The sequence below is a fragment of the Centropristis striata genome, chromosome 18 (assembly GCF_030273125.1).
Source record: "Centropristis striata isolate RG_2023a ecotype Rhode Island chromosome 18, C.striata_1.0, whole genome shotgun sequence".
Taxonomy (NCBI): domain Eukaryota; kingdom Metazoa; phylum Chordata; class Actinopteri; order Perciformes; family Serranidae; genus Centropristis; species Centropristis striata.
In genome coordinates this window covers 19,230,035-19,302,123 of record NC_081534.1, presented here as the reverse complement: position 1 = coordinate 19,302,123, position 72,089 = coordinate 19,230,035, and the positions used below count along the sequence as shown (strand labels likewise).

The 72,089-nt window shown below is 38.9% G+C and overlaps 3 protein-coding genes across 6 annotated transcripts; 2 read left to right on the top strand and 1 right to left on the bottom strand.

The window, feature by feature from the left end:
• Nucleotides 1-32,946: 32,946 nt before the first annotated feature.
• si:dkey-63b1.1 (B2 bradykinin receptor) lies at nt 32,947-35,239 on the top strand. Of its 2 annotated transcripts, XM_059356522.1 has the most exons (2): nt 32,947-33,104; nt 33,221-35,239. In XM_059356522.1, the coding sequence occupies exons 1-2, from the start codon at nt 33,060-33,062 to the stop codon at nt 34,133-34,135; spliced, it is 960 nt and encodes a 319-aa protein (XP_059212505.1). In that variant the 5' UTR covers nt 32,947-33,059; the 3' UTR covers nt 34,136-35,239. The 2 variants fall into 2 exon arrangements, with proteins under 2 accessions (XP_059212505.1, XP_059212504.1); XM_059356521.1 differs by having other exon boundaries at nt 32,947-35,239.
• Nucleotides 35,240-37,060: 1,821 nt separating this feature from the next.
• On the top strand, nt 37,061-53,728 carry cep85l (centrosomal protein 85, like). Of its 2 annotated transcripts, XM_059356563.1 has the most exons (14): nt 37,061-37,342; nt 40,425-40,589; nt 41,929-42,773; nt 43,361-43,446; nt 44,457-44,574; nt 44,667-44,834; nt 45,106-45,258; nt 46,487-46,641; nt 46,881-46,934; nt 48,162-48,279; nt 48,367-48,417; nt 48,664-48,726; nt 48,842-49,007; nt 50,601-53,728. In XM_059356563.1, exons 1-14 carry the CDS (start codon nt 37,294-37,296, stop codon nt 50,768-50,770), a joined length of 2,361 nt encoding a protein of 786 aa, XP_059212546.1. In that variant the 5' UTR covers nt 37,061-37,293; the 3' UTR covers nt 50,771-53,728. The 2 variants fall into 2 exon arrangements, with proteins under 2 accessions (XP_059212546.1, XP_059212547.1); XM_059356564.1 differs by lacking the exon at nt 46,881-46,934.
• A 2,923-nt stretch (nt 53,729-56,651) lies between these two features.
• Nucleotides 56,652-71,601, bottom strand: gopc (golgi-associated PDZ and coiled-coil motif containing). 2 transcript variants are annotated; one of them, XM_059356529.1, is made up of 9 exons: nt 71,052-71,601; nt 68,724-68,888; nt 66,591-66,614; nt 64,018-64,193; nt 63,198-63,363; nt 62,607-62,702; nt 61,572-61,736; nt 61,212-61,377; nt 56,652-58,678 (listed from the first exon to the last, which is right to left on the bottom strand). In XM_059356529.1, the coding sequence occupies exons 1-9, from the start codon at nt 71,310-71,312 to the stop codon at nt 58,563-58,565; spliced, it is 1,335 nt and encodes a 444-aa protein (XP_059212512.1). In that variant the 5' UTR covers nt 71,313-71,601; the 3' UTR covers nt 56,652-58,562. The 2 variants fall into 2 exon arrangements, with proteins under 2 accessions (XP_059212512.1, XP_059212513.1); XM_059356530.1 differs by lacking the exon at nt 66,591-66,614 and having other exon boundaries at nt 71,052-71,600.
• Nucleotides 71,602-72,089: the final 488 nt, after the last annotated feature.

Below are 72,089 nucleotides of genomic sequence, written 5' to 3'. Positions count from 1 at the left end.
AAATTATGTTTTAGACCCCTGTGGCAAAACTGTCAATATTAGTTACAGATGCTGTGCTCATATGAAGCTCACTACTAAACCCAAGATAACATCGTCAAAAAGTGAAACTATACCATTTCCTTTTTCCATTATTTGGCGTTGATCATGTGAGTTATTGAATAAAGACCAATGTTATAATTTTCTGGAAGAAGACAACTGTGAGATGAAACAATTAGCACTGTAATTAAAGGGATTTAGACATCTGAGCCTGAGCTGGACTGAAAACCCATGACTGCACAGAGAATGGCCAGAGGCAATGCTTGACAAACCATTCAGATGAAATCAGATGAGCTAAAATAAATTTGACCAATTTTTATGCTTCATTCATTTACAGTTCTCTCACTTCTGACAAAATCAGCTAATCATGAGCGTTCACTCTTTTAGGTCAACCAAACCATGATCTCCATCAGATGTCATTTTAGGTGAAATTTTAGTGGGCCTCCCAACACCCAATTCACCTACAGCCCTCATATCAATGACCAGTTTGAGGTTATCAGAAGTCCAATTTTCATCGCATCCAATGTCCACGTAGAAGTCCAATCACATCCAGATCATTAGCTTTCGCTTCTTATCATTACCTCCACCACCAGTGTCTAGATTCCAAAGGAAGGTTTCCTATTCTACTTACTGCTCCACCACTCCCTTAAAATGAATTATGTCACAAAGGGTAATCGCTAAAGACATATATCATATTTCAATCAGGAGAGACTAGAGAGTGAAGTAAATATAAAAGTTTAGTGGCGCGGGACACCGCAGCTCTCTGCTTTCTAGTTTGGTGCTTATTTGTTTGTATGCTGGGTTTTTTTCAAGTTTTGTCAAAGTATGTGTATAGTCACCAAGACTTAATTAACATTTGATTACAGCACAGTAACGCCATTGCAACCAACGTTGAAAGAATGCACAACATACTGGCTCTGAGAAGCATCGTACGCTGCGAAGAGAGAGGAAACATACACAGGGTGGCTGGGCGGGGCTGCTCGCTAGGCTAAAGAAGCAGCCAACCACCTCTACCAAGCATCTTAGTCTCCAACGCCAGATCCATCATACACAAAAAAGACATATTGGAGCTACAAATGGCAGCTAACAAGTCCGTCAGGGACTGCTGTGTAATGTTAATAACGGAGACCTAGCTACACTGATCCCCTAAGCTGTGGTGCAGCTAGCAGGCTGTACAATCTACCATGTGGACCAAAGCAAAGACTCTGGTAACAGCTAAAGGGGAGGACTCTATTTCTCTGTGCATTAATGCTTGTGTACAGCCAAATTACTGACAGTAACTGTTCTCCTGACTTAAGGGCTCCGTCAGTTATGTGTCGACCCTTCTATCTGCAGAGAGAGCTGACAGTAGTAATTATTATGGCTGTCTGTATCCCACAAGATGCTAACACTTGCATGGTCCTAGATCGTCTACATAGTGTTATATACAAAAGGCAACAAGCCAATCCTGAAGGTGTTCATCACCATAGCTGGAGACTTCAATCAAGCATGATTGAAAACTTTATTTTCTTATTCCAACCAATAAGTTAAAATGTGTTACCATGGAGAGTAATACACCCGATCGTGTGTATTCAAGCATAAAGGATGCCTACAGAGCCGTGCCCCTTCCAGATCTGGGTCTGTCATCTCTCACTCGTCCTCATCCCAGCATATACTCCCCTCAGGATAACAGCAAAACCATCACAGACAAGCAGAACATGACCTGAGGGAGGTCTCTCTAAGCCGCAAGTTGAGTATGGAACATACAGAGGGGCGGGATTACAAGACCTAGATTCTGTATAATTTACTTGAGTGTTATTATACTTGTCAATACTTTTGATAAATGTATACTACCTATTTCATGTACATACTATGTGCCTAACTACATTTTGCACGTCTTGTTTGATACTAACTGCATTTCTTTGCCGTAGTGCGTTTACTCATTTATCATTTATTGCAAAAACAATAAAGTTTAATCTACTCTAATCTCGTTTTAAAACGTATCCACAGCGGTGCCTCATGGGTCAGTGCTATGTCCCGTTCTCTTCTCTATATAGGTCACCTTACTTGATACGTGCTAATGGTTTCTCATACTTGCTATGCTGATAATACCCAGCTATTCCTGTCTTTTCTGCCGGACGACCTCAGTGTCAGCTTGATATGGATATGTTCAATAAAGACATGAAATATTTTAATTGTCTGGTACAAGGTTAAGCATATTGTGTTTGTCTAAACTTGGGACTTACAGTACATGCAGATCACATTTTATAGCCAATTCATACAGAAAACAAGGGGATTTCAAAGGATTCACATACTTTTTCTTGCCACTGTATATGAAAACAAAAATTATTTATAACATATGTATATGTATATATATTGGAAATCCACCAAGGTAGGAAGGGTACCTTGCATCCAAAAGCCCGGTATGATATAAAGGGTTTGAGCCACAGTCAAACATGGACTAATGAGTTCTGAGATGCCAACATGCCCGGGACACATGAGAAACAACTCTAGACTCCTGTTTGTAGCACGATGCTACTTTGATATTTTGCAGACTTGACATCTTCCAAAGGATAATTCAGAACGAAAAAGGTGTGCAGGGTTTTTATCCCCTCTTGCTCAACTCTACCCATGACTCCGCCAACCCTGCCTCCTGTGCACAGTCATTACCCAAGGACCCTGTCAAAGATGGACATGGGATGTTAAGACTTAACTAAGCACCTTTTTCTCATCTGTGCTAGACTGATGAGTGACTAAGTGCCCTTGAGAATGGCATCTGCTCCCTGGACGCAGAAAACGTGCTGCCCACTGCTCCTAAGCATGGTGTGTTCACTGGTGTGTAAAAAGAATGGGTTAAATGCAGAGGTTGATTTCCCCGTTGTGGGACTAATAAGAGAATCTTAATAACAAATTCTCAGCTTGTTTTCTTGCCAGTTACACTCGCGGCACACAGTGAAAATGAAGCAGACACTAAACAATTGCTGCAGATCACAGCTGATTTTTGCAGTCCAGCTGTTTCACAAGGCTGCTGAAAGGAAGTGGGCTTTGTGGTTGCTGTGGACACTGCATTGGTTGGTTGTATAGAGAGGATAATAATAATAATAATAATAATAATAATAATAATAATGAAACACATTGTGTTTCTTTAAGAGTCATTACATAGTTTTTCCATGCTGTGAATGCACATTTGAAGTTTGGGTAACACTTTACAATAACCAACTAAGTAATGTTTATAGATGGTTTATAAACCAATTATTAACCATTTACAAAGTGCTATACATATTTAATCTTTAAATGTTTTCAACCAATTTATTAAAGGTATATAAATCATTTCAAAATCATTAACATACTGAATATGGTGTTAAAAATGTTACAATGACTGCAACTAAAACTATTAATAAACTATAAATTATGATGTAAATATTTGTTAAGGGTAAAGTAACTATAAACTTACATTAATAAACCGTCTATTTGTCATTTATAAATGATTTCGTTTGTTAAATATTAATAAATTATGTATTTACCATTCTAAATGGCCTATATACGGTTTATAAATGATGCTTAAACATTAATAAACTATTTGTTAACATTTATAAATGATGGTTATTGTAAAGCGTTACCGAAGTTTGAAAAGAAAACAAATTCTCCACACTATATCAAACATACAGTGCATATCCGCTCCTATTGGATGTGGATGAGAGTAGATATTGTGGGATGACTGTTCTCAGACCCAAACATGACTGGCTTTTAGCCTGAGTTTGAATGTGAACATCTGTGTGTCAGACAGAGCTGCTTCATGCTTCACTGGCTGCTGTGTGGCTCATCAGCACAGTTACAGTCCCCATCGCCCCACGCTAGCACAGAGAGCCAGTGGGAGAGCTATACTGCCTCTCAGTGCTTTGCTGGTGAAAAAACACATTCAATCTCGAGGCCACGCGGCTCCAGAGTTGCTTTATGCATTGCCTCCTGTATCCCAGCTGCTATGGGGCTGTTGAACACTGAGCTTTGGAGAGCAGCTTGTGTGTGGCTGAGCTGAGGAGATAGCAGACAGAGATAAGTGAGAGGCTGTCAGAGCAGCAGATAGTAAGAGAAAGACAGAATGACAGCTCTGGGGTGAAAAGCTACAGTAACTGCTGTCTGCTCTGTTTCAGAAGCATACACTGATTTGAAAAGATTTATCTTATTGTTAGGGTAAAAAAAAATAAAACAGACTGATTCTTTTAATTGGGATGGGAAGTGGAATCTCAGAAGTTCTTTTATGCAGGTGCTGTGGATTTACGTCTGCTTGCAAATCATGTTAGCTGGTTTTCTCATCACTAAAGAATTTTATACAAAACTGTCATGCGAACAACTCATGTATACCCAAACGCCACAAGCTTACAAGATTCCACACACTAAGATCTGTGAATGCAAAGGTAAATGTTTCGTTTAAAAAAATTGTTTAGATAATTCAGTACAAAATTTAAAATGAAATTAATGAATTTTAAATACCCAGCTTTCTTTTTCAGGCAGTTGAGTGACCAATCTTTTGACCATCGATACACCAATGTGTTTCTATAGAAACGTACTCTCGTTCGTCAAGTCTGTGTTTTCAGTTGAGAGCCGGGTTTAACGACACGGCTAGACTTGCTAAGCACATAATTTAGGAGCAGGGGAAAACTTATATTGTCCAAAATTCAAAAATACACCTCTACAGGGCACTCATTCTGTATCATTTGTTTAATCTACAAACAGAAATATGTTCATACAATTAAGGTTTAACAGTGAAATACATGCACTTACTATTTATTCAGTGAAGTGATTTCCTGCAGTGTTTGCTCTCCTGACTACAGCTTCATACTCAACAGACATATTTGCAAGTGATATACATGTTCTCACCTCTGTTATGGCAAGAAAAAGTGTATTTACCAAAATGTCCCTTGAACTTGGAAAAGGGTTTCTTTTGAATGGTATTGATTGTGTTTCTGAGGCCTATGAGCTTAGGAATAACAGTTACTCCCCCATAAACAATAGTCTGATATGCCACCCATGTCAACCAACCTTGTGAAACTGCTGTTATGGGTGCTGGTAGTGGTTCTGTTTGGACCCCAGAGTACAGACTTGGAATATGTCTGTTTAAGATGGGCTTTGAAAAAACAATTTTAAAAACGATTACAACTATCCAAGAGTTAGCTTTATAATTATATTTGAAATTATATTTTGCCGGTGTTGACAGTTGACAAGCTGACAGTTAGTCAGACAGTAATTGTGCTTGTGTAGACCACACATCAGTGGGTTAGGTTGTGAGGTTGCAAATGGAAATATGCTCTTCAGGAACGTGAGAAAGTTGCAACCTTTCAACTTGCCAAGAAATACCATCCTCAAGGGAGAAGTGTGAGTTGTTGGCTTTCCTCCCTCGATAGGCCACCTGTGTGCCGTTGCTGCAGCCCAACCTGGCAACATCATGGAGATTACCAGCTGCAGCACGCTCATCAGGGACACAGCAGGGGTCGGGTCCTTTCTCCCCCACCGCTATGATTCTCTTAAATAAGTTATAAGGTGGCCTTCACACACAACTCTGCTGTGGCAGGGCTGCATCCTAAAAATGCCACTGGAAGGAAAGAATACCAAAACATCTTTAACCACAAACCAGAGCTGAGGGGAGATGAAGATCCTCTGCTATCTCGTAAGTTTGGAGCCTGGGAAGTAGTGATGCATGGGTCAGGGTTTTTTACTACCCTAAACCACCTGGCCCGTTATGAAAGCCAACTTCTACCACCCGAACCATTAAACATGCTGTAATTAACAACTGAAACCTAACACACCCTGTAACTGCCAGCTTTACTATTGGCAGGACTTATACAAGGAGACTGAGCACTGCTGCGCTTTCCAAGGTTCTGATCCCGCTGCTGGGAGCTGCTACCCCCTGCAAACTCTGTCTCTTTCTTCTCCCTCCTCTTTCTTTGTCTCTCACATACCCACCTCATATATACAGTCTATGAGACCCACACATACAAACCTTCACATACAGGTACATTTAAAAAAAATTGAATATTATGAAAAAGTTCAATATTTTTTGTCAATCATTTCAGAAAGTGAAACTCATACATTATCATTCATTATGTGTAGAGTGAAATATTCCAAGCCTGTTATGTTATAATTTTTATGATTTTGGCTTAGAAATAGTGAAAACACACAACTCAGTGTCTCAGAAAATTAGAATATTGTGAAAAAGTTCAATATGTGAGTCCACAGTCAACATAGCAGCCATCTAGCAGGACATTTTAGAGCACTTCATGCTTCCACAAGCTCTTTGGATATGCTGGTTTCATTTTCCAGCAGGACTTGGCACCTGCCCACACTGGCAAAGGTACCAAAAGCTGCTTCAATGACCATGGTGTTACTGGGCTGACTGGCCAGCAAATTCGGCTGACCTCAACCCCAAAGCAACAAACTTTGACAAAATATTGGCCTTATGAGAAGGAGTAATATTGGCTTTTGCACTTTTCAGCTGCACTGTGTAGAAAAATAATGAGTCCACAGTTCCAGGTTTTTTTTTCATCAGTTTTTGACCTGCCCCACCCAAACCTGGGACTTACTCAACCCATGAGCCTTGTTCAACCCCATTCATCACTTCAGTCACAAAAGAAGCTACTAGTGTGCAATGTGCAATGTGTGTGTGTGTGTGTGTGTGTTTAGGTGTGTGTGTGTGTGTGTGTGTGTGTGTGTGTGTGTGAGAGAGAGAGAGAGAGAGAGAGAGGTCAAGCAGGTGTGTTGTCAGCCCATCATCACATGATGGCGACAAAGACCACTCATATACAGACAGAGGTATGACCAGCCGTTTAGAGTGTAAAAAGTGTGGCTCTGGTTCAATTACAGATATTTGCAGACCCTCTGGATAAGAAATCAATACAATAACAAAACAGCACCTTAAGTCCTTCCCCATCAATTAATAGGGCAATGTTCTGAGAGGAGCAATGAATGTTTAACTGGTCTCCCATTGTGTGTACATGACAAAGGTGCTGTATATGCCTCTGAAACAGGTTTACCACTTGAACCAACAGTTCTGCATGCTCTACCATTCAGTTTGTGTGTGTGTGGCAATGCGTTGTGAGTTATAAAAGAGCATGTAGCTTCATAATCAACTAGGAACTTGAAGTTTGTGTCATCAATTTGCATGTGTACTTGAGGTAATTTCCTGTAGCCCTCTCAAAAAAACATTTCAAACGTGCTGGTTTAGGGTGTGTTGTCTTCCTTCGCCTAAGCTTCTAAGAAGCTGACAGCATCTAGCAATATGTGAGTCAGTGTATGACCTGGAGGTGAATCTGACGCTGGGATGTGGACTCTACCCCTCGATCTGCGATCGTTGCATTCACTCCATTGACTGCACAGGTTACAGGCATTCCGTCTATAATGCATTTTATAGTGTTAGCGGGGCCCATGGCATCTGGTCTTTCCAAGCCCCCGTGCAGGTCGGACAGGGCAACCAGTTCTTGCATGATCACACCATTATGGTGTGTATCGGTCAGATTATTGAGTTGTTTATGGTAATCTGCAGCCAGTTTACCACTCATCAGCCATGTCTCTCCAGTCATTTTGTGTCTGTACTCCTGAATAAACTGCCAGAGTTGTCTCTCAACATGTTCAACATTCTGCACACATGGCTTTCTGCTCATTTCACTTCTTCTGCTGATCCCGGTGTGAAAACCAGGATCAGGTTGTCATGCCCTGGAGCCTCTAACATGGGCATTTCAGGCATGGGCGCCATGGTATCTCGGCTACTGGCTTGATGGGTGAAAAGTTAATGGCAGGCAGCATGCAGTTGGTGTGCTACTGTCGGGTTGTCTGAGTTGTTGTCTTGTCTACTCATATGCTGGTGGTAGGTGCCTGTGTTGAGTCTGGCTGTGCCTGTGTCGCTGAGGTGGAAGTGGCTGGCTGGAGAGCAGCTGCAGTGGGGCCTGGAGGACGAGGGGCAGGTGGAGCAACGTCCAGGTCGAAATCCACCTTCTGGGCTGCGTGTACCTCGGCGATAGAGGGATACAGTGTTAGTTTCAGTCATTTCTTCTTTCCCTACTTTCTTCTTATCCTCTGTACTAATCTGTTGCCGCAACCTAGACTTTTCTTTCCTTTCTGCCTCCTTCATCCACACTCTGCAGGCTAAGCCTTCCAATCAGCCACAAAGGGTTTATTGTCCTTCTGCTACCTCTTGGACAGCTGCCTGTGTACCTCTGCCTCTCTTTTCTCTCTCTCCTCCCGTTTCTGTTTTAGTGCCTCTAACTTTCTTCAACTCAGGCCCCGTTCACACGAGGACGCTCGCGGGTGAAAATGACAAAATATTTTATCGGAAGTGCCTTTCGTTTAGACGGTGACGGCGTTTTTGGGGCTTAAAGACGCAAAAATCTGAAACCACCCTCCAAAGTGGAAAAGTTAAATACGCTCCGCCGTATCGTGTCCGTCTACACTGCCAAGATGCAAAACTCTGCTCAGATCTGCTCACGTCACGTATGTGTTTACGTCACATACATGCTCCAGTACAGGAAAATAAACAAACGTGGGATTACTTCCATGCGTCGGACCTTCAAGCTGCTCTGGCAGCTCTAATAAACTTACAGGAGTCTTTCCACCAAATGTACAGGATATGTACAGATAGTATTAGTGAACAGAGAAGGATCTGTAATTACCTCTATCACATTTTGGATGCAGCAATTCGTCGGAGGCGAGCCAGACGGGAGATCTAGTGGATGGTGGATAACTTTGTGGAAGGAGTAGCTGATGAAAATGTGTGGCGTGAAAACTTCTGCATGCCCAAAGATGCTCTTATCGCTTTAAGTGATGCCGCCTGGCTGCGTACAATCGAATTTCACACACTTTTGCGTCACCGTGTGCACGCAGATTTCCTCCCGAAAATGTTTGTCTAAACGAGGAAGAAAAAGTGAAGACGCGACGCCACTTTTGCGTCTTCTGTTCAGACCGTCCTCGTGTGAACAGGGCCTCAAACTCCACTTTTCTGGAAACCCCAATCTGTCATTTGATCCAAACATCATTCATCCAATCTCAGCATCTTCTCATGCAGTCTAGGATGAGCTGGGTTTGCACACCTCACTAATCACCCCCCGACTTGAACTGTGTTCACTTTGCCTGCGTATCAATAAATAATACCAACTTACTCCGATCAAGACACTTCTGTCAATACCCAGCAGTCCATCTCACTAGGATTATTGATGATAGTGGTGTGATACACGACTGTAAGTATAAGTGTTTCAGGTCTCACCTTTTTTCCCTTTTCTCCCTCTGTCAGTCCTCAGCTGAGCCCCCTGTTTGTGGTGTGAGCCTGAACAAATAAAGATAACAAGAGAGAACCTTGTCTTTATCTGGTTTATTCAAGAAAAGACGGTCAAAGGAATACAGTCACACAGAGCCTGCACTGGATTAGTTAACAGCCACTTATATAGATAAGGCATGTGAAATGCCTTTGTTTATTTAGCAGGAATACAATTATGTCTCTCATTTAGTTTCCACAGTGCAGTATATCATATCCAATAATTAGTAATGTTTTATTCGCTGAAGTGAAGTGCCCCATACAACAGATCTATAGTATCTCTCAGAATCGTCTGGTTTAGCACAAAACTAAAAAACAAAGGCAGCATGTGACATACAAGTAACACAGCAACACAGATTTAAGACTTAAGAGTTTAATTCACTTAAGACTGCCTGCTTCTGGCCTTCTTCACTGATGTACACTGCCTGGTCACACACTCTAATATTCTGTTGGACTGCCTATATCAATGCTTTTTCAAAGGTGGCTAATAGTATTTACAGGATGACCACTCCTGCCATATATAAAAAAAACCCTCTACAGTTTATTGAAAGTGAAAAGAACTTTTCATTACCCTTTCCTCCAACTAACATAATCCCTGTTGCATACTCTATCTTCCAGACCAGGAGGCCATCAGAGAAACCATTATTGTAACAGTGTTGCACAAAAATGAAACTTCCTGCTTTGATGCTGACTGTCCCTGACCCAGAATATAAGAAAAGAGAAAGGGAACAAAAATAAATAAAGCAAATAAAGTCATGGAAGTTGTGTGTGGGCAGGAAGGATTTGTGGTTTCCAGAAAGAGTGAATGTGTAGTTCTATAAACTGTTATGTGCTGGCTGTCTGTTCCTTTGTGCAGCTTTGATTAAAGGAGGCGGCACAGAGCTGACAGCAGGAAGTCCTCATACGGTCTGGGAGAATGTGTCTGAATAAACAGAGCCTGAAACAGCATGATGCAGAGCTAAATAGAGACAGAGAGTAGACATCAATGTGAATGGACACATCCCTTGAACAAAACTTTACATCAAAGCCTCTTGTTAGAATAATTTGAATATTATACTTGTTGAAAATGAAATGTTACTGTCTTCCTCTCTTTTCCTCTTTGACATTTTTCTCCCAACAGTCATCACAGGTCACTATGCATGCGTAATTCACTGAACCTTGATAATATCTATCTCTATGCATTTATATTAATCAGGTAATATGATTTTGATACATTGATTGTGTTTGTGTGTTAATATTGATGTAGAAAACTATGATTACTTTAATTACATATATTCCATTTGCTTAAACTAATTAAGATTCTATAATCACAAAAAATAGTATTGTCTGTCTTATATTTTTTAACCTTTAAAAGAACATGTAGAACTCTGAAGAATAGTTGTTATATTTCTGTAGAACATAATAAGGCAGTATGTTCGTCATAACAAGTTTGTTAGCAGGCCACAAGGCCTTGTCCTGGGTAGCAGTGATTGTTTTGCCCAGGTGGCCTGATGTGTGACGGTATGAAAGAAGACTGGCGAATCAGCGGAGGGGGAAGGCTGGACTTCCTGGAAGAAATCTACCTTCATTGATATAATTAAACTATGTTGGTGTAAAACTGGGGTTTTTTGCAGGAGTAGAGACAAGGTTTTCAGACTTCATGACCTGAAACCTGTCTGTGTGTATCAGGGACAGTTAAACTGATTCCTAAAGTGAATCCCAGAGCTCTGTAATTCACATTTCTTGACGTATTGTAATAAAATATGTTAAACTGAGAACTCGGACGACTCCAGCTCATCATTTCCCCATCAAAGACTGCGCAGAAATAATTGGTGAGGTATTTTCCTGTTGGTGTCAGATAATTCAATTTTGAAGGTTTACTCATGCAATTTTTCTAACACTCTTAATATAAAGCTCTGCTTGCCTATGTAAAAAGGGTCTGTGATGTTGATGTACGGCCTCAAATGAATATAGTATTGGTAGGAGTATGTAACTGGTGTATTTCTCATATATGTGGCTATAGTGGTGATGACAGTCGAATACCTGGAATGAGGCGGGTCTCACTCGCAGAAGCGTCCCTAATTTGAATATGAGCCGTCCTGAGCAGTCTTTTGACCAGACCTTTTTTGGGCCCTGTCGAAGAGCAGGGCCGTTTTTCTCCCCTGAAAAAAGCCTGGTAGCTGATTGGATGGAATGCTAAGCAGGATGTGACGTAGTACTCAACGCCATAACAACAACATTTATAAAAGCCTGCGAAATAGCGAGTAGTCACAAGTGAAAATAAACATAAGCCCCTTTCATAGTGTGGTCCGCAAATCCTCGCTATATTGCTGGAGAGTTCTGTGCCGCTCTTAGGGCGTTCATAGTGATCTTGAAAAGGTGTGATTTTCTGCCCTTTCATAGTGCAGTCCGGCGTTGCAGAATGAGGTGCACAGTAGCACAGTGCTAATATGCTAACAGTTAGCTCTGTAGCAGTACACTGTGTATGTGCTGCTATTGCAGGAGGTGTTCACTTAGCGATCTCTATTTGTTTACAACAAGCACCGGATACTCTGTGCACATTTGCCGATGCTGGTTAATTCAAGATCAGCTGCAGACACTTTGTGTGCAGTTAGCATGCCCCTTTGTTTATGAACAGCGGAGATGCTGTGCACAATTAGCCATGCTGGTTTGTTTATGATCAGCAGTGGAGGTTGTGCACAGTTAGCAATGGCGGCCACAGTTGCGCCTCCCGTGTTTAATCCGTTTTTTATGTGACGTAACAGTCCAAACTGTCGCTAAGCGATTACACAACGATCGAAAACCAAATGTCACCTCCGGAGTCTTGTAAATCTCTCTGGGGCCTTTTTTTGTAATGGAGACACGCTGAGTGAGCGGCCATTTGAGAGGGAAAGGCTGTCACAGCGGCCACTCTTTCCCCTAATGGAAACATGACTTATTATGACTTTTTGTGATGTGCTAGCTTTGAGCTTGCAGCCAAAGTTGAACAGACTTGACACAAATTATTATTTGTGATTATAGAATCTTAATCAGTTTAAGCAAATGGAATATATGTAATTAAAGTAATCACAGTTTCTAAATCAACATTAACACACAAACATAATCATTGTATCAAAATCATATCGCCTGATTAATATAAATGCACAGAGATAGATATTTTCAAGGTTTAGTGAATTACGCATGCATAGTGACCTTTGATGATCGTGGAGACAAACAACAAATACAAAAAGAGAGACACAGTAATCATTTCATTTTAAACAACGTAGAATATTCAAATTATTCTAACAAAAGTTTTGTATAATAATGCACAAACTATCCCTTTAATCCTCATACAGTGTCTGACGGAGGACTCTTAACTGATATGTATAAGTTAGAAGTGGCAGGTAGCAATGGTGGAAAGTAACTATGTACATTTACTCAAGTACTGGACTTAAAGTATAATTTTGAGGTACTTTTATGTACATTTTATGTAACTTTATACTTCTACTCCACTACATTTTGAGGCAAATATTGTACTTTTTACTCCTCTACATTTAGCTGACAGCTTTAATTACTTTTCAGGTCAAGATTTAAAATGAAAAACATGATACATTTAAAATTATTATCCATTTTTATAAATTAAACCACTTAAAAGTTTATTAGGGAGTTAAAATGAGCAGAGTGGAGTCATTTCACAGTGTGGTATTAGTACTTTTTACTGAAGTAAATGATCTGAATACTTCTTCCACCACTGTCCTTTTTACTTCTTTACTTTTTTTTTTTTTTTTTTTTTTTTTTTAAATACATTTTTTTTTTAATAAATTTTTTTTTTTATAATATTTTTTTTATTTATTATTTTTATTTATTTTTAATTTTTTTTTTCCTGCGGTACTGCGCATGTGCGGTCCCGGTGCTCTACTGCGCATGTGCGGTCCCGGTGCTCTACTGCGCATGTGCGGCCCCGGGTCGCTACTGCGCATGTGCGGCCCTGGTTCGCTACTGCGCATGTGCGGCCCCGGTGCTCTACTGCGCATGTGCGGCCCCGGGTCGCTACTGCGCATGTGCGGCCCCGGTGCTCTAATGCGCATGTGCGGCCCCGGGTCGCTACTGCGCATGTGCGGCCCTGGTTCGCTACTGCGCATGTGCGGCCCCGGTGCTCTACTGCGCATGTGCGGCCCCGGTTCGCTACTGCGCATGTGCGGCCCCGGTGCTCTACTGCGCATGTGCGGCCCCGGTTCGCTACTGCGCATGTGCGGCCTTGGTTCGCTACTGCGCATGTGCGGCCCCGGTGCTCTACTGCGCATGTGCGGCCCCGGTTCGCTACTGCGCATGTGCGGCCCCGGTGCTCTACTGCGCATGTGCGGCCCCGGTTCGCTACTGCGCATGTGCGGCCCCAGTGCGCCACTGCGCATGCGTGGCTTCCGCACATGCGCAGAAGCGCACAAAGGCCGAGCATGCGCAGAAGTGCACTTGGGCCGCACATGCGCAGAAGCGAAGAAAAAAATAATTTAAAAATAATAAAAAATAATAAATTCAAAATAAAAATTAAAAAAAAATTTAAATTTAATTTTTTTTTTTTTTATTAAAAGAAAAAAAATTTAAAAGAAAAAAAAAGAAAAAGAAAAAACAATGTAATACTCTGATAAATATTTCATTATTTTTATGGTGAAGTTTGAAATTTCCATAAATAACTGTTTCATATAAATAAGGTATTAAAATGTATAAATACTTTTTGTTTAAAATTAATAACTTTAAAAATATCATCTAATGGGGTGTGAATGTTTTAAAAAGAAGTTAAAAGTAATTCTTAACGTTACATTATGTACGTGAGTTCATGCGTAAGTTCATGACCTGAATGTTTACACTTCCGGGGGAGGACCCGAGGGAAAAAAGAAGAAGGAGCAACGTGTTAATGCCGAACCGCAGATACTCAGGGACTGTGTGCGGTGTCAATGTGGATTTTATCCGTGAGTGACAGAGACTTTGAACTGTAGTTGAGCGACGTGCTCAGAGTGTGTGAGTCGGACTCTCCACCGCCGCTTGTGTGTTGGTGAACGAGTCCAGGTCCGTTAGCTAGCAGGAGCTAGGCTAATACCACCGTCCTCGCTGAGGGGAACCGCCGCCTGCACGGACGGGCGGAGCGTTGTTGAGTCTCGGGAGAGACTCGCCGACAGTGGTCGCTTCGCCGTTGCTGAGGGGGACGGAGGTCGCTTCGCCGTTGCCGAGGGAAAACGGAGGGCTGCCGCTGCGAGCTGCTGCGGGCGGAGATGGTCGTTACCGCAACGAGCGAGTGATTCATCAGCTACGGTTACAGTTACACTAACACACGGGAGTACAGGTATCAAAGGTTTCTTTCATGAGCTCCAACTAAAGCGCGCCAACGAAAGTAGAAAAAGAGTGCACTCAAAATAAAATAAGACAGTTTAACATAAGACAAACACTTTACACCCCGGGGTTCTATTTTCTTATTTTCTATATCTCTCTTTCAATGCAAAATGTTTGGATGTGTGTTCTCCTAAACTTTAATACATTTCCTGAAACTGCGATCATTGTGTGGGTTTATTGATTTGTGTTTATTATTTAAGTATTAAGGTATATACAAGTAAGCATTCCCTACAGTCTCCATCATTTACAAGTGAGAATTATACAGGACCCTAGACTGAAATTTATTAACTGAGATGTGCCTTTTGCCATAAATCATTTGCATAAGAGTTAAAGCTTCATCTTTATAATATAAAGTGAGTTTTACTACACGAGCCGGTGGTAAAAGGGGTTACAACAATAAAAAATAAAATATTTAATTCATTATCATTATCATGTTTTTTATCTTTTTATCTATGTTATTTACTTTATTTGTATCCAGAGGTAGATTTTGTTTGCAGTATAGAGTCCTCATACACACACACAAAAGAGGCACATATCACACATCATTCAACTTAAGACAGTGGGAGTTAAGAAATGGCAAGTTAAATAAAATTTTAAAGAAATTTAAATAAAAAATTATTAAAAGTTCTTACAGGTCCAGACTATACTTAGATATTGATGTGAACTAAAATACGAATAGCAAAAAAAAAAGAAGACAGAAAAATAAACAAAATAAAACCGCAAAATAAAATGAAACTTGTTTAGGCTATAAAAACGTAGATAAAGGTTCAAATGTATATATAGAAATAGTAAATACATACATAAAAGCAACAATAAATAAACACCTGTGCAAAGCACAGCAGGGACAAAACTGTTTTTGTGTCTGTTTGTTCTAAACCTAGGGATTGTAAACCTACGCCCAGAGGGGAGGAGCTGAAACTCTGTGCAATGGATGGGAACTGTCATTTAAAATTGAACCAGTAATGCGCTGTAATTGTTTTGTGTACAAGGTCTCCACGTTGAGCTGTGGCTCACCAATCAGTCTGCTAGACCACTTTACTATTTGGTTGACTGAGTTTTTATTTTTCAATGAGAGGTTGCCGTCGGGGTGTGTGCGTTACAGGGGCCAGTCTACACCACCCCTATGAATTTCTTTGCCTTAAGTGTTATAGTGTGGTCACGGTACCAAATATGAAATTAGACTGCCACCACAGAGCCACCTCGGCCCGATCAATAAAACCTTAAAGGGTTATCCTCAGGAGGACATTGACAATAATTGTACCAAGTGTTAGAAAAATTGCATGAGGAAACCCTGAAAATGGAATAATTCCAACAACAAAAAATCCTCACCAATTATTTCTGCGCAGTCATTGATGGGGAATGATGAGCAGGAGACATCCAAGTTCTCAGTTTAACAAAAGTTTATTACAATACATCAAGAAATGTGAAGTTACAGAGCTCTGGGTTCACTTTTTAACTGTCCCTGATACACACAGACTGGTTACAGGTCATGAAGTCTGAACCAGGTCTCTTCCCCTGGAAAAAAAAAAAACCCCAGTTCCAAAACTAACAATGTTTATTATATAATGAAGGTAGATTTCTTCCAGGAAGTGCGGCCTTCTTCATCCGCTGATTTCGCCAGTCTTAATCAATACAGGGACACGTCAAGCCACCGGGCAACAATCTTGCTGCCTGGAACAAGGCCGTGCCCTGACCTGCTAACAAACTTGTTATGACAAACATTCTGCCTTGTTATGTTCTACAGAGATATAACAGGAGCCAAAAGATTCTTCAATGTCTACTTGTTATTTTAAAGTCTAAAAAATATAAAACAGACGATAATATTATTTGTGATTATAGAATCTTAATCAGTTTAAGCAAATGGAATATATGTAATTAAAGTAATCACAGTTTCTAAATCAACATTAACACACAAACATAATCATTGTATCAAAATCATATCGCCTGATTAATATAAATGCATAGAGATAGATATTGTCAAGGTTTAGTGAATTATGCATGCATAGTGACCTTTGATGATCGTGGAGACAAACAACAAATACAAAAAGAGAGACACAGTAATCATTTCATTTTAAACAACGTAGAATATTCAAATTATTCTAACAAAAGTTTTGTATAATAATGCACAAACTATCCCTTTAATCCTCATACAGTGTCTGACGGAGGACTCTTAACTGATATGTATAAGTTAGAAGTGGCAGGTAGCAATGGTGGAAAGTAACTATGTACATTTACTCAAGTACTGGACTTAAAGTATAATTTTGAGGTACTTTTATGTACATTTTATGTAACTTTATACTTCTACTCCACTACATTTTGAGGCAAATATTGTACTTTTTACTCCTCTACATTTAGCTGACAGCTTTAATTACTTTTCAGGTCAAGATTTAAAATGAAAAACATGATACATTTAAAATTATTATCCATTTTTATAAATTAAACCACTTAAAAGTTTATTAGGGAGTTAAAATGAGCAGAGTGGAGTCATTTCACAGTGTGGTATTAGTACTTTTTACTGAAGTAAATGATCTGAATACTTCTTCCACCACTGTCCTTTTTACTTCTTTACTTTTTTATTTTATTTTTTTTTAAATACATTTTTTTTTTAAATAATTTTTTTTTTTATAATATTTTTTTATTTATTTTTAATTTTTTTTTTCCTGCGGTACTGCGCATGTGCGGTCCCGGTGCTCTACTGCGCATGTGCGGCCCCGGGTCGCTACTGCGCATGTGCGGCCCTGGTTCGCTACTGCGCATGTGCGGCCCCGGTGCTCTACTGCGCATGTGCGGCCCCGGGTCGCTACTGCGCATGTGCGGCCCCGGTGCATTACTGCGCATGTGCGGCCCCGGGTCGCTACTGCGCATGTGCGGCCTTGGTTCGCTACTGCGCATGTGCGGCCCCGGTTCGCTACTGCGCATGTGCGGCCCCGGTGCTCTAATGCGCATGTGCGGCCCCGGGTCGCTACTGCGCATGTGCGGCCCTGGTTCGCTACTGCGCATGTGCGGCCCCGGTGCTCTACTGCGCATGTGCGGCCCCGGTTCGCTACTGCGCATGTGCGGCCCCGGTGCTCTACTGCGCATGTGCGGCCCCGGTTCGCTACTGCGCATGTGCGGCCCCAGTGCGCCACTGCGCATGCGTGGCTTCCGCACATGCGCAGAAGCGCACAAAGGCCGAGCATGCGCAGAAGTGCACTTGGGCCGCACATGCGCAGAAGCGAAGAAAAAAATAATTTAAAAATAATAAAAAATAATAAATTCAAAATAAAAATTAAAAAAAAATTTAAATTAATTTTTTTTTTTTTTAATTAAAAGAAAAAAAAATTTAAAAGAAAAAAAAAAGAAAAAGAAAAAACAATGTAATACTCTGATAAATATTTCATTATTTTTATGGTGAAGTTTAAAATTTCCATAAATAACTGTTTCATATAAATAAGGTATTAAAATGTATAAATACTTTTTGTTTAAAATTAATAACTTTAAAAATATCATCTAATGGGGTGTGAATGTTTTAAAAAGAAGTTAAAAGTAATTCTTAACGTTACATTATGTACGTGAGTTCATGCGTAAGTTCATGACCTGAATGTTTACACTTCCGGGGGAGGACCCGAGGGAAAAAAGAAGAAGGAGCAACGTGTTAATGCCGAACCGCAGATACTCAGGGACTGTGTGCGGTGTCAATGTGGATTTTATCCGTGAGTGACAGAGACTTTGAACTGTAGTTGAGCGACGTGCTCAGAGTGTGTGAGTCGGACTCTCCACCGCCGCTTGTGTGTTGGTGAACGAGTCCAGGTCCGTTAGCTAGCAGGAGCTAGGCTAATACCACCGTCCTCGCTGAGGGGAACCGCCGCCTGCACGGGCGGGCGGAGCGTTGTTGAGTCGTCTCGGGAGAGACTCGCCGACAGTGGTCGCTTCGCCGTTGCTGAGGGGGACGGAGGTCGCTTCGCCGTTGCCGAGGGAAAACGGAGGGCTGCCGCTGCGAGCTGCTGCGGGCGGAGATGGTCGTTACCGCAACGAGCGAGTGATTCATCAGCTACGGTTACAGTTACACTAACACACGGGAGTACAGGTATCAAAGGTTTCCTTCATGAGCTCCAACTAAAGCGCGCCAACGAAAGTAGAAAAAGAGTGCACTCAAAATAAAATAAGACAGTTTAACATAAGACAAACACTTTACACCCCGGGGTTCTATTTTCTTATTTTCTATATCTCTCTTTCAATGCAAAATGTTTGGATGTGTGTTCTCCTAAACTTTAATACATTTCCTGAAACTGCGATCATTGTGTGGGTTTATTGATTTGTGTTTATTATTTAAGTATTAAGGTATATACAAGTAAGCATTCCCTACAGTCTCCATCATTTACAAGTGAGAATTATACAGGACCCTAGACTGAAATTTATTAACTGAGATGTGCCTTTTGCCATAAATCATTTGCATAAGAGTTAAAGCTTCATCTTTATAATATAAAGTGAGTTTTACTACACGAGCCGGTGGTAAAAGGGGTTACAACAATAAAAAATAAAATATTTAATTCATTATCATTATCATGTTTTTTATCTTTTTATCTATGTTATTTACTTTATTTGTATCCAGAGGTAGATTTTGTTTGCAGTATAGAGTCCTCATACACACACACAAAAGAGGCACATATCACACATCATTCAACTTAAGACAGTGGGAGTTAAGAAATGGCAAGTTAAATAAAATTTTAAAGAAATTTAAATAAAAAATTATTAAAAGTTCTTACAGGTCCAGACTATACTTAGATATTGATGTGAACTAAAATACGAATAGCAAAAAAAAAAAGAAGACAGAAAAATAAACAAAATAAAACCGCAAAATAAAATGAAACTTGTTTAGGCTATAAAAACGTAGATAAAGGTTCAAATGTATATATAGAAATAGTAAATACATACATAAAAGCAACAATAAATAAACACCTGTGCAAAGCACAGCAGGGACAAAACTGTTTTTGTGTCTGTTTGTTCTAAACCTAGGGATTGTAAACCTACGCCCAGAGGGGAGGAGCTGAAACTCTGTGCAATGGATGGGAACTGTCATTTAAAATTGAACCAGTAATGCGCTGTAATTGTTTTGTGTACAAGGTCTCCACGTTGAGCTGTGGCTCACCAATCAGTCTGCTAGACCACTTTACTATTTGGTTGACTGAGTTTTTATTTTTCAATGAGAGGTTGCCGTCGGGGTGTGTGCGTTACAGGGGCCAGTCTACACCACCCCTATGAATTTCTTTGCCTTAAGTGTTATAGTGTGGTCACGGTACCAAATATGAAATTAGACTGCCACCACAGAGCCACCTCGGCCCGATCAATAAAACCTTAAAGGGTTATCCTCAGGAGGACATTGACAATAATTGTACCAAGTGTTAGAAAAATTGCATGAGGAAACCCTGAAAATTGAATAATTCCAACAACAAAAAATCCTCACCAATTATTTCTGCGCAGTCATTGATGGGGAATGATGAGCAGGAGACATCCAAGTTCTCAGTTTAACAAAAGTTTATTACAATACGTCAAGAAATGTGAAGTTACAGAGCTCTGGGTTCACTTTTTAACTGTCCCTGATACACACAGACTGGTTACAGGTCATGAAGTCTGAACCAGGTCTCTTCCCCTGGAAAAAAAAAAACCCCAGTTCCAAAACTAACAATGTTTATTATATAATGAAGGTAGATTTCTTCCAGGAAGTGCGGCCTTCTTCATCCGCTGATTTCGCCAGTCTTAATCAGTACAGGGACACGTCAAGCCACCGGGCAACAATCTTGCTGCCTGGAACAAGGCCGTGCCCTGACCTGCTAACAAACTTGTTATGACAAACATTCTGCCTTGTTATGTTCTACAGAGATATAACAGGAGCCAAAAGATTCTTCAATGTCTACTTGTTATTTTAAAGTCTAAAAAATATAAAACAGACGATAATATTATTTGTGATTATAGAATCTTAATCAGTTTAAGCAAATGGAATATATGTAATTAAAGTAATCACAGTTTCTAAATCAACATTAGCACACAAACATAATCATTGTATCAAAATCATATCGCCTGATTAATATAAATGCATAGAGATAGATATTGTCAAGGTTTAGTGAATTATGCATGCATAGTGACCTTTGATGATCGTGGAGACAAACAACAAATACAAAAAGAGAGACACAGTAATCATTTCATTTTAAACAACGTAGAATATTCAAATTATTCTAACAAAAGTTTTGTATAATAATGCACAAACTATCCCTTTAATCCTCATACAGTGTCTGACGGAGGACTCTTAACTGATATGTATAAGTTAGAAGTGGCAGGTAGCAATGGTGGAAAGTAACTATGTACATTTACTCAAGTACTGGACTTAAAGTATAATTTTGAGGTACTTTTATGTACATTTTATGTAACTTTATACTTCTACTCCACTACAATTTGAGGCAAATATTGTACTTTTTACTCCTCTACATTTAGCTGACAGCTTTAATTACTTTTCAGGTCAAGATTTAAAATGAAAAACATGATACATTTAAAATTATTATCCATTTTTATAAATTAAACCACTTAAAAGTTTATTAGGGAGTTAAAATGAGCAGAGTGGAGTCATTTCACAGTGTGGTATTAGTACTTTTTACTGAAGTAAATGATCTGAATACTTCTTCCACCACTGTCCTTTTTACTTCTTTACTTTTTTATTATTTTTTTTATTTATTTTTTTTTAAATACATTTTTTTTTAAATATTTTTTTTTTTTTTAATAATATTTTTTTTATTTATTATTTTTATTTATTTTTTATTTATTTTTTCCTGCGGTACTGCGCATGTGCGGTCCCGGTGCTCTACTGCGCATGTGCGGTCCCGGTGCTCTACTGCGCATGTGCGGCCCCGGGTCGCTACTGCGCATGTGCGGCCCTGGTTCGCTACTGCGCATGTGCGGCCCCGGTGCTCTACTGCGCATGTGCGGCCCCGGGTCGCTACTGCGCATGTGCGGCCCCGGTGCATTACTGCGCATGTGCGGCCCCGGTTCGCTACTGCGCATGTGCGGCCCCGGTGCTCTAATGCGCATGTGCGGCCCCGGGTCGCTACTGCGCATGTGCGGCCCCGGTGCTCTACTGCGCATGTGCGGCCCCGGTTCGCTACTGCGCATGTGCGGCCCCGGTGCTCTACTGCGCATGTGCGGCCCCGGTTAGCTACTGCGCATGTGCGGCCCCAGTGCGCCACTGCGCATGCGTGGCTTCCGCACATGCGCAGAAGCGCACAAAGGCCGAGCATGCGCAGAAGTGCACTTGGGCCGCACATGCGCAGAAGCGAAGAAAAAAATAATTTAAAAATAATAAAAAATAATAAATTCAAAATAAAAATTAAAAAAAAATTTAAATTTAATTTTTTTTTTTTTTAATTAAAAGAAAAAAAAATTTAAAAGAAAAAACAATGTAATACTCTGATAAATATTTCATTATTTTTATGGTGAAGTTTGAAATTTCCATAAATAACTGTTTCATATAAATAAGGTATTAAAATGTATAAATACTTTTTGTTTAAAATTAATAACTTTAAAAATATCATCTAATGGGGTGTGAATGTTTTAAAAAGAAGTTAAAAGTAATTCTTAACGTTACATTATGTACGTGAGTTCATGCGTAAGTTCATGACCTGAATGTTTACACTTCCGGGGGAGGACCCGAGGGAAAAAAGAAGAAGGAGCAACGTGTTAATGCCGAACCGCAGATACTCAGGGACTGTGTGCGGTGTCAATGTGGATTTTATCCGTGAGTGACAGAGACTTTGAACTGTAGTTGAGCGACGTGCTCAGAGTGTGTGAGTCGGACTCTCCACCGCCGCTTGTGTGTTGGTGAACGAGTCCAGGTCCGTTAGCTAGCAGGAGCTAGGCTAATACCACCGTCCTCGCTGAGGGGAACCGCCGCCTGCACGGACGGGCGGAGCGTTGTTGAGTCTCGGGAGAGACTCGCCGACAGTGGTCGCTTCGCCGTTGCTGAGGGGGACGGAGGTCGCTTCGCCGTTGCCGAGGGAAAACGGAGGGCTGCCGCTGCGAGCTGCTGCGGGCGGAGATGGTCGTTACCGCAACGAGCGAGTGATTCATCAGCTACGGTTACAGTTACACTAACACACGGGAGTACAGGTATCAAAGGTTTCTTTCATGAGCTCCAACTAAAGCGCGCCAACGAAAGTAGAAAAAGAGTGCACTCAAAATAAAATAAGACAGTTTAACATAAGACAAACACTTTACACCCCGGGGTTCTATTTTCTTATTTTCTATATCTCTCTTTCAATGCAAAATGTTTGGATGTGTGTTCTCCTAAACTTTAATACATTTCCTGAAACTGCGATCATTGTGTGGGTTTATTGATTTGTGTTTATTATTTAAGTATTAAGGTATATACAAGTAAGCATTCCCTACAGTCTCCATCATTTACAAGTGAGAATTATACAGGACCCTAGACTGAAATTTATTAACTGAGATGTGCCTTTTGCCATAAATCATTTGCATAAGAGTTAAAGCTTCATCTTTATAATATAAAGTGAGTTTTACTACACGAGCCGGTGGTAAAAGGGGTTACAACAATAAAAAATAAAATATTTAATTCATTATCATTATCATGTTTTTTATCTTTTTATCTATGTTATTTACTTTATTTGTATCCAGAGGTAGATTTTGTTTGCAGTATAGAGTCCTCATACACACACACAAAAGAGGCACATATCACACATCATTCAACTTAAGACAGTGGGAGTTAAGAAATGGCAAGTTAAATAAAATTTTAAAGAAATTTAAATAAAAAAATTATTAAAAGTTCTTACAGGTCCAGACTATACTTAGATATTGATGTGAACTAAAATACGAATAGCAAAAAAAAAAAGAAGACAGAAAAATAAACAAAATAAAACCGCAAAATAAAATGAAACTTGTTTAGGCTATAAAAACGTAGATAAAGGTTCAAATGTATATATAGAAATAGTAAATACATACATAAAAGCAACAATAAATAAACACCTGTGCAAAGCACAGCAGGGACAAAACTGTTTTTGTGTCTGTTTGTTCTAAACCTAGGGATTGTAAACCTACGCCCAGAGGGGAGGAGCTGAAACTCTGTGCAATGGATGGGAACTGTCATTTAAAATTGAACCAGTAATGCGCTGTAATTGTTTTGTGTACAAGGTCTCCACGTTGAGCTGTGGCTCACCAATCAGTCTGCTAGACCACTTTACTATTTGGTTGACTGAGTTTTTATTTTTCAATGAGAGGTTGCCGTCGGGGTGTGTGCGTTACAGGGGCCAGTCTACACCACCCCTATGAATTTCTTTGCCTTAAGTGTTATAGTGTGGTCACGGTACCAAATATGAAATTAGACTGCCACCACAGAGCCACCTCGGCCCGATCAATAAAACCTTAAAGGGTTATCCTCAGGAGGACATTGACAATAATTGTACCAAGTGTTAGAAAAATTGCATGAGGAAACCCTGAAAATTGAATAATTCCAACAACAAAAAATCCTCACCAATTATTTCTGCGCAGTCATTGATGGGGAATGATGAGCAGGAGACATCCAAGCTCTCAGTTTATCAAAAGTTTATTACAATACGTCAAGAAATGTGAAGTTACAGAGCTCTGGGTTCACTTTTTAACTGTCCCTGATACACACAGACTGGTTACAGGTCATGAAGTCTGAACCAGGTCTCTTCCCCTGGAAAAAAAAAAAACCCCAGTTCCATAACTAACAATGTTTATTATATAATGAAGGTAGATTTCTTCCAGGAAGTGCGGCCTTCTTCATCCGCTGATTTCGCCAGTCTTAATCAATACAGGGACACGTCAAGCCACCGGGCAACAATCTTGCTGCCTGGAACAAGGCCGTGCCCTGACCTGCTAACAAACTTGTTATGACAAACATTCTGCCTTGTTATGTTCTACAGAGATATAACAGGAGCCAAAAGATTCTTCAATGTCTACTTGTTATTTTAAAGTCTAAAAAATATAAAACAGACGATAATATTATTTGTGATTATAGAATCTTAATCAGTTTAAGCAAATGGAATATATGTAATTAAAGTAATCACAGTTTCTAAATCAACATTAACACACAAACATAATCATTGTATCAAAATCATATCGCCTGATTAATATAAATGCATAGAGATAGATATTGTCAAGGTTTAGTGAATTATGCATGCATAGTGACCTTTGATGATCGTGGAGACAAACAACAAATACAAAAAGAGAGACACAGTAATCATTTCATTTTAAACAACGTAGAATATTCAAATTATTCTAACAAAAGTTTTGTATAATAATGCACAAACTATCCCTTTAATCCTCATACAGTGTCTGACGGAGGACTCTTAACTGATATGTATAAGTTAGAAGTGGCAGGTAGCAATGGTGGAAAGTAACTATGTACATTTACTCAAGTACTGGACTTAAAGTATAATTTTGAGGTACTTTTATGTACATTTTATGTAACTTTATACTTCTACTCCACTACATTTTGAGGCAAATATTGTACTTTTTACTCCTCTACATTTAGCTGACAGCTTTAATTACTTTTCAGGTCAAGATTTAAAATGAAAAACATGATACATTTAAAATTATTATCCATTTTTATAAATTAAACCACTTAAAAGTTTATTAGGGAGTTAAAATGAGCAGAGTGGAGTCATTTCACAGTGTGGTATTAGTACTTTTTACTGAAGTAAATGATCTGAATACTTCTTCCACCACTGTCCTTTTTACTTCTTTACTTTTTTATTTTTTATTTTTTTATTTAATTTATTTTTTTAATATTTTTATTTTTTTAATAGTTATTTTTATTTATTTATTTATTATATAAACAGACGATATGATGTAGACCTACATAACGGCAACCTTCTACAGCTTTCCAAATAAACAAGATTTTTACTGAAGCTGACACAAAGTAAACACAGAAAGTAGACGCATGTAATGGTCATTTGGCTAACTACATAATAATCTACGTACACAGGTCAACTTGTCATCTAAGCTCAGGACCCTGCATATTATTCACACACGTGTATTTGTGGTTAAACTATTCATAGGAAACTCCGAAAAGCTTTGTTCAAGAAGGAATTAACTTGTGGAAGGTTTTGAGGACAATTGCCAGACATTTCACATTATGTGGGAGGTTTCCTCTCAGCTTAGAGAGTATGTCCTGCTGTGCATCATCATACCTGCCAGCACAGCTCCCCATCAAATAGAGGGGAGGTCTGGCACGATCAGATGATCTAATGAGACTCTGGGGATTAGAGAGCAGCTTCCTCCAGTGGTTATCATATAAAGACATTAGCAAGAAATGCGTGTGGCTGTAAGTCTTATCTTCTAAAATATGTTCCTCATGAATGAGTAAGACAAGACTGGCCTCATGAGAATGACTAACAGTATCGTTTCTCTATTTAGTTTATATTTTCATTTGATCTGTTGTGAGTTAATGAACTTCATATTAAGCAAAAAATCCTTGATCTGTGCATTGATGTTTATTTAAAAACTTTCGGAATAATGTGGTGTTTGTGTTTAACCATTTCATACAGGAAAGCAGAGGCTTTGATTTCTTAACCCTCTATGGTAAGCATTATTATGTCAGTTAGGAAAAAAAATGTTTGGAGTGTTTGTCTTAAAATAGACTAAATAAACATAATTTCATCATTCTCTCTTTTTTTGGAAGTTTTGGGGGTTCGTTTTCCGAAGGCAACAAAAAAAAAAAATTTTATATAATTTATTTAATAAACGTGTAAATGATTCAGTAGCTTCAACAGGTTCACAGTTCAATACATAACATTTCAAATTTAAAAAACATAAAAGGAACTTTTTTAACCGGGTTCTTAACTGAATGTTGCTTGTAGGCATTGAACCAACGACCCATTGAAATTAATGTCTTGAACAGTCTAGGTGTATGACACTATCAAAAATGAAGGATTACTCACCTGTCAGTAGGAATATATTTTTTCCCAGATGGAAAGGAAATTACGTTTTGAGTGATTTTTTGTGGAGCAAAATGGCAAAGCTGTTTCCTTTGGAAAAGTCTGCAAAATAGGGATATGGCCTCCTGGAGGTCATGTGACAAATTAAAGCATTGCTAGTGGTTCCCTATACTCTTCCCTCTTTTTTTAAAGTATTGCATCTCTCAAAAACATGCATTGTAGAAATCTGACAGGCCAAAAATGGGTATGTTGCCTGAGGGCAACACCGTACCATAATACGCTTAATATATCTTCTCTATGACCAGTAATACAAATTTATACACACAAAACCATCGACAGATTCCACATCACCCAAAATAAATAGTTTAAAATGGAATTAGTCACCACAGCCCACATCAGCAGTGAAACTCAGCCACTCAGCTGCAGCTCATCTACAGATTATGGGTGTCAATGGCATGAATGGAAAAAAAAACTGTTGATTTTTAACTGAACAATTACTGTTTCTGTTTCAAATGAAAAGCCGTCTGGAATTTCAGTTGACATACTGCCTTGATTTGGTAACATTTTATTGATGGCGCTTATCAATGGCAAATTCAATGTAGAAAAACAGGGTTGACAGCAGATGGACACCACGTGTGGGAGAAGCAGCAGCTCAGCGAGGTGGCACACACAGTCACGCACAAGTGAGGACTGTGGCCATCTTTGTTTCTGCTAGACAGGTAGTGTGCAGTGAATGTCTTTGTTTTTCTTCTTTTTTTGTTGTTGCTTAAAACAGCTGCCTGCTATGGCTGGAAGTTGAGGGGAAATAATAACCAAAATCATTATCAAAAAAACATGGAATATGTTGAGATATCAGCTCTTAAATTAAACTCTTATCAGCTATTTTTGTTGTTATCGTTATATTTGTCCAAACAAATGTACCTTTACTTGTACCGGGCATTAAAATGAACAAGAAAATGAAGAAAACAAGGGTGATCTAATAATCTTTTCCATGACTGTATATTGCCAATAGGGATGTCAGATAGCAGCAAGCTTCAGGCTACAGAGGCAAGCCCAGAATGGATCTTAACTCTACTTTCTTTACCTCATTTGTCCAGGATTGCAGTGTGTTATGACTCTACTGGGACTAGTTGTGTAACATGGTTTTCTGGCAGGAAATGACTGTGGAGGTAGTGATCATTAACTGTTGGCACGTCATCATGCTCATCACCCCACACACCCCTCACCGTGCACACACAGATGCTGCTTATTTTTATGTTCATTTTTTTTCTCCATGCGCTGAAAATAACTTTCAGGTCAGAGGAGAGTCAGAGGAGTCCAAAGTTGTGATCACTGGGACAGTGGAAAGTAAAAAAAGGACATTGTTGATTTTCAACAATCCAAAGAGATGACGACAGAACACAATGTGTTTAATTTTGTCTCAGCTCACAATATCCAGACAAGGACAGAATAAGGAAAAATGTAAATTTTAAACTTTATAGCGTAAGATAAAGTACAGTTGGTGTATAGTTTACATATTCTATATTGTGTTGAGAGCTGTTTTAAAGATGTAAAATATATCAAGTTTAGGCTCACAGTTAATGGAATTTGTCATGAATGGATTTTTACATCTTTTTAACTGTAACCCATACAACATTGTACCAAACAGCTGTCTGTCACAGAAAATAAAACAAGGCTCACATAAATAAATAAAAAAGTAGAGGCATATGCACATATAAGGGGTGTACACCATCTGAAAGCTGTGAACCTAGATACAGCTCAGCACTGTGTCAAGTTATTTTGTTTTAAACCTGTTCAGGTGAGTGAGCATTTAGAGCATTAATGTATGGCTTTCTGAAGTCTATTTCTATGGAAGCCGAGAACGGCCATATTTATTTTATTTTTATGCACCGTTATCTCGTGATAACTAATTATTATTTTGCACGGCGCACAATATAAAGGGAAGTAAAATGCAGCATAAACAAAATGTTTTACCTTATCCTTTGACTACAAATGTCTGTAAAACATAATGGGACTGTGCATAGGTGCCAACTTGGGTTAAACAGTGTAGATATAAGGTCAGATGGTAGCCACATGGCTACTAAATGAGTGTAAACTAAAGTGTAACTAAATAAGTGTGTGTGTGTGTGTGTGTGTGTGTGTGTGTGTGTGTGTGTGTGTGTGTGTGTGTGTGTGTGTGTGTGTGTGTGTGTGTGTGTGTGTCTGCGTGTGTGTGTGTGTGTGTGTGTGTGTGTCTGCGAGTGTGTGTGTGTGTGTGTCTGCGAGACTGTCAACATGTCTTCATTTGTGACAGGAGCTAATGTTAACTATGTGGACAAAATAAGTAAAGTGTGCATGTCCACATCATGCAGACACACACACACTTATATAGCCTATAAGTGCAATTAAACCGTAACTCCACTAATGTTTTTGACAAGCGAATAAAGCGGGGAGTGAAGTGAGCCGATCGCAGCTCCATGCGCAATTACCTGCAGACAAAGACAGTGTTTAGTTAATTAACATTTTGTTTATGCTGCATTTTGCTCAATATTTGCTGCATTTTACTTCCCTTTGTATCGTGCATCAGACACTTCCCTCAAAACAGCCTAATTAAGCCACAAAACCTACGTTTATTTAAGTCGTTATCACGAGAATACGATCTTTGTTATATCAAGATACCAAAATAATAAGTTGTTATCACAAGATAACGGTGCATAAATTTTTTTTTTTTTTAAACTTACTCGTCTCCACAATGTCACCCAAAGGTTTCTGAAGTGTGTGACACCTGTGGCTCCAACTAGAATCTGACCAATTCTACAAAGGAAACTTGTCAGATGAATGAGCTTCAGACAACAACGGGGATGGACAATTATTATCTCTAATACTCTAACCCATATATTTTCATTTTCAGCCTTAGAAGGACACAAAGAGTTTGAGGCAGGCCCTAGTAGGGGTTTGCCATCATCACTGACCAGCCCACCTAAGGATCTAATCTCAAAACTGAAAGCACTGTGGTCAAGGAAACCGAAATTGTAGAGGGAAAGAATATCCCAGGTGCTGTGGTTTTGCTGACTGAACTAAAAAGAGCTCTGAATCAGAGCTATTGCAAGGACACTAAACAGACTTTTGAAGTGTTTCAGAAGTTGTTACTTGAAGGGGATGGACTGAAAGCCCATCCCCTTCAGATAGTGTGTCAGAAGAAGGGTATTTTCTTAAGGTTTTACTGGATATCACAAGATCATGCAAGAATAGTGGGGACATGGTATTGATAATACATCTTGTCAGGCTCCACTTGATGTGTTTGAGTCGCACAACTGGAGGTTCTGACCAATCAGCTTCCTGTGAGCTGCCACATGCTTGTGGTGACACAGAGAGGTGACAGTCTGCTCAAAACCATAATTGTGGCTCCTAAAAAAGGTTAGCATGATGCTGCAACAGCATCACTTATATCAGAACTGCAGAGTATTTCTTCATTAAAGGAGAGCAGATACAGCACTGAAGGCTTTTGCCCCTTCCCCCTGTGGTTTCAGCACACTGTGTGTGTGTGTGTGTGTGTGTGTGTGTGTGTGTGTGTGTGTGTGTGTGTGTGTGTGTGTGTGTGTGTGTGTGTGTGTGTGTGTGTGTGTGTGTGTGTGTGTGTGTGTGTGTGTGTGTGTGTGTGTGTGTGTGTGTGTGTGTGTGTGTGTGTGTGTGTGTGTGTGTGTGTGTGTGTGTGTGTGTGTGTGTGTGTGTGTGTGTAGGGTAATTGACAGATGGTTCAACTAATCACCTGCCAGGAAATTTTTTTAAAGTGTCTGCCCTCTCCAAAGGGTTTCCAGTAATGGCTTCTGGCATGGTTCTGTGGACTAAACCATGCCTCCCTAAAAGCAACTTTTATTTTTTGTATTCCATTTCCTTGCTTCCTCTCTTTGCTTTCAAACTTCTTGACGTCACTCATGTCAAGTGTCATTCATAAATACTGCGGTTGCTACTAGAGGGGACCGCTAACTACAAATGAAGTGACATGGGTCATAATAAGGTGAATGACACATGGGGAAGAATAGTCCCTTAAAATTGACAAACAGCATAGTGCCATGACTCTTTCTCTATTTCAGTCCCTAAACAGACCTTTATGCTATAGAACTGATGCAGATTGGCGTACAGTGGAGATAGTTGAAAGTCCTGTGCATCTCATACAGACACAAGGCTGATTTGTGTGTTTGCATCTGACCAAGCGTTGGTTGACAAGTTGGAATTAAGAACGAGTTAGAGTCATAAAATGATAATAGTCATTCTTTAGGCAATGGTCTTTGGTTCTTTTTTTTTGTTGTTTTTTTCTGGTGTTTCTTATACACTTGAGTCCAGCTTTACTTTCACGCAAAACTATCCTTACCTTTATTGGACATTTGAGCATGTTTATGCCATTCTGCTAAGTAAACCCTCTAAAACTAAACAAAATGTAAAATATTGTAATAATGAGTAACTATACAAACTTTGATTTAGGTGGTGACTCATACCAGGTTATATAATGTGTGATTCACAGGCCATAAAAATAAAGTATAATATAAATACAATAAAATAAAGTAAAAGTAATTCCTTTCTTCCCCCTTTTTTGCTTCAGCACACATGTTCTTAGTTATAACTACACTCAAACAGACCGTTCATCACAGAGGAGTCAGGGATTGAAGGGGAAGGCTAATACTGCTGGACAGTAAATAGCATATCGGTGAAGCAGATCACAGTGGAGTGGCTGTGGGGGAAAACAGATGGAAGTTGTGAGTAATGACACAGTGATGATCTCTGGGCCTGCACGTATAAAAGTGGTCAGTCTTCCAGTGCTCACTCCAGTCGAGGCTAGACCTTCGATTATCTGCTGGGAATGAACAGGAGGCACATCTGGATGGAAAGGGCAGAGCAACAGAGATAAGGTAAGCAGCTCAAGAGCTTCCACACAGCAGATAGAAAGGAAAGTGTATTTCTTGGCACACTGTAATAAATTATTCTGTAGTCATTTAATTTTACTTAATATATTTGATAAAATGTATTAAATATAAATGCGTCTTTGATTTTGACGCAGTTGTTTAAGTAACTTTAATATAAAAATGTTTGAGATAGAAACTGCTTATTTGACCTAATCTTTATGTGTATGTAATTCTAAATCAAGAGAATTTTTAATTAATCCAACACAATAGAATTAGTCCGTTTTTAATTGACACTTAACACTTCCTGTTAAGTTTTTATCAACCCAACTTGTAACGTAGTTAGATTTAATTAATAATATTGAGTGCAAACTGTTGCCTCAATTTTATTGAGTAGCTATTGTTTGTTTTGTTTACAGTGCAGTGTATGGTCTTTATTTTCAATAGCTGGATATATTTCATTAATTAACAAAAGCAAAACTGCAGTACAGGTAGTATCATCATTCAACCATTGCTGGTGTTGGAGCCTATAGTCTGGACCAAACACAGGCAGTAGGTAGAGGGAATGAGGCAGACTTGTATACTACACAGTTGCTCATAATGTCGGAATTATTATTACTATTTTTTTACCTATTTCCATGAAATTATTGTTCTCAAAACTTTATTAATCAATCTCTTCCAAACATATCACAATGAAATGAAATCACATTTAACAGAGGATTGTGTCTGAAAACAAAATGATTCCAACTGTATTTATGACACACAATTCAAGCTTCTGCTATGAGTAAAGTAGACTGCTGAAGCACTCTGTGATGATATCTGTTTCTCGTAAGTGATGAATCATTGCTTATTTCCACGTCAAACTGTGGAGGCAGAGATATTCCAGAAATATTTTACCAGGAATGTTAAGAACTGGGTTTATACAACTTTATGCAATAACAGTTTTGTGAGATCCATGTGGGTCACTTGTTAACTCCTGCTTATTCCAGATCAGGAACATAGCAAAAATTGGGATCCTTGTAATCCTTTTCTCTGGGTATTATAGATTTTTTAATTCATAGTAAAGCGTTGCTAGATTTGACTGACACCTTGTAGTCTAATCACAACGTCAAGAAATGTCAAATCACAGAATAACTTAAAAGTGGCCCAATTCTTTATTTATTTTTAAAGGTGCAGAATGTGATTCTGGAGTCTCATGGAGCCCAGCCGCCCCAATTGATACTGATGACATTTTATAAAAACCTGAATCCAATATTGCAAAAATATCTGCACTAAGTCTTTTGGATCATAGTACACACAAGTTTACAACATTTCATCACAATTCAACAGTATGAGCGAATAATAATTTTAATAGAGAAAACATTTTCAGTTCATTATTTTAATTAAGAAACTCAATTTGGCACCACCACTGTGTCAACAGGGCTTATACACATAACTGTTGTTTTATATATTGTGTTCTCTTTCTTATGCCTCTCCCCCTTGTCCTAGGGTTAGGGTTACTTACTGTTAATAACTAATAACTTTTAAATTCTGTTTTGAAAAACTTTAACTAGTACTGTCATTCACAGTTTCCAATGGTTGTGAATGCAACAGACTGGCTGGTCCCGACTGCAGAGCTGGACCCCTGCGGTAACTACACTGAAGCTTGGTTATGGCTGTCCTCTCTGCAGCCAGCCTATCTGGGTCTGATCAGCGTCGTGGGGCTGCTGGGGAACGGCCTTGTACTCTGTGTCTTCTGCCTGCAGAACAAACCCTGCACAGTGGCCGATGTCTACCTCGGGAACCTGGCAGCTGCTGACCTGGTCATGATCACCTGCCTTCCCTTCTGGGTTGTCACCATCGCCCGAGGCTACCAGTGGGAATTTGGAGAGGTCCTCTGTAAGCTAGTCAACGTGGCCATCTCTATGAACTACATCTGCAGTGTTCTGTTCCTCACGCTGGTCAGCGTGGACCGCTATCTGGCTCTGGTGAAGCCAATGAGCACCAGCCGTCTGAGGAGAGCTGCCTGGGCCAAGCATATCTGCTTGGGGATTTGGAGCCTGGGCTTCCTCTTCACTCTACCCGTCCTGCTCTTCCGCACAGTGATGCACGTAGAGGATCCTGGTGTGGATGCCTGCATTCTGCACTACCCCCACCCAGCATGGAGGCTGCACCACAACATCACCAGGAATGTGTTGGGCTTCTTCATCCCTGTCTTAGTGATGGCTTACTGTACTTGTTACATTGTGACTGTGCTGGGTGAGCGGGGGACCAGAGGGTTCCCCGGGGTACGGGTGGAGAGGAAGGCCACCTACTTGGTTCTGGTCGTGCTGGCTGTCTTCCTCTTCTGCTGGACACCTTACCAGGTGATGCTGTTTCTTGACACTCTGGATTACTTCCAGGTCACACCTGGATGCCTCTGGGGTCATGTCCTGGACATCGGCATACAGCTGTCTGCATATCTGGCATACAGCCACAGTGCTATTAACCCCTTCCTGTTTGTCATTGTGGGGAAGCATTTTAGGAGACGAGCAAAAGAGGCATTTAGTAGAACTTTCTACCGGACTGTGAGCTCCACCTCTATGAATAGATTCAATGAAACACAACGGTTAAGTATTAGAAATTTTGAAAATATGGGCCAGGACAAGCTACATCAGGTCCTGTGGCTGACGGGACAGTAAACACAACACTGACATACTATGACTTTATGAAGTTGATGTGGAATACAGTAGCTTATTAACATATCAGGAGGCACGGAGCAGAATAAACATGGATTCTAGCTTGTGATATTGGGTCTCTACTATTTTAGCTGAATGTTTTTGTTGATGAGTCCCCACCAATGGGACAGTAAATACAGGTGCATCTAAGTCCATTTCCTGGAAGTTCAAGTCAAATAGCCCCAACCAAGTATTGAGTGCATATAGATGGACATACTCTTCAGTGGACAACATTTCCGCATTAAACATACTTTTTAAAATTGTTCTTTTGTAATATTAACATTTTTTGAGACACTGAATTATAGGTGTTCATTAAATGTAAGCCATAATCATTATAATTAGAATAAATTTAAATAAATTAAGACATGAAATGTTTCATTATGTGTGTAATGGATCTATATAATGTGTTATTTCCACTTTTTGAATTGAATTACTGACATAAATTAACTTTTCTATGATGTTCTAATTTATTGAGATGCACTTGTAAGAGTTATCAGGAGCGAAATGCAAAGCATTAGTTAGAATGAGGTAAACAGTGGAGGTGATGGTGAAAAAAAGCATCACAACATCAAAAGACAGAGGAATAAAACAATATATATGTTGAAGAGCCGCACTGAGTTTAGGGAAACCTAAGATTTATTTTAGATTTTTTTTAATTATTATGCCTTTATTCTTGTAATATTACAATGTTTCTTCTCAAAATAGAATGACTTTTTATAATAATTGTCAGAGAACACAGATATATGGGATAGGCCAATGTTTGAAATGTGCAGATAGCTTTTGATGTAAACAGATGTCACATGCACATTTAAAGAGGTTGCATCTCCAAACAACAGACTCAAAGGAAAAATCAATGAAATGAAAAATTATGTCTATGTGTGTTGACCCAGAAGAGATAACATTAAAGGTTAAAACTTGATATACAAGAGAATAAGTATTTAAAAAGCAAAACATATGTCTCTTTGATTGTACTGTTTACTGCAACTGTGAATCAATAAAAATATATTAAAAAGCAAAACAGAATACCTGAGAGCCTTACTGGATTATGTTCCATTCCATTATTTCATTTGTCTGCTGGTTGTATGTTGTGTTTTCCTTCACATAAATAAAAACATTTTTCCACTATAAATTGGTGCATAAAAATGCTCCATAATGCAGGATATTATGCATAGTGTTTAATGCTCAACATTTTGTAGTGGAAGACCCACAAACCCCTGCTAATTATGTGTCAGCCTCAAATAAAGCTTCTGATGACCCAACATGGTATGCTCTGCAGTAATGCAATGTAGTTGTGATTACCGGAGGCCCAGTTATGCCAGGGGACTCATCAGCACAGTCCATTTGAATCTGTGTCTGTATCCTTCTTCCCTCTACCTTGTCTTATTGTGTTATTATTTCGTTAAAATTCGAAGAAATGTCATAATTTCTAACAGACTCATTTCCAGTGTCATAGATGCTTCTTCTGTCTATGACGGAAGTGCATCATTATAAAGGCTAGACCATAGACTGCATATAAATAATGGATGTTGTGACCGTGACGTCACCCATTGGTTTGTGGACTGCCCGTTGGAAGCATCGAGTTCAGCATTACACTCGTTGCCATCTTGCGTCGCCATCTTGTTTCCGATACGGGGAGCAGACCATATTTGGACTGTGGAGGAGCGAGAGGGATGCTTAGGTTTTTTTAGCCATTTTCTATCTGCTTTGTGTAGCAGAGTGGTTCTTCAAGCAAGTTAGAGAGTTACAAGTGATTTTACAACTGTAAATGCAATTGGCTACAGCAATTTATTGAAATTTAAGTGATATATGTGTTCAAATACAAATCGCAAGTCAAAACAGCGCTAAATTTGGCTGAATTATAAAAGGTATAAGTGGTAAAACGAAGAGCCATTTGGGAGCCGAAAGAGCCGGCTCTTCTTGTTGAGCTGAGCCAAATGATGAGGATCACTAAAAAGAGACAAAATTCCCATCACTACCAGGGGCCGGATTCACAAAAGTGTTCCTAAGAATGTTCTTAAATGCTATTCACCATTTTTTAGAATAGTCGTATGTCTTAGGAACGTCTTAGTTTTCTCACTTAGGAAGTTCTTAGATTTTTAACTTAAGATCACTCGATCATTAATGAAGTAGTATCAAATACAACAACTGCCTCCATGATTTACTAAGAGTACATTGTAGTGTAATCTAGGAATAGTGTCACATGTCACACAGACTAAAAGGACATCTCAATTTTATGTCACCTGCCAAAATAAGCTTTATGTGATACATTCACAAAAAAACTACTCTGACCAACTTCAATAAACAAAATGTGGTAACACATTGTCTAGGGCTAAACTGAATATTAAAGAAATCAAATAATTGTCATACAAATTTGTTCAAGTAAATACATAAAGACTTTCCTGTAGCCGTTTTAAGACTGGTGAGGGCTTCTCTTGAAGTTGTGAAGAAATATGAGAAGAAATCTAAGAACTTTGTTTTCAAGAATCTCATTCGTTCTCAAGTTCTATCTTAGGAAAAAAATTAAGAAGAAAGTAAAAAAAAAAAAAAACTAAAGAAAAGTTAAGAATTATTTCATGAATACCAAATCTCCTTAAATTTTGTCTTAAGAGCAAAGTTAAGAAAAAAGTGGCACATGAGAAGCATTTTTTTTCCTTAAGAATGCTTTGTGAATCCGGCCTCAGATCCGCAGTCTGATGTCCTGGACAAACTTCATTGTCGCAGAGCCTGTACCATAATTACAGGAATAAACGCTCCAAGAAAATCCAAAAGCATCCGCTGTTGTGCAATACAATCACTGCTCCACTGAGGAAACTATCCTCTCTCCGCGAGCTTCACTGTGACAGGCTGAGCTGAGCTGCGGGGGAGGAGTTAGTCAGGATCACTTCCTGTCAGAGGACGTTGCTCCGGACGTGCGGCTTTAATTTATCGGAAGGATACCGTTATCTGCTACAATGTTTTGAGACTGAAGACGTTCCAGGAATTATTATTTTTATACTTTATACAATAATGTAACGAATAATCGAGGAGCCGTGTGTTTAGAGTTTAGCCTTCCTGTTTTTCTTTTGTCCTATGGTCAGACCTGCCGTTTTCCTGCTGTTATATAAAGTCCACAGATACACGGGATGTGGTACAGAAGTGATTTAGAAGATGGATACGAATCTAATAAAACAGGTGAGACGGCCTTATTATTAGTTAGCGGTCTGACAGCCGAGCTAGCTCAGGCCAGTGATGTGTTTAAAGGCCAGGAGCAGCTCTCAGTACGGCAGCTAGCACAGAGCAGCACTGGGGTTATCAGGCTGCCTAGCACGTCGTCTCCATATCGTCACCCTGTTAAAATAATTGCCTAAGTCATTTTTTTTTCAAGTTTTGCGGGAAACAGAAAAAAAACTTCACCAAAAGTGTAACATATGACATTTATTGATCATTTCACTCAAAAAGGATGTAACAAAGGATGGCTATTGGCATAGTAATTACACTGTGTGTAAATGATGTAACTTAAGAGAAATAAATGACTTAGCCATTTTTTTTAACATGCCTGTGTGTCTTAAGCAAGTTATGGTAACACTTTATTTTGAAGGTGTCTACATAAGAGTCACACAAGCCTGTCAGAAACATGACAAGTATCATGAGCATTAATGTTACTTCAAAGTGTCATTAATGTTCATGACACATCACATGTCATGTTTATGACACGCTCATGTCACTCTTATGTAGACACCTTCAAAATAAAGTGTTACCATATCTTGCTTAAGTCACAAAGGCATGTTCAAAAAATTGCCTAAGTCACATTTTATTTTGACTTAGACATAATAAATCCGTTTAAGTCACACACTTGACATAGGACATTATCTTAAAGGGGTAAAATCACATGATCTGATCAACTGAGGATGTAGGCGATTTTACCATAGGTGGCCGGCGTCATGAGGAGATGATTTAGGCAAAAGAAAAACAATTTTGACAAAAAATGACTTAGGCGATTATTTTAACAGGGTGACAATATGAGGAGATGTACGAGGAGAAAGTGTTGGTTTGGGGGGGTGTTGAGGTGTTATACAGGGAGTATGTCTAGCTGCAGGTGAAGTGAGTCGCTAAGAGAGCAGGAACTGAGATTACTGAAGGTAGGAAACTATTTTAGCCTAAACAAGTGAATGATTCACCAATGCTAGTTCAAATCAGTGTCACATAGTTATTAGTATAAGTCATTATTTAAATTCACAACCTTGGAACTTGCCATAAAGGCTACAAGAGTAAAGCAAATTTTAAATCAGAAGTTTGTACTACAAAAGCTTCAATCAATGACTCATTTAAGTGAGAGTATGGGAACCAGCTACACTGTACATCTGATCCTGAAGACTCTGAAAGTACGGCAGTCTTACCTAGAACTGAAACCATTTGTGGATTAATTGATCAAATATAACAAAGCATGACTTTTAAATGTGGAAACGCGGGCCCTGGAAAAATCTTTCAATGGCATGACCTACATGACCATTTCTAATTGTTACTTTTTATGCTTTGCAGTTCATTGTCCGAGGTGGCATTTACTTTTCAAGACATTTGTAGTGACCTGAGAGCTCAAGCACTGCACATTTCACAGCAACTTTATCAACTTGACAAGGCATATGCAGCATTAAGATAACGCAGACTTCACAACACACTAAAACATCAGCTTGATTTCACGTGCGCACCATTAAGACAAAGCACTGCATTTAGTGAAAACACTGCAAGAAGCTCACAACCCAACAGAAACGGTTTCCAGGAGACACTACTCAGTGATGCTCATGGCAATATTGTTGTAGTTCTGAAGTCACTGAAGTCCAGAGATATGAATGTAGCTTGCAGATATGTTGTTAATGTAGCATAGCCTGTTACTAATTATCAGCCTTTAAATTCAAACAAATGTATATTCATATCCTCCAGATGGAGATTAGTTCATTGAAGGACTGCCAGGTTAATGACTACTAGGGATACTAATTTGGACTTTCTACCTGTCCAAATAGCCGATCCTCATATATACTATCATTAATTTAATTTTTCCCCAAGTATTACCCACTAGTTTAGCTGCAAGGTTGTCCGCTTTTTGTTAATTACAGGTTCTGAAAGTATGAAGGAATGTGGGGAGACATTAGTTAGTGGATAGATGATGGTTCTGTGTCAGCTGAAGGTGGGAAGACAGAATGGTATCAGGGCTGTAAGTGTCTGAGTGGGGGAGCTGTCTACTCATGCATTGATACTAATAATGCCACCAGTGGTTCCTTTAATCAAACAGAGAGAGAGAACAGAGAGAGATTGTGAAAATAGAGTGAGAAGGGAAATCAATGACCCAGGTATGTTTAAGTAGCCTACTTTTGTGCATAATTGAGATGTTTGAAGCATGGTTATCGTCCCAGAACTAGTTTATAAAACTTAATTTGTCCTCATTGACCTGGTTTCTGTCAGTAAAGAGGTGCGTCATTCATAGAACTCAGTTCCACATGTTTCTGTGTACTCTTGGATTATATTATTGCTCAGTATTCACACTTAATAACACAACAAAAAATCTCCTGATGCACATAACGATATCAAGCAAGTGATCCATATCAAGATTGCTGTTTCTGTCATGTCTGCATGTGAAAATCTGGGCCTTTGTGCAACTGTACTGGTTGGACTGTTGTTGTCATTTATCTACTATATATTATTTTGATGTTATCTAGCAGTCCTGCCAACAACATCAGTGACTTTAAAGCTTCAAAAACCATTTAATAGTGCAAAAAAAAAGCATTTAAGAGAGATGCTAATATGTCCACTTCATAACCTTTCATGCTATCATCTTGACAAGTGTGTTTATACAGTTCATTGGTCACTTTCAGGCAAAATATGGAAGACAATTTAGCATGCTAAGGGCAGCGCTTAGGGTTAGCGTAAGGTTAGGCAAAATGCAGCACCCCTATTCATTTAAATGATGCGAGTCAGGCAGTGCAGTGGGGGTCCCAACACAGAGCTACGGCCTGGTTCAACCATTCTGGGTTTTAGTGCCATGTTATCTGGTAAGGGGCTGTGTTGGCCAATCAAGTATGTAGAAGTGCACATTCCTACTTTGTAATGGAGAGACAGTGTTTCTACTGTTTACCTCAAGATTATCATGATGGTAGATAATAGGTTAGATAAAAAATTAAAGGTTGTAACACCATGAAACACTGGCGAGTGGCCAACCTGACAATTCCATTTTTTGGTAATTTAAAAACTAACAGCTAGCATTTCAAAACTGTTGTTCTAGGCTCCAGTGGTGGTGGTTCTCCAGGATGGGCTCCTGGCCAAGAATCAGCCTGGCACAGCAACCCCCCTGGCCCTGAGAACAGTATCTATCGGGGGCGCCGACACAGCACGGTGTCGGACAGCGGTGACACTGGGATTGGCACTTACTGCTCTGACAGCGTGGAAGGTAGGATGTCCTTTCTCTTATTCTGCAGTGTATGTCTCTGGGCCATTTCACAATGTGAGGAAACACTGCCAGACTTTGAAAAAACTAAGGACCCATTGCTCTGATTACAATCTTTCTAGTTTGTCATCAGTTTGTAATAGGTCCAAGGAAAACAGAACTTACTGGGGTTTAATATGTAGCTTTTGTGCTCAACTGGACCTTCTTGCTCTGTCAAAACAAGCACAGGTTGGTGATAGGTTAAATTGCAGCTTACGTGGTGTATAATGAATCTGTTGCGTAGCCACAGTGCTTTGGTGGGCTGGTTCTACCCAGATGGGGGCTGTTCAGGGGTACGTTGCAGATCCTAGATGCCACATGTAGTGGTGTACATCATCTGAAATCAAGCAACATGAAGATTAATTTTAAATGCAGCTCAGCACTGCGTGTTAAGGTTTTCTAGTAAATATATTTTATTCAATTCCAAAACTGTTAAGGGACCCCAGTATGCAGAAATATTTAAATGCACTAGAAAATAACACATTTATACTGCATGAGAAAAGCTCATTTGTTTCTGCCTCAAACTGCACAAGATTAGCATTAATAAAAATGAGTATTTCTGTAAAGGGCATGGGTGCCCACAGAACCCATTTTCATTCAGATATCTTTAGGTCAGGGTCCCTGTTTTTTCCAGCCCCTTTATTAAGTTATCAAGGCAACGTTGTTACCAATGGATTCCACACGTCTTGTATTTTCATGAGTCCAGTATTTTCAGCATTAGAACTCTGAACTACAGTCTGAAATTTAAAAAATATATATATATTTTATTAATACAAATTAGAATTGTATTCTATACTTGACCAAACAGCAATATTTTTGTCCCTCTACATATAAGCATCACATTATGTTTACAGCCATCAGACTAAGTGTTTCACACTGTGACAGTTTATTCATTATTTAAGCTTTGTTACGGTAAACTACTTTATAATAAGGACTCATAATACGGATATGTCGGGCCCTATAATTTCTGAATTTTCTGAATTTAAAATGCAAAATGTTTTGTTATTTGCCAAAATGTCAGGAGTGTCTTAACCTTTTTTTCACAGCGCCTGAATCAAATGAACAACGAGCAAAGCAAAAAAACAATGTGCTCCTATGTACCCTTTCAAACAACTCACTCGGTCCAACTCATGTAGTATGGGATGTCCTTCCGACGGGCGGGAATTATAGCACTCAGTATGATGCTAATTGCTGAAACAACACAGTAATGTTCTCTAATATTGTGTTGATTATGATGTTTGTTGACATAATTCTTTAACATTCACATTTTTCTTACGGTCCCTTTGACCCGTATGTCTTTCAGATGATTCCAGTTCCAGTACCACGCCTTTGTCTTTCCAGCCGGTGTCCCAGCATCACATGGGCCAGGACAGTGCCGCCCCCTTTGTCCATGTCATGCTGTCCCCGTCCTCCTCACCCTACACCAGCTTCAGAATGCCAGCCTCACCCAGCAGCACAGGTCACTGGAGCAGGTCCTGCCAGCTGCTTACACCAGCCGTGTCTCCCCTGGGTGCACCAAGCTGTCTGAACACGAAGGACCAGCAGCCCATCCGCAGGTGGTCTTCTCTCACAAAGTTGTCATCTGGACCTGATAAGAGCTCCAGTAGGACATCAGGAGATCATTACAACCCAGATTCACAAGGCTCCCTGGACAGAAACCTGCTTTATGGGTACAGAAAGGAACCCCTCGGTTCAAACGTGGACCTTTATTTACCTTTATCTTCCTCCTTGCTCTGCCACAGCTTGCTGCAGCGCTCACCAGGTGCTGGCCCCTGCTACCGACACAACCACAGCAGTAGGAGCAGTAGTTTGGAAACTGATCGGTCCCTGTCCTCAGCTCTGTCCTCATCGGTAAAACACAACAGTTTGGACATGAACTATAGTGCTTTACCAGAAGTTAAACTGGCCCGTGGAGGTGCACAGGTTTATGGCCTCAGCTTACCCAAACCAGCAGACTCAGCATTAGGTCATCAGACCGATAGAGACTCCCCGATCCAGCCTGCAGTCCGCACCCAGATGTGGCTGACTGAGCAGATGGAGTACAGGCCCAAAGTAGAGGGTGGTGGAGGTCAAACCAGTGGCACTGGAACAGAGGGCTGTGGAGCAGATGGGCCGCTGTTATGTCAGCAGGAACAAGGGCTTAACCAGGTAAGAAGAGTTTTGTAGTTTTGGCTGTAGTTTATGTGGGAAAACAATTGTGGAAGTAAAGAAAAGAAGAAGGGGAAGATAGAGAGGGAGGAGACGAAAGTGCAAAAGGGGATGAAGTAGTTATTGGAGATTAGAGGGCAGAGGGAAGCATTGGATGGCTGGAGGAAGAAGGTCTATCCTCTCATATCCACACATTTAACCTTCTTGTTGTCTTCAAGTGGTATTGAAGAAAGATTTTTGACAATTTAATTCCATTCTTGTTAAAAATGACACAATTTTGCACCAAATGTAGGTAACAAATAGCGTAGGTGTGTTTTTGTTTGATTAAAATACATTGTTTATCTGGATTACTGTGATACTGAAATAGCCCATGAAAGTTGATTTTAAAAGTTATTGTTAAGCTATTGATCAAAAAAACAGATGTTGAATTTTATACATCAATAACTTATCATTAATATGACATGACCATCAATTAAAAATGGTTTAAATCCTCAGCATAAGATACTTTTGTTTTTATGTGATGTAATTTTGTTATTATGTATTTGTGCACTGTATGTGTTCAAGGAGATGTTTATGTGTGCTTCCAGATGCTGATGGGGTCCTCTCTACCTGTCAACGCTCTAGTGAAGGTGAAGGAGGGGCTGCTGAGACAGAGAGAGCTGGAGATAGATAGGTACTGCAGGACTCACTCACACACACTGACAACGTCCAAAAGTACTTATAGCCTGTCTCTGTTCAGAAACAAAGTGCCTCTTAATTTTACTTTGAGAATGGACATCACCAGCCACTTCATTAGGTACACTTTGCTACTACCAGGTTGGATCCCAGTTTGCCCTCAGAACTGCCTTGATTCTTTGTGGCGTAGGTTTAACAAAGTAATGGAAACATTCCTTAAAGATTTTGGTCCATGTTGACATGAGAGCATCACGCAGTTGCTGCAGGATTGTCGGCTGCACATCCATGATGTGAATCTAACTTTGATTCTCAAGCAGAACTTCCATCCCGTATATGTGTCTATCTGTGTTTATGTCTTTCTTTTGTTGTCTTACTCAAGTTGCAGGAATCTTGACGTAGAATTGCACTTGTTCCATATCTTCATGTAGGAATACATGTTATCTGCCACAATAAGCATTTGAAAAACATGAAATAAAAACTAAATATCACTGTGTCACAATTAAGTACAAATAAAATCAGCTAGCTGCACACAAATGTGTATTTTTTTGGCCACTTTGAATCATTTCTGCAGAATTTTGATGGTGAAAAATGACCAAAATGTTATTTAAATAATGCACACACACAACACAAAAAATTTTTTAAACGTTTTCTACAAAGACATTTCAAAAATAACTTGGACAAAATGATTTAGAAGTTGTAAGAAATAATTGATTTGTGATGCTTTAAAGTCAAATATTTTTATTTATTTATATTTATAAAAAAATACACAACATATGTCATTACACTTCAGAAACAAATACAACTTGTTTTACAAGTAGAACAAAAATATTTCCTACAAAGAAAAGAATAATATCAAATTACTTTTGTGCTGAGGATTTTCTCACCTGTTTTTGTGTCTTCACATATAACTTTTGTATAATGCTCTCAAAAGGTCCCTAAAAATAAATACTTTGCATTTAAAATTTATTTACAGATGACATATGTGTAAGCAGAGATTCTCTGTTTCAGACAAAAGCAGCAGATATTACAGCTCCATGCCCGGATCAGAGAGAACGAGCTCAGAGCTCAGCAGGTCCTGCAGAGTCAGAGAGGCTGGTTTGACGAACCCTACATTCAGAATACGAAGGTAAGCCACAACTCTGATGAAATTGTAATATAATAACCATATGGAATAGTTTCATAGAAGCAGTCACAGCACAAGTTGTGCTTGCCCAACAGGAATCAGCAATAAGAATGCCATGCAGACAGCCATCTGAGAGGCTGTGCTGTGATGAAGATCTTGGTAGAAAGCTAGCAGTGGCTGAACTGGAAGTACTCCATTTGAACGAGTTCTTCAAGCAAGTCACACACAAATATACAGAGGACATCAGGAAACTGGAGGAAAAGGTATGGCAAAGACAAAAATCACAATTTTTAACACAAAGAAAGTCCTTCTGAGCCTACAAACCTCAGGAACACACACAGGACGCCTTTATACTCTTTGTTGTTATTTGTTATTATGCTTACCGAACATAGTAACTGATTTAAAAATATAGACTGTCTTTCATTTGTAACATTTGTACTGTATATGCTTTTCATTTTCAAAATAGTTTGCTACAGTCAGCGTTTTAATATGAGATCAGTGTTTTTGGTCATATGAGGTATTTTGTGTTCACAGATCAGGACAAGGGATCGCTACATCACTAGTTTGAAAAAGAAGTGTCAGCGTGAAAGCGAACAGAACCACGAGAAACAGCAACGCATAGAGACCCTGGAGAAATACCTGTCTGACCTGCCAACACTGGAGGAGGTGCAGGCCCAGGCCCAGCAGGTACACACACACACACACACACACACACACACACACACAGCAAACTTTTTAAAATTCAATGGTGGACTAGTTTATTTGCAAAAACCTCAACTTATCTCAAAGCAAAGCTGCAGAAAAAATGATTCACATGATTTAGTTATTCATTTATTTATAGGATGGTTTATATCTATTGAACTATTCCCATTTAATATTTAGGAAATATCTAAAGATAGTGAGATTTGCGCAGCTGAGGGGATAGCAGCTGGCTGAACTGTTCAACAGGAAGAGAGAGAGAGATATGACAGACATCTGTTGATAGCTTTGGGGGGCCGGATGTGGCCCGAGGGCCGCCAGTTGATGATCGCTGACATACAGTTTATCTGTTATCCCATCCAATCTTCTGAAGTACACCCTAATATAGATCACAGATTACCTGGCAGGAAGGTTACAGTATGTCAGGTTGGGGAACTGTGTTTCTGGGACATTAATGAGCAGCACAGGGGCTCCACAAGGCACTGTTCTGGCTCCATTCCTGTTCACATTGTACACAGCGGACTTCAAATACAACTCTGAGTCCTGCAACATCCAGAAGTACTAGAACGACACTGCTATTGTGGCGTGTATCAGGAATGGACAGGAATCTGAATATAGGGATCTGATAAAAGCCTTCAGTGACTGGAGTCACAAGAACTATCTCCTACTGAACACCTCAAAGGCTAAGGAGATGATCATAGATTTCCGCAGGTTTAAGCCCCCTCTTCAGCCAGTGAATACCTGTGGGGTGGACATCGAGGTGGTGCCAAGTTATAAGTATCTAGGTATATACCTGGATAATAAGTTGGACTGGTCCCTAAACACAGATGCTCTCTACAAAAAGGGGCAGAGCCTCTTTTTCTTAAGGAAGCTCAGATCTCTGGACATCTGTAATAAGATGCTGCAGATGTTTTATCAGTCTGTGGTGGTAGTGTGTTGTTTTATGCTGCAGTCTGCTGGGGAGGCAGCATCAGACACAGAGATGCAAGGCGGTTGGACAGACTGGTCTAAAGAGCTGGTTCTGTGGTTGGAGCCAGGTTGGACACATAGCCATCAGACTGTCTAATTCTTCAATAATCTACACAAGAGTTAACAGACTAACTGAATTTACAGTTTTATCAACACATTGCTCAGTTCTGTTCGCTCACTCCACTGTGTGTGTGTGTGTGTGTGTGTGTGTGTGTGTGTGTGTGTGTGTGTATGTGTGCGTGCTCAGCAGGAGGAGGTTCAGCAGAAAGCCAAGGATCTGGAGAAAACAGCGTCTCGATTACAAAAGAGCCTAGAAGAAGGATATGCTCTGATGAAGGAGAAAGACATGAGGATTGAGATGCAAACCATGAGGGAGAAGGAGCTGATTGCATCTGTGCAGAGGTAAATAATCACCCAGTGGAGTTTTCAGCTGTACATAATGGTTGGCCAACAACTGTTTTGGACAGATGCAAAACCAGAAAATGAGTCATACAATTTGATGTTTAACCTGTTAGTTATGCTCTTTTTTTTTTTTCAAATAGACGATCAAATTGCAGTGATCAAATGGCCCCATCTAGCATCAGATCTCTGCCATCTACTTACTTTGCCAAAGGCTTTGACCATACTTTTCCTCTTCTCAGGGCGCTTGACTTTGCAAGTGCAGACTGGCTCCCCCTCAAAAACGTCAATATAAGGTGTTTGTACATGCTGAAAATACGTCTCACATGTATGTTTTTAGACGGTCCTCTGTCACCATCTTGTGGATGTAGTAGTAATGATTGACGGTGATGCAGAGTTTAAATAGTGGATGTCACAATTGGGAATGGAGGGAGGGAGGAAGGGAGGGAGGAAGGAAGGAAGGAGGAAGTGGATGGGTCAGGACTTTCACCCAGGAGAACAGGCTTCATGTCCCATGTGAAAACAAAAATAAACCACTTTTTACATAACTTCCGTGGCTCATACACCCTAGTCCCTACTTCACTTGTGACATTTATGTACATTTATTAACTGTTTAAACGTCCTTTATAACGCCTTACCAAGAAGTTTTTTGCCCTAAACCTAGATCAGTGGTTTTCTAGTAAATCACAGAAACGTGTGCTATTTTTAGAACGCTCTGCAGTACCGTCAACTGCCCAAACAATCATATGTGTGGTTATGGGTGCTACTGACAAACGGTCTAATCTGTCGTTTAAGTTGAAGATCTTGTTGTGTGAGTGTGAGGCTATCCCCACATAGGATCCTCTTTAGCCAAGCACTATTGCAGAACCATTTTAAAACTATTAAATTCAGGCACTGACCTCAAATTGTAGAATAATGATACAATTGATTACAACAACAGAAGGAAGTGAGGAGGTCGTCGAGAGCTTGGCTTGTTTTAAGGTGGATTAGCAAATCAAGTCTTTATATTTTTGTTATTCACACTAATTTGACTGCTGGAATGCTTTAATCTGTCTGTATTTATTTGACCTGAACAAACAATGAACAACCTGTACAGATTTTTGCTTTGGCTCGTTAGCAATATACACGGCAACCATGTTTGAGTGGTGTGCACACACATGTAGTTCACACCAATGATGCTTAGTTTGTGAGATTACTGACTCTTCCTGGAACTTCAGGTCTGTTACTTTATTGCAGTTTACCTCCTTTTTGTCTCATCTCACATAGAAAAAGAGAAGTTGAAACATTTTTAACTCAAATGGTCACATCTTCACCTCAAGTTGCACAGCTCAAAATAAATGTGTGTCCCCTGATGTGTTTACATTACCTGATGTAAATATGCAGTGTTTTCCTTTGCATTCAGTCTGAACAAACTCCTTATTCTTCATTTGATTTTAAAACTACTGCTAAAGTGCTTTTGTCTGTTGCTCTGTGTAAACATATGGACCTGTCTCTTTCTCTCTGTCTCTCTTGTCCTGATAAAGCCTGCAGCAGAAAGTGCAGCACTGTTTGGACGATGGGGTGAGGCAGCCCATGCAGGACCTGAAGCGGCTCGAGGTGGAAAACATCCAGCTTCTGGAGCAACAAGACCACAGCAGCAGGGTAGCATTTGTAACACACACATGCCCAAATGCATATACACATATAAAGTGAGAAGTCCATTAACTTGTTATCTCTGATCCCCACCAGCTGATTGAGCATCATAAAGAACGGATTGAGAGACTGACCTTGCAGCTAACGGTACGGTGCTAAACATATCCACTTACACCTCGGGCTCGTATTCTTGATAGAGAATTTTAAAAAATGTGACCATTCACATCATCATCATCATTCATCTAGCCACCTAGCATTTAACAATAGAATACCTCTTAAACTTAAATGTCGTTATTGATGGAGAGAAGCCATACCTTCTCACCTCATACATAATATCATGTTGTATATTTATATATTTATTCCTACCCGTCTTATTTTATGCTTTTTTTTTAGGCTGCCAGTACGAGACTACAAAAGAAAGGAGGCCTTTCTCATCTCATGTCATCTCACACACAGGTATCAGTATCAGTGTACTATTCAACACAATAAGTGGTGTATCCCTAAGGGTCAGGCTTCCTGCTGCATCAGAGACACTGAAATATATATGTGTGTGTGTGTGTTTTTTAATCAGCAGCAGGTGGATGAAGGGCAGTTGGTCCGTGTGGAGATGCCTGAAGTGGGCCGGTTGCTTAAAGAGATGTCCCTGTGTCTGCTAGACCTCCAAGCTCTGTGTAGCATCCTGGCTCAGAGAGCACAGGGGAAAGAGCCCAACCTTTCTCTGCTTCTTGGCATGAAATGTATGTGGGTAACACACACACACACACACACACACACACAAACACACACACACACATATAGTCCTTATTCAAGGTTTTGAACAAAAAATAATGGTGTGAGTTACATGATCACAGTAAAAAAAGAGTAAGGGAGTTATATACACATGCATCATTAGTGTACGAGGAGAAAAAAAACCTGATAACCTGGTAATCTGTTGTATACGTATTTTAACCACTGTGGAGAATCAGATTCCATGACTCAAGTCCACTCTCTTATTTAAATGTTAACTCTATGTGCAAAGAACTGAACACTCATTGATTTGAATGAAGGAATTTCAGATTTTTACTGAAACATTTTCATGCAGATTTTGTGTCCCTGATTACTCAAAGGGAGAAGTGCTTCCTGCTGCAAGAACATGCTGATCAATGTAGACTGAAAGTAAACAGGCTCTCTTCTGATGAGCGCTGACAATTCTATACAAATTAAGTGAAGAGAAAAATGGGAAGGAAATGTAAGTGAGCTGTTGATTAGGCATTAGTTATCTTTCTAACACTACCTCGCCCCAAAACTACAAGTTGTTGTTTCTACCATTCTTTGTGTGAATAAAAGAGATACAACATGTAAGTTAGTGACCTTTAGAGGACCTTCATATGGGTGAATTCACAAAGAATGGGTTGCTGCTGCTGAAAACACCATCACTTGCAAACACTATCTGCCCCGTCAGAAGGACCTATTCACTAAAGATATATCGCTAATTATATCACAGTGCAAACACGGCTATAATGTTTTGAAGCTAAGCGCAATTTGCCTCCTTTTTAAACATGATTGCAATTATCCAAGTGGTAGAGTGTAAATGCCCTCCAGGTTTTAGTGTAGGTTGTGAGGGGTGAAGCACTGAAAAAACCCAATAGTACACGTACTTGGGCTTAGCTTGTGCTGTTTTTGTTTTAATAAACCATATTGTACTCATTTAACCACAAAGATACAGTAAATGTGTCTTCAGTCCACTTTCACACAGTGAGCATATGTGAGTGCATCAGCTGTGGACATCACAAGAGTCAGACTGAGCCAGAGGTCTATTTGCTTATTTAACTTGTTTTTTCAATAATTTCTCATGTATTTTGAAAAATATCACGTAGGGGAGTTTGAGTCAACTTTATATTGGTCCTTATAAATGCACTTCATTTACCACCAGCTCTCTGAAGACGCTAATAATTTCACTCTTCTGAGTGTGGCTATTAGCGCTGGTGTCTGTGAATTGGACTGGCAGAGTATTCACCAAATGTATGCATATATAACCTCATTTATTTGAGATTTCTTTTTTTTTTTTTGCCTTATTTGATCATGTTTAGCAAAAGCTGTGCAAACCTTTTGTGAATTCACCCCAGAAAGTTCTATCGATTATCCCATTACATTACTCAAATGTTAACTCTTATCAACTTTTAACTCACTGCATACATGTGTGCGTACATAGAGATTTTTGACCAATCTGGTCCCTTTTGGTAACTTCTTTATCCACTCTCACTCTACTGTGTCTTCTCTTAAGTAACTAGTGCCACAGTGTATATAATCCATGACCCAGTGAGAGCATTTTGTACTTTGTCTCTGTCCAGCATTGAGTGTGTCGGCGGAGGAGACTGACTGCAGAGTGGTGGTGGTGGAAGAAGAACTGAGGTTCAAGCTGCTGGAGGTCAGCCAGCTCAGGAGAGACATTGATGAGCTGAGGAAAAGCATCTCAGAGCGCTACACTCAGTATCTGGGTGAAGGCTGCGTCTCCCACTGACACCCAGTACCCGCCAGCACTGACGACAGCGCTCTAATCCAGTGTGTGTATTAACTCTTTTACTTCCATATACTTCAGATATAAAACATACATAACTATATTAATAACAGGAATTCAAAAAGTCCATAACAATGTAGGCTTTCCCCAGACAAGCATTTTTCGTCCCCTTGATGGTTGGGGTTAGTACATGATGACGGATGTAGACCAGTCATGTTGTTTAGCCAAGTCACTACCAATACAGAGTGGTTGGCCTTTACATGTGTTGGAGTGTGCACAAGAGCTCACCTAAAGGGACCACAGGCCGACACCAGAGGGCTGGACCATGACACAGGGCTCCTCTGCCGTAGCTGCAACAAAGACTGAAGATCAGAGATCACAGCATCATGGTTGAACCATTCTTTCTTCCTCAGGCTTTTTGCATGTTGCCATTAAAGGGGGCGTTTGGAGCCTCATTTGACTCTGCAAAAAGCAAAAACACTTTTGCTGCAAAATGAGAGAGAAATGCTGAAAAAACACCAATTGAGTAATAAGTCATTGAGTAGTAGGTGCTTGTTGCACTCTCAGTGCCTACTGTAAATTGCTGCACATTCTGCAGCTCTTAAACTTTAAACTTAATGCAGCAGATATACACTACAGGCCAAAAGTTTGGAAGCAAGATCAAATTTGTACAAAAAAAGATCATAGTTTCATTGCTATACTTTGCAACAAAATAAAAGTGATTATTATATAAAGAGTCACTTATTAGAACACATTTTTACTGTAATTATCAGGTCTTCGGGTTTTTGTTGCTTAGACTTTGTGTATCCTTCTTTCCTTAATGTATAAATCTTTACTTTTGTTTCTTTACTCAGCTGCTTCATTCTAGCCATTTCTGTGGTAGTTTGTCAGAGATATGAACACAGTTGAGATTTATTGGATTTTTCGTATCCAAACTCTCAAAAGCCAAGAGCTAAAGCGAATTTTGCAAGCTGTGATTTGTTTTTTTACTTTTGCACTGAAGTTGTGACTCTTCCAAATCTTTTCAACCCTAAAACTAAGCCCTTTTTTTCCTTTGTTAACATTTATTCAGCAATGGTCTGGTAACATCAACGTATACCTAAAGGCTAATTTAGGGAAATGGTTCAATTCCATAAAGGTAAAGTATGATCATGCAGTAAACACATCCAAAAATCCATACTGGTTTAGAAAATTTAAGTTACTTCCAAACTTTTGGCCTGTAGTGTAAATGTTATTATCAAGAATTGCTATTAGGTTTGGGACTATTACATGATGAAGGATAAATGGAAATTATTTTAGTTTTTGGTCAAATCAAAGTGAAATTATCTCTACTAATTGAAGATTATCTGGGGGAAAATAACAATATCCATTTTTTAATTAGTATTCTATTAACTGTAAAATACCAGCAGTGTAAAAGCTGACCATCAAAACATTATAGATTGACTATTGACGAGAGTGAGACGCTTTTTGAGGCTTTTCAGCCGATTCCAAGACAAAACTCTGAACAAAAGCTGGTCCTGACCAGGTTAGCTCTGCAGCATAAGTTACCATGGTGATCTAGCCAGTTAAAAAGAGAGCCACCTTGGTGACAGAGGAAACCCAGACTTTAGACTCAACATATCTTGCCTCGTGGTACAGCCCTCGGTTTTCTGTATCACACCAGTTGACAACAACTTTCACGATATACTAACTTGTAACTCCAGGAACAAATTAGGCCAGTCTTTGATCCTGTGCTATGATTATGAAGTGAGAGCTTAATTTATTGCTGAGTATCCAAACATTATTATCTCCTCACTGCTCATTAACAATGTCATGTCAAAGGTGCTGCTCCTATGGAAGAACTCACAGATACTGAACTGTAACTGTGTAGTTCCCACAGCTTTATGGAGCCTTTGTTTGCCGGCCCATTTGCTATAACAACTTTATAAAGTGATATGTCAATGTTGTATTTACAGCTCGTTGGACTGCCCTCAAGTGGCCCAAAAGTGTAATAATTAAAAAATGTTTTATAAATAGCACAAGCTGCATTGCTTGTCTGTTAGCCTAAATAAGCAGAGAAACCCTTTGCACATTCAGGGATATGCAGAGTGATTTGGACTGATATGTAAATAAATATGAAACGTTAAAGGGAAAACTTTATATACACATCTTCAAACTGAATATTCATATTCAAAACTCCAACCTCAGCTATGTGGATGTCATGCTCTTCTCCTGCTCCTGGATACCGAATGCATATCAGACTGCTAGACAGTAGATCACTTTGAGAAACTCTCTAAATGTCTTCATAAGCAATACGAACTGTGCAGATTTGTTGTTAATCACCTGGTGAAAGTCAATCATATAACTTTTAAATAAGTATTATAGTAATTGACTAATGACTCACCAGGTGATCCTCAGCTGTTTGTCACACAAAATCATAAAACAAACCAGGAGCTGGTTATTTGGACTGGCAACACATTTATTTAGCATCATTTCATGTATAATTTGTCATTTGGCTCTTGCATTGCTCTTGCATTAAATGCAGTTACCCTGGCTCAAACCTGCAGCCAGAGAGGCTGAAGGGCAAACTGAAACAGCACATGCACTTTTTATTAAGAGTTTGTTGTCTGTGCAACCAGGCAGGTTTAGGGAATTCATTAATTCCACTATTAAGCTTTATTTATCAAACAAACAATTTAACATTTTTATATGTATGATTTAATAGGTTTGTTACATTTAAGTACTCTAAACATGCAAAAGAATGCATGAATGGTTGTCATATTTGGTGTGGATGTTATTCACAACTCTCTGTATGAGAAATTAATCTTTGTTTTACTTTTAAAATTGATGAATGCCAAAGGTATATTTAAATATAGTGATGCTCCTAACTGGTATTTTTGTTTGTTTGTTTGCTTGTTTTTTGCAATATGAAAGTTTGATCTTGTTTGTTCAGATGGCAAATAAAATTATTTTTCTAAATAACTTGTTTGATTTCTTACAATATGACATTACATTATAAGACTAATAATGCATGAGCAATTTGAAATGAAGTCAGCCAACAACACAGAGCTAGCTCCAGTAAATTAAATGTGCTTTATTACATTAGTGAATGAGTTCATAATGAGACATAAGTAAAGGATGACATCATTCATGGAGAAAATGGTGAAAAAGATTTAGAGCAAGAAAGGACATGAGAATTGAATCATTAGAACAATACTGAACAATTAGAGAAACTGAGAATATGAATGAAGTGAGATTACATTAAAGGAGCAGAATTTTATGAGGATTAAAACATGCAGCAAAACAAAAACTGGATTTAATTATAATTTTAGTGTAAAGGTGACACCTGATCATAAGACTGAAGGCAGGACAGCTTCATCTCTCAGTGGTACAAGGTGCTGAGGGAGAAGTTTGATAAAGGTTTATAGCTGGGTGCTTAAAGAAGAAGAAGAAGAAATCCCCGTCATGGAGGGAGGCAAACATTTCCCTCATCCCTGACGAAGGCAACACGAGAGAAGAATGTGACAACTTGAGGCCTGTAAGTGTATTTAATGTAGACTATAGAATAGTTACATCTTAACCAAACTGGTTTCATTAAGCACAGACTGTGAGAGTGAAATATTTCAAGCCTGTTTTTCTTGTAATTTTGATGATTCTGGTTTAGAGATAATGAAAACCCAAAACTCAGTGTCTCAGAAAATTAGAATATTGTGAAGAAGTTCAATATTGGTGTCCACAGTCAGTGGTGATTTGGGACCATGTCCTCTGCTGGTGTTGGTCCACTGTGTTTTCTGAAGTCCACAGTCAACATAGCAGCCATCTACCAGGACATTTTAGAGCTCTTCATGCTTCCACAAGCTCTTTGGAGATGCTGATTTCATTTTCCAGCCCACCTGCCCACACTGGCAAAGGTACCAAAAGCTGCTTCAATGACCATGGTGTTACTGGGCTTGACTGGCAAACCTACTCGGCTAACCTGAACCCCATAGGAGTCTATGGGCTATTGTCAAGAGGAAGGTGAGAGACACCAGACACAGATGACCTGAAGGATGCTAAAGAAGCAACATGGTGCTGTAGGCTGATCACTTCCATGCCACGCCATATTAATGCAGTAATTCATGCAAAAGGAGCCCAACCAAGTATTGAGTGTATAGAAATGAACATACTTTTCAGAAGCATGACATTTGTGTTTAAAATATCCTTTTTTTAATTGATCTTATGTAAGATTCTAATTTTCTGAGACATTGAGTTTTGTGTTTTCATTACCTGTAAGCCAGAATCATCAAAATTACAAGAAATACAGGCTTGAAATATTTCACTCTATGTGTAATGAGTCTATATAATGTATGAGTTTCATTTTCTGAAATGATTGACAAAAATAATGTTTTTTTTCATGATATTCAAATTTTTGAGATGTACCTGTATTCGTATGCTCAAGCACACACACACACACGCACTCCTGCAGACTGTAGTGCATCCATGCACATACTCACAGGCTCAGTGTGCACACTGCACACTTACAACTGCAGCCTGCAACTGACAGCTTTAGTTACTTTTCAGGTCAAGATTTAAAATGAAAAACATGATACATTTAAAATGATTACCCATTTTAATAAATTAAACCACTTAAAAGTTTATTAGGTAGTTAAATGAGCGGAGTGGAGTAATTTGACAGTGTGGTATTAGTACTTCTACTGAAGTAAAGGATCTGAACACTTCTTCCACCACTGTCTTTTTTACTTCTTTACTTTTTTTTTTACTTTTTTTTTTTTTTTTTAATTATTTATTATTATTTTTATTTATTTATTTTTTTTCCAAATTTTTTTTCGCTTCTGCGCATGCGCGGCCCTGGCGTGCTACTGCGCATGCGCGGCTCCGGTACGCTACTGCGCATGTGCGGCCCCGGTGCGCTACTGCGCATGCGCGGCCCTGGCGTGCTACTGCGCATGTGCGGCCTCGGCGCGCTACTGCGCATGTGCGGCCTCGGCGCGCTACTGCGCATGCGCGGCTTTGAGTGCTACTGCGCATGTGCGGCCCGGCGCGCTACTGCGCATGCGCGGCCTTGTGTGCTACTGCGCATGTGCGGCTCCGGTGCGCTACTGCGCATGCTCAAAAAGGCGCACATGCGCAGTACCGCGCCGGGACCACGCATGCGCAGTAGCGCAGAAAAGCCGCGCATGCGCAGAAGCGCAGGAAAAAAAATAAAATAAAAAATAAAAAATAAAAAATAAAAAATAAATTATTAAAAATTAAACTGGTTATTTAATTAATTATTACTGGAAATTTACTTTTCCATCATATTCTAATTTATTGAGATGTACCTGTATATTAAGTGGTTAAAATAAGCCATACCTTGAGATAATTAAAATACTGCTTATTATCAATAATAATAATTACAATACAATAATATATGTGGAATAAATACAACAATCTGAGTGTGTCCAATTTATATACTACTTAAAGTATTTTTACTTTTGATACTTTAAGTACATTTTGGTGCTGGTACTTTTGTACTTTTACTTAAGTAAGTTTTGAATGCAGCTAAAATGGATCCAAATGCATTTTCCACCACTGGTGCTTATGTGTATATAATCAAAAAAATGATTGATACGAATACTAATCATGAATCATAATAAAGATTTTACAGCACAGAGAGGAGTGTGGCCTGTGACCTGGACAAGCAAAAGAAAATGAATGATAGGATGGATGTTCCATTTCTGCCAAGCCTCCTAAATCTAACACATAAGTCCTGTAATACAAACAATATGACTCAAATCCTATAGCCGCATTTATTAACATCTAGTACATTTAATTCTGAATTTGATTTGCCCTTATTTGATTGGATATTGCTGGCTCACATCACCTTGGTGATCCAAATAACACACCAAATGGATTACAAATAAACCAAACTGGAACCAAACTTTATTTAAAAGCTCAATAAATCGCATGACTTGAATACATTTCCTATAAAGATGCACATTGTTTGTGTTTAAGCACCAAGGAAAGAGAATAACAAAAAGCAAGTAAAGAAAGTGACACATGAAAGCTGTAAGGTGACAGAGTCGTCCTCACTAAGGGTTCCACTCACTTGTGTTCCTTTGGGAAGAAGTGGCAGGTAGCCGTGATGACAGAGAAAGAGACAATAACGGATTCAACTCAATATGTTTGCATCCAGCAGCACGCTGGTCCAGGCCTGGCAGAGACGAGTTAAGTGTAGTGTGTGGGTTTCTTTTATATTTCACTGCATTATATTTTTGAGGTTTAACAAATTACAGTGATACAATATAATGTAATGTGACAATAAAGAAATACTGAATACAGCAACACGGTTTAGAAAAACCTCATTAAGAATGATTGCATTCAATGACATTATATTATACAAGTGTTATTGTGCCCACCGCTGTATATCCAACAGACAGTGTTAGTGATGGGAACAGGTTCACATCTATCCTACAGCCACCACTATAGAAACAGGATAGGACACTAGGACAGGGTTCAAAGGTCAATAACACAGTCCTCAGGGACTTTCAGTGTTATTTAGAATTAAACATTTTAATTGAATTAAATGTATAATCAAAAGGATCTAGAGGATGGAAAGAATTTTGCTGACATCAGCCTAAAATTGACATATAGCATAGTTCTGATAGTTTGTTGTACTTAATGCCGCTCCATGGGGTTTCTGTCCTGACAACAACCACAGCACATAGCATTAAGAACAGTTCCTGATGGGGTTTTCAGGAGCCTCTGAAATGGGATTTGTCAAACCTTTATGAAGCACGCTGCCAACAAAAAGGAACCGTTGGGGTCAAATGAAACGAGAACTACAGAACTACATCACCTTGCCCTCTAGAACACATTTCTTCATTTAATAACAGAAAAAAAGAACAATATTATGATAGATTGCTGTATGATTGATTGGGTGTCCACATGTACATTTTATGGATGTCTATAGAAAATGATTCAGCACTTAAACTCTGGACGTCTTAAAAGAAATGTCCCATCATTCCTCTTAGCTTTCATTATTAGTATGTTTGTTCATGTGGCTGTTACAATATTTAGAGCCATATACATCATTCAACAGACTGTCTACTAGAGTTTAAATGCATTTCAAAAACGTTAAAAAGGTGTATTGGGACCACAGGCAAGATTTTAGAGCATTTTCTATTTGATTTATTTCAAAATGTTTTATATGATTGAACATTGGTGAAAAGCGTGATTGGCTTAGCTACACCGATCACTTTCATCTAAGATTGTTTCTTTTCTTTTTTTATACACTCATTCATTTTCTTCCCTAGATAATTTTTGTTTTGTGCCAGGGTCCCTGCAGGGTAACATTGTCTTGTCATAGTGTTGTCAAGACCAGATGAATAAGTAAAACACTTTACAAGTGTTTCACCAAAAGGGGCCTTTGACAAACATTTTCAAAGGGAGGAAGAGGATATTCCAATCAATAACCTCTTCCTCCCTGATGTCACTGTGCCGACATCTACTTCCTTCTGCAGCTTTCTCAAATACAGCTATCCTACCAATCTGCATTATGCCTTAATAAAATATCCAAAAAAGGTCACACATTGTTTGTAACAATACCTCCTCAACATATTTTACATCTCTTCCATCATGTGTACTTTTACCCCAGATCATTGCCACATGCCCAGGTTAGACCCCAGACCCCCCACCCCAGGATATCAAGAGGAAAAAGGGAAAACAGAGCATCTGTTCATTTTCCCTTGTCCCTAGGCTTGTCATAGAATTCTTTGATTCAGTTCTGTAAGAGGGATTTCTCCATCAACCCTCTGATTGTGTCTGAGCTGAGCCTCTACAGGGAGCAGTCAGTCTCAGGAGGCTTTGAAGGGGTTTCCTCTGAAGTCGTCTCACTGGAGAGCCCAGTGTCTCCGTTCTCTCCTCCGTTGCTCAGGGACATCTTTTCCAGAGCTGCAGGGTGAACATAGATTCACATGCATTATTATATTAATTATTAGTTCTACATCCCTCATGACCAACACAGTGATGTGGTGTCTCTGCTTGTTTACGGTCATTACTACAGAAGAGGATTGGGGCCAGCTAGGAGAAGAAATAATGAGGAGGAATTTGTTTTTTCATTACGCAGTTCAAGGAAAAGGTCGAAATGACGGGAATTAAGTCAACTTCTGGTGTTCTGTGAAGTTGTAAAGATAAATCAATAAGTCATCAGAGGAACATTGTTTTCTATCCCAACAGTTACAGATATTCATTCATCCCCACTTCCATTAGGGAACTGAACCTGGTTGAACGATGACAGTGATATTGACGATGATGATGTTGATGTTGGGGACCTATGTAGTTCACCTGGAATTGCCTTCTGTTGCACTATTGTTTTTGTTTGGTTTTATTTATTTATATATATATATATATATATATATATATATATATATATATATATATATATATATATATATATATATATATATATATATATATATATTTATATATATTGAGGCTGTGATCTGTTGTATGTATGTGTGTTGGAATGTATTGTTTTTTATGTCTTTTATACACCTAGACTGCAACCAAATTGCCCAAGTTGGGACAAATAAACTATACTTGACTTGAGTTTGGTAGACTGCATGACACAACCTGATGTTCATTAATGTCATAAAATGAGCAATAACACAATATTTAATAAGTTGTACTGGTCCCTAAACACAGTCACTCTCCACAAAAAAGGGCGATTTTTATATACCGACAAAAAAAAATAATCATATTTTTTATATATTTCTCTGTATTTTTCTTAAGGAAGCTCAGATCTCTGGACATCTGTAGTAAGATGCTGCAGATGTTTTATCAGTCTGTGGTGGTAGTGTGTTGTTTTATGCTGCAGTCTGCTGGGGAGGCAGCATCAGACACAGAGATGAAGGCGGTTGGACAGACTGGTCTAAAGAGCTGGTTCTGTGGTTGGAGCCAGGTTGGACACACTGGAGGAGGTGGTGGAGAGATGACCTGTCAAGATGATGGAGGCCATCTTGAAATACCTGAATCATCCACTACAAAACACCTTTATGGACCAAAGAAGACAGCAGTGGACGGTCCTCTCTCTCTGTTGCAGGACGGAGAGATTCAAAAGATCCTTGGCTCCTACAGCCATCAGGCTGTCTCATTCTTCAAGAACTAACAGACTTACTGAATTTCCCCTCGGGGATAAATAAAGTAATTTTGAATTTTGATTGATTTGACTGATTGATATTTAAGGGTGTAGTAGAACTAAAATCCCTCAATACATAAATGAGATATTCTTGGTAGTAGGTTACTTCAACTATTGTTTTGGGAAAATCTGCTTTTATGTAATTTATGTGAATTTTTAACCCAAACAAAAATGCAGCAATATATCCTTTTTCCCTTTGTCCTGACCAAATGATCCAAAGTACATGTGTGAAAGCCCCCTCTAAGTTTGGAGCAATGAGTTTTAAAAACATAAATAAACAATCCTCTCAATCTAATCTGACTGTCATCTTATTACATCCAAAACAAGAAGAATATTGAGTAGTCTGCGTATGTGTTGGCATCATAATAAACTGGTGATCAGAATGACATCACATTTAAAGGATCTAAAATTTCCACATAAATAATTGTAATGAATAAACATTGCAACATGAAGTAATCCAATTTTTCCAATTTAACTTTCACCCATTGTATGAGCGTTTTATGACCATATTAAAATAAAAAATGACATTTGAACTGTACAGTGGACAATATTCAAATGTTAATCCAAATTGAAAAATAAGATGCAGTTCAAACAATGTAACCTGATTTAATAGTCAAAGTTGAAACAAAAATATGAAAGCAGTTTGTTTTTTTAACAATCTGAGGATAAAAACAGCATTGATATTTTATTTTCATAGACTAACCTGCTGTAAATGGAAAACATTCAAATGCAATATAAACAGTGTGTCCTGTTGGTGCAGGAATGGTTGAAGATAAAGTCCTTCTCGTCCTTTTCTTTTCTTTGACAGTTTTCCAAACGGTGACATGATTTAAAAGAATAATGACCTAGAAACATATTTTATGCACTGAAAATGAAAGAAATGTAGGTAACGCTTTATAATAAGGTCCTTAATAACCATTAATTAACAAGTAATAAGGCATTGTTCTCGCTCTAGATCCGGTAGTTGCAAAAAGCATAGTTAACTTACAGTTAACTTATAATAGATGAGCAATAAAGTATATTTTAATATCAATAAGTAAACAAAATAAGATTAATAAAGGCATGGCAAAGACATAATGGGTGGGTCATGGGTGTTTGTAATGCCATTAATAACACTTATATAAGCTTATAAACACAATAATGTTAATAAACATCTTGTAAGGACTTACAAGGGCCTTATTACTTGTTAATTAATGGTTATTACAAGGACCTTAATATAAAGCGTTACCGAAATGTATTTACAGTGTACAAATGAATTACATGAATTTTAGAATAGTGAAAGCTCACCCTGCAGTGACGCCGAGCTGTTCCTGGGTGGCGCTGTGCTGCTGTCCTCCAGTTCGTCCAGGTAGAGTCGGTAGCGATGACCGCTGTCATCTTCATACTCCACATTCTCATCATCGCTGTCCACTTCTGGAGCCACATACACCACCTCAAACTCTATCTGTCCTCGCTGACACAGACACATGGGTGAGCACTGGAGCGGCTGGGTGCTGTGTGGTGTGTGTGTGTGTGTGTGTGTGTGTGTGTGCGCGTGTGTGGGTGTGTGTGGGGGTGTGCGCGTGTGCGCGTGTGTGGGTGTGTGGGTGTGTGGGTGTGTGGGTGTGTGTGTGTGTGTGTGTGTGTGTGTGTGAACACCTGTCTTACCTGCTGGGACAGAATGGTAACAGCCTCCTTGTGTTTGGCGTCTCTCAAATTGATGCTGTTGACAGCGAGGATGGCATCTCCCACATGCAAACCTCCACATCTGTCTGCAGGCTGACTTGGATGGATCTCTGATATTAGAATGGGAACGCCGTGCTCCTTCCCACCCTGATGACAACACACATACAAGACTTAACTCAATGCCCGTGGCTATGGGCATGTTGGGATTGTGTTTATTAATGTGGGAGATGTGCTGATCAGGCAATAGGACTGGCTCACTGCCAACTCTTCTCTGTGTAGCTGGCAGCTAAATGTAGTGAAGTAAAAAGTACAATATTTGCCTTTAAAATGTATTGAAGCAGAAGTATAAAGTTAGCCTCAGTTTGTATTATTTTCTAATATGTCCATTTTGAACTCAAGAGTGCATCTTTTGTACTGGGCAACTGTTAAGATTTGCACTTTACACAACAATCAAGATATACGGTTGATTTTATTTTGTTGTGCGATTTTTATATACCGACAAAAAAAAAGAATGATATTTTCTATATATTCTCAGTATTTTGTCATATCGTCAAGAATATTGTTATTGGAAAAATAACATAATAACAATATGGTGATATTATTGTAGGACCATATAAGAACATAACATGCATTTGCAACCACTTCACTTGGGTGATGTAATGAGATGACCCACAATCATAATTAAAGGTTCTTTTCATAAATAAGTCACAATCTCCAGCAGGGAATCATAACCCATAAGGGAAAACATAAATATTTACCAGGTAAAGTACCTGACCCTTGTGCTGGTTAAACTACAACTGAAAACTTAAGGTTAATTTCTGCCGTGCACATTCACTAGAGCAGCAGCGACTGTTAGGTGTACACTGATGGCAAAAGCTTGCAGTCTGAAAGCTCCTATAGATGCATATTTGCATTTAATCATTTGGAATTGTTGGCTGCTTCAAAGAGATCTTGGGTGCAGTTTCAACCGGCTGTCATAACCACGTCTGAGGAAGAAAAGAAAAGCTGGCTTCTTACTGTGATGGAGATTCCAAGTCCCTCATGATCATCTTTGACTAGTACCACCTTTCTAATAGGGCCCACTCCCTGGGTTTTCTTCAACATGTCTGGGTCCTGGAATGACATTAACACATTCAACTTCACAAGCACAAGTAAAAGGGTTCGTACACTTTAGCAGTGGTCAAATTCAAGCATTTTTCAAGGATTTTCAAGGTAAATTTTCAAGCTTTTCCACTTCCGTACACCTGTTGTAAATTGCATGTTTTAGATGAGTACTTGCATACTAAAAGGGGGAGATTTCACTGAACCATACCAACAGCGATGGTATAACACTTTTAGGAGGAACGGTCTTCATTTCAGATAGGCCACTCTTTATTTTTTACATTAGACATGTGATTATCTACAGTCTATAGGTGGATATAGTCAGATTGCAAGAGAAATACAGTAAGAATTTCAAGTATTTACAAGCATTTTATCCAAAATCCAAGCACTTTTAAAACCTTGAAAATACAACATTACATACAACAGCATTTTCAAGGATTTCAAGCACCCGTATGAACCCTGAAGTAAAAATCAACAGCTTGAACTGCTTTGTAGAGTCACACTCACATGGCCCACAGGAGAGGGGAGAGGTTTCTTGGGATCGTTGCGACCCCGACATGCTCGGATCACAGTCTTATGGCGGTGAAGGTGAATTTCTGCCTCCAGCTGGTTCCACAGCTTGTCGTGCGCTGGCCCCTTCATGTCACGGCCCAGTAACTGGATCTGCTGCACCCTGGAAGACAGATCAAAGTATTATAGGCACATCTCAAAAAATTAGAATATCGTGAAAAAGTTCAATATTTCTTTCATTTATTTCAGAAAGTGAAACTTGTATATTATATAGATTCATTACTAGGGTTGTCAAAAGTATCAATACTCAAAAAAGTATCGATACTAAAACGTTGTGTCCGGATACAATACTAATTTTCAAAAGTATCGAGTATCTGAAGCTTGTTATCATAGTTGCAGTTTCTTTTTGCACAACTGTTTTTTATTATAAATATTTAACCTGTGGTTCTGTTAATTTTTACATGTAGCATTTTTCTTGTAAATAAAAATATTTCTGTTAAATTTGGGGGTCTTTGTTTTTATCCTTGTGGTATCGAAAATGGTATCAAGTATCGAATATTTTCCTGAGTATCGGTATCGAGTTGAAAGTTTTAGTATCGTGACAACCCTATTCATTACACATAGAGTGAAATATTTCAAGCCTGTATTTCTTGTAATTTTGATGATTATGGCTCACAGATGAAGAAACCACAAAATGTTTCCACTGCAGGATAAATAAAGTCTGATCTTATGTCAAGTCATGTGGGCAAAATGTTGAGAATAGCCTTCTTCTAAGCAAAACATCATCATCAACAATATACCTAGAAGATGTGCGTACCTGCCAGCCAGCTCTTTGTCCAGGTATTTGGCAGCCAGTCTGGCTCCGTACACCTCGGCCTGCAGTACTGCCATGTGTCTGCGGAGGGCCTCATTTTCCTTCTTAAATAGTCTCACTTCTGCATCCAACCTGGCCTCTGCTAGTTTCTCCTTCTTGCTGACTTCCAGCTCCTGTTCCTAGAACAAGCACATCAAGTGTGAGCACCACACACAACACAGCGATCACAATGAGCAGGATGAGTGAGAGTCCTGTTCATCTCTGGCAGCCAAACACACATTTGGTAACTGATCATTTAAATGTTTGTATTAAAAAAAATAATTTCATAACCTGTAGTTTATGCACACCTAAGGATTATACTGCCCTACAAAGCCTAACTGCATTAACTACAGTTTTGGTCGAAATTGAATTATAGCAAAAAATGGTCTCCTTGATGTCTGTTTTATCTTGTGGCAATGTTTTAGATTTCAATTTTGTTTTATTTCAGAGAAATAATGACGTAAAAATTTCAGTAACTACAAAATCCAACTCAAAACCAAAGCAGTGATTGCACTTACCACCGTCTGTTATAATTATAAGGGAAAGTGTGTTTGTTATGTCTGTCCATACGCTGTTCGTGACACAGTAATTTCCTGTAAAGGATTATTAAAAGGATCTATCTATCTATCTTATTTGATAGGGAAATTATTATCTAGATAGTGATGAAGTAAAAAAGTGAGATAAAATGACATTAAGACTAAAATATAACATTTCTTGATAATATTAAGTTTAAATATGCAAATCTTTGAATAAAGTTGTTAAACAATTTTAAATACACAAATTTGAAAATGTTTATTCACTGAAAACAAAATATAAAAGCTGAAAGAAGATAACAACATTGTACTTACTGCACTCTGTTTTGCATTACTATTAGAACCTTTTACAGCAATGCAGTAATTACGTTTTTGGGGTCAAAGGTCAAATAAATTGTCATGATCTAATTTCTTAAGTTTTAATCTTACCATTATCTATGTTGAAGAAAAAACTTTTTATATATTATTAGTTGAATGAACAGTTGAAAGAAGAAGAAGAAGAAGAAGATTCTCATTCAGATCATGACTGAGTGTCTAACAGAGATCTTTGCTGACGTGTATGAACTCTCAGACATACATCACTTTGAATAAAAGTGTCTGTGAAATTAAACTGTAACACTATATATAACAATATTACTTTCATATCTCTGAGAAAATGAAAAAGTAAGAGGAAGAAACAACTGCAGCTGAAAAGCTGATCCAGAGATATTACTGTAATAATGTCATTTTAAAGTCAGTATGTGGCGGTTAGAAAAGGTGAAGATGTGATGAGTATTCCCAGTAAATATCAGAATGTCAGACTTGTTTATCAGAGATGTCTGTTGTAAATGAAACAGATAAGGTGGGAGCTGGAAAATCAAAACAATGAGCTCAAAAGCACATTATTTCCTTTTCTCATAAACTGTGAACAGGTCTGAAGTTATTGAAAGGAAGCAGATGCTTATTTATTTTAATTTTACAGACCCACCCATAGTCCCATGACATGCAGGTGTGAGGTTAATTTTTGACACTGAATTGCCCCCAGATGTTACTGTGAGCTGAATGGTTGTAGTATATATTGCAAAGAAAGAAATATGAAGGGATTGGACGGGATGACTCTGTACAGTATGTGCATGTATACATGTCTATATACTTTACATACAGTGTGAAGGACTTATATTGACAGTAACAGATGGATTATTCATTAAAAAACTGGAAAATGAAAATATTAAATGTGAGCAGTAGATCTAGCAGAAGAGACAGTTGGAGGAGAATGTGCCTGACATCTAGCATACATTTTCAGGGGGCTTTTTAAAATATTTTTTTGAAGGTATTACTTTTTTTTAACTATAACACAGAAGCAATGAAGCAATAACTATATAAGAAGCAGTGTCCCTGGTGTGTGGAGGATATATATATATATATATATATATATATATATATAAACAGATGCTTATAATACTAGGGCATCCCTTGATTTTTATAAATTGCACTTTTGGCAAATTCCACAACTTGTCAGTTGATTCCATTTTTATAATCAAATTCCACGATTCCAACTGTGGTTCTGCTTTGTGGTAATGATAGGGCCCTATGGACAAATGAACGCTGACTGGATTAGTTAGTAGGGAGACAGCTGTAATTCATGTCTCGGAAAAGTTTTAGGAAAGTTCATTTGCAAATAGTGGAAAACAAAAATATATACTTTTCTTTAATGCAAATTGCATCTTTGACCACAAGTGCAACCTACAGTAGTCTTTAAATGATTATTTATGATCCTTTGATTCCAGTATAATTAAGTACTCAGTCATTTCAAGTGAACCCAAATAATAGTTCAGTCTGTAAAAGATTCATAGGCAGGATCGGCTAGTATGGTTTGGTTTTTTTGTTTACAGAAAACAATTATCTGAAATGGAACTACCTGTTAATTTAATGAAAAGTGTCAAGTGTAGCTCAATTTTTATTTAATCCAAACAACTTCTTTTAAAAATAGAATTTCTTGCAAAATTCACCCATATATGAACTTACCATGTCGTCCATTGTTGGTGCAGGCTTTAGGAGAAAAGAGGCAGAGGAAGAACAGAAAGATGTCACGGATAAGAGAAATTCTAATTTCAGGAAACAGAGATTGTAAGCAAGTTAATCATGAATGCAAGAAGCAGATACATTATAAAGCAATAATCACATCAGATTAAAAAGGGAATTGAAAGCAGTGGAAGCAACAGGAAAGGTTGTAGGAGCACCAGAGCAACACCAGCATACTATATACATATAAAGGCCTCTGTAGGCCAACAACTGAGTTCTCTTATAAAGCCTCTAGTGTCAGTACTGTTACTGACCACAGCACACGGCTCATGTTTCTTTCATTACCGGCCAGTGCAAACAAACAGCACGTTTACATGACATTTGAAAAACAAATTATTGCCTTTTATCAGCTAAGGAATGAATGATATTGGTATATCTATTTTTTATGAGCAAAAATGATTTACATTATTTTTGAAAGACTCCATTTAAAACCAAGCAATCCCCTGCTAACATGCAAATCAATAACTTCTAACTGAAGGGCATAGCTTTGCCTTATGAAGTGACCACTGTTCCATACATGTAAAAAACAAACACCCACAAGCAGGAGCCCTGAACCAAATGTTAAATGTTTTCATGTCCCTTCTATATACCCGATTAAATGTTTTTTTTTTAGCTTTTTTTAGAGTGTGTAAAATAGGCCAGAAATCCTGTCCTGAGAAGCATTTCAATAGTTAAGAAAGAGAACATTGCACTACGCAGGGACTTCCAATGAACAATCCTAAAATTAGAAGCCTTTTTTAGACGCTTTTTCTTCAGCTACCCAACATTATCATCATGATTAAGTCAGAATTAAACGGCATGTATGTAACAAACTGAATCCAAAATTGCCAGCTCACAGGCCACAGTAGCTCACACCTAGTCCATGAGAGAAACACAAGAGTTTGAGATTTGATGCTTTCAATTGACCACAGAAATCAACAACCAACTTGGTTTCAAATGTGAGACAAATATATTGTGCTAAATGTTGTTTAACTAGTTTGACTCAGGGCTTCCAGTAGCCAAGTGGTTACACATTTACCATAAAGCTGCTACATGTTCGGGATGACTCCAGGCCACTGAACTTGTTTTATAGCCCTGTTTCCTTTAGGGGGAAGAGTGACCGCTGGGTCAGTCTCAGGCCACGCCCTCTCAAATATCCGCTCACTCAGTGTATCTCCATTACAAAAAAAGGCTCCAGAGGGATTTACGAGACTCCGGAGGTCAAGTATGGTTTTCAATCATTGCGTAATCGCTAAACGACAGTTTCGACCCTGATCCATGATCAAATACGCGACAGATTAAACACGGGAGACGCAACTGTGACCACCGTCGCTAACTGTGCGCGACGTCCACCGCTGATCATAAACAAACCAGCACCGCTAACTGTGCACAGAGTGTCCGGTGCTTGTTGTAAACAAACAGACAAACTAACAAACTAAGTGAACACCTCCTGCAGCAGCGGCACATAGACACTATACTGCTACAGAGCTAACTGTTAGCATATTAGCACTGTGCTACTGTGCACCTCGTTCTGCGACGCCGGACTGCACTATGTAAGGGCAGAAAATCACACCTTCACAGGATCACTATGAACACCCTAAGAGCGGCACAGATCTTTCCAGCAATACAGCAGGGATTTGCGGACCACACTATGAAAGGGGCTTATGTTTATTGTCGCTTGTGACTACTAGCTACTTCACCAGCTTTTACAAATGGCGCGTGTTGTTGTGGCGTTGGGTACTACGTCACATCCTGCTTAGCGTTCTATCCAATCAGCAACCAGGCTTTTTTCAGGGTAGAAAAACGGCCCTGCTCTTCGACAGGGCCAAAAAAAGTCCGGTCAAGACCGCTCAGGACGGCTCATATTCAAATTAGGGGCGCTTCTGCAAGTGAGACCCGCCTCATTCTGGGGACTGGACTGGAATGGAAACACCCCTTATGTCACACCACCCTCTCCCTCCCTGCATGTTCTTTCTCTATCTATAATATTTACATTAAATACAGACAAAAATATAGATATTTTTGAGAGTTTAACTCATAACTCCTGTTATGAAATGTTATTTCAGTTTGGAGGCTGTGGATGACATCTCTACTCACCAATCTGTCTTTGATGCCGTCAGAGTCCTCAGTCTGGCCTTGCTTGGCATGAAGCTGCAGCTGGAGAGCATGAAGCTGCAGGAGTTGATCATGGACCTCCCTTTCTATCACTTTTCGCTCAGCCTTAGAATCAGTCAGCTCAGAACGCAGGTCCACCAGCTGAGCCTGCAAAGGAGGGGTGGGGAGCGTTAGTTGTACTATGGACTCCAATGAGTTCAGACCAACCTAACCCAACCTAATCAATCCAAAGTTTCTAAGTCACATGGTGTCAGCACTGAGCACAAACCATTCAGCACTGTCAGATCACTGCAGCACACTGGAAGGACATCTCTGCCCTTACAGTGAGCCAGAGATTGTACCAGTTTTAAAATAGTGGTTCTAAAGGCAAAAATCTAAATCTAATTTATAAATCATGAAATATGCATGCGTGTATAAGAACACTTTGAACATTTCTTTTTGTACTCTCCTGATCACAAGTCCTTAAAATCATTTGAAACTACTAATAAACTACTACATAAAATCAATAAAAATGTTGAAAAAACAACGACTACATAAACAGAAGGTGATCATGTGCTAATCATTTTTTGACATATCAATTGAAAAACTGTACAAAGACAAATATTTTATTTTCAAACTGACAAACTTCTGTTTTTTTTGTAAATATACACGGAATTTTGAATTTGATGCTTTTTATTTTTTATTTCCGTTTTACAGTATCCCAACATTTTTCTTCTGAAATCAAACTAGGAGTTTTGCAGGCTAGTTAACAGACCATGTGTTGCATCCATACAGTAGCTGCAGATAATAGTTAATTACAGTGACGTAAAGCATGAGAAGCAATATGTATGCACTTTATATTACAACATTGTAAAATGGTCAAAAGTTTATCCTTATTCATTTATATATTTTTACCAGATGAATTTGGAGGGAACCCTAGCAAAAAAATAAAGATATATAATAATCACACTGCATGGGTGGATGTAAATGAGTATAGCCGATTAATTCTTTGGATTGTCAATTTATACTTTTCATTTTATGTTCGAACACCATATATAGATTTTTCCTGTGTTTCAATTGGGATTTTCTTTGTGTGATTTTCCTTTGAACTCAGAACCATTTCCCATAAATACCCATATTAATTATTCTCTGCATGAGAAATAAAGATGGAGTAAACAGGAAGTCTGTGAGGCAGGCAGAGTAAAGGAGAAGCTACCTGGCCTCATCCATTGAAGTTCTTGTCAAATTCTAACAGCGCACAGAACAAATTACATATAACACACATTTAAAGTATTGATTTCTTTTTTTTTTTTTTTAAACTGAGCTTCTTCTGTTGGGACAGCAAAGCAGAAAGGCTGGTCACGCCTATTTCAAATGCTGTTTACAGGCTACAGGATATGAGTGACGACTAAATCAAAGTAGGCATTGAGAGCTGAGAGCTAAAATATTACAGATTTAATAGAACACATATATTTTTAAAATGTCTGCAGGCCATACCTGGTGGTCTGAACAGGGACGTTCACCCTAGCATAATGTTTCTAAAGACAAGACCCAATATGTCATGTTCACTATATCATCACCCTGTTAAAATATTCGCCTAATTAATTTTTTCAAGTTTTGCAGGAAACACAAAAAACTTCACCAAAAGTGTAACATATGACATTTATTTATCATTTCACTCAAAAAGGATGTAACAAAGGATGGCTATTGGCATAATAATAAGACTGTGTGTAAATTATGTAACTTAAGAGAAATAAATGACTTAGGCAATTTTTTGAACATGCCTTTGTGACTTAAGCAAGATATGGTAACACTTTATTTTGAAGGTGTCTACATAAGAGTCACACAAGCCTGTCAGAAACATGACATGACATATCATGAGCATTAATGTTACTTCAAAGTGTCATTAATGTTCATGACACATCCAATGTCATGTTTATGACACGCTCATGTCACTCTTATGTAGACACCTTAGAGTAAAGTGTTACCAATATTAGTGTCAACAATAAAACAGTGATAAACTAAACTGATAACTAAACAATCTCCCTCTAGCTCTTCTTTGCTGGGTTCTTATCTGATGCCTATGAATGTGGCAAATTGTCAAAGAAGTGATGATTTTAAAGGGGTAAAATCACATGATCCGATCAAGAGGATGTGGGCGATTTTACCATAGGTGGCCGGCGTCATAAGGAGATGAAAAAAACAATTTTGACTTAGGCGATTATTTTAACAGTGTGACGATATATGACGTTAACATTATCACGTATCCGTTTTCAGGTCATGTTAGACCTAACGCTAGGTTTAACCGTGCATCATCAAGGGTTTCAGTACCTCCAGTTTATGGTTGAGTTGGAAGACCGTCTGGGTTTTGTGGCAGAGCTGAGCGAAGCAGGAGCTCAGGCTGGTCATCTTCTGCCGACCCTCGTATGTAATATCCACTTGATCTGGGTCTATTTCTCCGAGCAGCAGATCCACGTCCACGAAAGCCTTGTCAAACTCTTTCTCCAGCACCTCCAGCCAGCGAAACATGGACATCCCGGGGCCGAGGCCCGAGCTCTGCCCCGCCGGGGAGCATCCTGCCGAGGCGGACATGGCTAGTAGAGCACAGCAGAGCCCTCCGTTAACGTCAGCTCACTAACCCTAGCTAACGCTAACTTTGATGTCGTTAAGCAATCCTCTCTCAGGTGGCCGCTGCGAAAACAACACAGTCAAAATAACGTTGAAACCTGAGTAGATTGCGTATTGGATTATCGGAGAGAAGCCTGACTAATTCTGGTTCTTGTGAAAAGCAGGAAGTCCCACATCAGGCTTACGAATGTATCTGTGATCAGTGAAAAGTAGTCGATAGCAGAGTGAGCCGCTTCTTCTTCCTCGTTCTTTTTTTCCCCAATGCTTTATTGAAAATTACAAAAATAAACATTTCTGGCACGTTTTTCACAGTACATACCTTGCATAAGTGTAGAAAGAATGCTAGGTGAACATCAATCGACAGCAAAACTTATAATAATAACATTAATATTGTAAATTCAGAGCCGTTGAAATAAAATAAAAAATAAATACAAAAATAAATAGACAAAAATAAAATACTTATAAAACAGTCTAAATGTTGTTTTCAATAAGGGGAATTCGAATTAGTTTTAACTGTTCATTTCAGTGGGAACATTTTTCAAGATATTATATAATTTTTGTGCCTTTGTTATTGTTAGAATTTTTTGAGATTTTAAGTACAATTTGACTTTATTCATGAAGACAATACATTTAGGGGATTATTTTATAACTCTATTGTTGTGGATGAAAAATGTTGCTAAACAAAGGATAACGTTGCAACATAGTACATCGTTTTTGTTTTGCAAAAGCATACCGAAAGTG

What these genes read in the sequence shown, in the direction of transcription:
- si:dkey-63b1.1 (XM_059356521.1), top strand. Translation starts at nt 33,050, where the DNA reads ATGGTTGTGAATGCAACAGACTGGCTGGTCCCGACTGCAGAGCTGGAC.
- cep85l (XM_059356563.1), top strand. Translation starts at nt 37,294, where the DNA reads ATGTGGTACAGAAGTGATTTAGAAGATGGATACGAATCTAATAAAACA. An exon ending in AGGAACAAGGGCTTAACCAG is followed by an intron (nt 42,774 to 43,360) that starts GTAAGAAGAGTT and finishes GTGTGCTTCCAG; the next exon opens with ATGCTGATGGGGTCCTCTCT. An exon ending in AACAAGACCACAGCAGCAGG is followed by an intron (nt 48,280 to 48,366) that starts GTAGCATTTGTA and finishes GATCCCCACCAG; the next exon opens with CTGATTGAGCATCATAAAGA.
- gopc (XM_059356529.1), bottom strand. Translation starts at nt 71,312, where the DNA reads ATGTCCGCCTCGGCAGGATGCTCCCCGGCGGGGCAGAGCTCGGGCCTC. An exon ending in AACTCAACCATAAACTGGAG is followed by an intron (nt 68,889 to 71,051) that starts GTACTGAAACCC and finishes CCTCCTTTGCAG; the next exon opens with GCTCAGCTGGTGGACCTGCG. An exon ending in TTACCATTCTGTCCCAGCAG is followed by an intron (nt 61,378 to 61,571) that starts GTAAGACAGGTG and finishes TGTCTGTGTCAG; the next exon opens with CGAGGACAGATAGAGTTTGA.